Source organism: Mytilus edulis, chromosome 7 (assembly GCF_963676685.1).
Source record: "Mytilus edulis chromosome 7, xbMytEdul2.2, whole genome shotgun sequence".
Taxonomy (NCBI): Eukaryota; Metazoa; Mollusca; class Bivalvia; order Mytilida; family Mytilidae; genus Mytilus; species Mytilus edulis.
Genome location: NC_092350.1, coordinates 11,759,701 through 11,831,789, shown reverse-complemented (window position 1 = coordinate 11,831,789; position 72,089 = coordinate 11,759,701). Strand labels below are relative to the sequence as shown.

Sequence of the window (72,089 nt, the reverse complement as noted above, 5' to 3'; positions counted from 1 at the left end):
AAAAAAGTTTTAGTTTGTCCAAATTGAGATAAATTTATCAGTGGGGTTTAGGTGCGATCTTCATTGGAATAGCCATATTTTTGTACTGTTAATTAATTAAGAATATATCTTGGTTAGCCAAAAAGAATGTTGGGAGTTCTGGTTCTAATGCCACGAACAATTGGGAAAAAAACAAATGGTGTCTTCGCAATTGGTTGGAATAGATGTTACTGATAACAGAGAGATGTCTTCCTCCGCGCCATTGGTCATGGACCAAACTTAACTGAATGCCGATGTTAACAGCCTCTTTTAAGAAGGACGAACTAACCAGCTAGATGCGTCAAGTACTTCGTAATGGAGATGATGATGACCGACACTTGTACCAAGATTTGCGGCCTTTCCAGCAGTTGATGAACTTTATACTATGATGGTGGCGGGTTTTATGAACTCTTTGTATCCAGATGTTGGAATTGCCGAATTTTATGAACTATATATATGTGGTGATGGTTACCGAAAACTTAACAAGGAACTACTGGATTTATAATAGCATAAATGAAAAAAGGACTATTGTATTTTACCGAACATTCGTTCTCATTGCGAGGGAAGGCATTATGTAACACAATTTGTGTTCCAATCTACTAGTTACATAATTAATACAATTTCAAGTACATGTATTTGACCCTTGCAGACATTTATTGTTCATGTATTTTGCTGACGTTATATAATTGCATTGCGCAGATGTTAATAACATTGTCAACTGACCAACCTAGTACATGTATTACTTAATAGCTAGACTACTCTATACAACTATTGACATTTATGGCTACTTTTGAACTTGATGGATGGCCCCTCTGAACTATATAAGATCCAGCTTTGGACTCGATTAGGACAGATTGGTACAATTCGATTAGGACAGATTGGTACCAGAGATTCCGCCAAAGTCTCCCCCCTCGTGGGTAGGCTGGAACTCATGCGCTTTATATCACTATACGATCACGTGCCCGTGTGAGATATTGAACATTCGAACAATTCAACTTTAAAGACAGTTTGTGAACATTCGAACATTTGAACTTTAGAAACATTCTTGAATTTGTAATTACATAATAAAATATATTTATCCTATTACTGACTTCGTCACATACACCAATATCTAAAAAGCAAGATTATTACTTGCCATTATAACACCATAGTGAACTTAGAACATTCACCGACAATAAAGACTGTAACCAAAACTTACCATTGTGCTTACATAGCAAGGATATAGATTGCTGTCACAACTTCCCATATCAAGTATACCAATATCTAAAAAGCAAGATTATTACTTGCCATTATAACACCATAGTGAACTTAGAACATTCACCGACAATAAAGACTGTACCCGAAACTTACCATTGTGCTTACATAGCAAGGATATAGCTTGCTGGCCACAATCTCCTATATCAAGTACACCAATATCTAAAAAGCAAGATTATTACTTGCCTTTGTAATACCATAGTGAACTTAGAACATTCATCTATAAACAAGACTAACCAAAACTTACCAGTGTCCTAATATAGCAAGGATATAGCTCATTAGTAGTCGCATTCTATTATAAAACCTAGATTTAAAAAGCTTAAGTTTAGAGACCAAAATGGCCATGGCAGAACAAGATGAAAAACAAGTTTCAAAAACATTACGTAGAAGTGAAAGATCTAAAACTTTATTGCGACCGCCATCGCCAGATAAACATGAAATAGAAGGAAAAAATAAAGGGTATAAACTTAATAGACAAAATAATCTTTCCAAGAAGATAGACAAATGTAAGTCAAAACACATAGAAGTCAATCTTAAAGCTGGAAATCTGTATATAGAACTCAGCACAGCAGCATATAAGGTATTCAGAACCAAACTCAAGACATACCTATTTACGACCCCCTTTAATAAAGCATACCATGCAACACGACACCAAAGTCGTGAAGAAAAGGGACTGCAAGTTGAAGACAGTATAAGATATACAAAAAAAAGCCTGATGGAACCTATGGAAAGCAATCAAAATGCACTATAAACTCATACAGGACGAATAATTCCATCTTAGTTAATGGCTCTGAAATCAATATATTTACAGAAAACATACTAGAGCCAATACAAGAGTTCATTCAGCAAACACAACCTGCATTAGATGAGCTGAATAGAAGTATGGCTGAAACTATGAAACTAACTATAACAGCTGCTTGTAATGTCCAAAATGACGAAATAGAGAATATAAACAAAGCAGCACCAAGCAATAAAGAAATTGACAAGAACCCAAAACCACAAGATAATGAATTTGACAAAGATGAAGACCAACAGATTCTATTTTAACTGTAGAACAACTGGTAAAATAGAAATATACTAATATAAATTCTGCATGTTCTGTACAGTAACATAACAGTTAATTTTAATTTTAGTGGTGTACATAGTAATGATAAATCCCAGACCATTTAATAACAATCTATATTTATCTATTATTAATCCTTTTAACAGTAAATCTTTTTCACTCCTTTTTTAATCTGTGCGTTTTAAGATATTTTGACTTCCATTATCATATGCTTAATGTACATAAAATAGTAGGTGTAAATATTTTTATGTTAGTTTTTTTACATTAATAAACGGTTTAAGGACAACAATAATCTTTTACGGATTATATATTCTAATCTAGGCTGCTCCATGTTTTTAAACAGCAATAAATAAAAATAAGGGATTTTTTTTTATACCGTGTGACACGGGTGCTCCGTGCCGGAGGAATTTACTTAGAGAAAAAGAGAAGAAGAAGAAGTCAGCCATTTTGTTTTCAATGTTGTTTTTGTCAGATACGATTTTATTCGAATTTAAACATTATTTGTCAGCGATTTTCTGTATAAAGCTAGCGGTTGAACAAAATGAACATCGCTGTCATGAATAATAATGCTAAGAACAAGTTTTGATATCGTTTATTAGGAGACTTTGGTAAAAGGTTTGCAAAGTATTTTTTTTTATTTCCTCTCAAGTCGGGCATGTCGAGCGTAGCTAGTAACCAAGTCGAAAGTCCGACTGCAAAAGTGGAAGGTCGCAGACCTCGGACAACCGCTAATTTGAACCCCTGCCTCAAAATTGAAATGATACAAAAATTTCGTCTTATTATTTAAAATTGCCGCCAACAGCATGAACAGTGGAACTTATTTTAAGACTACTGACGTAGTTGACTACGTATTGACGACAAACAATATTCCTACGACTTTTGCCATTTGGGAAATCTAATCTACTTGTCTTTAGAGATTTTCGGCGATTAAACATTTCATACGTTTGTTCTTTGACCGCTTAGCCAAAATCTCTGGGGATAATAAACTACATAAAGATTCCTAATGTGCCCTACTTCCTATGTGCAACTTCAAAACTTTTGGATAAATCGACGATCATTTAAGGTTTTTCTGGTCATATTTTTTGTAATCAAGAATTAAAAGTATGAAAAAACTGTCCAATTAGTTATAAATAACCTAATATCCAGCTAGATAATAACAATTGCACATATTTCAGCATTTATTGGGTAGAACACAAATCTAGGGCGCTCGCATAAGGAGGCTTAAATGCCTAAAAAAACAGGCTCCTTATTTCGGACAGGTATATTAAGTATACGTGTATAAGCAGCAAATAAAATGTATTTGCTGGATCAAAACCCATTTCTTATATGGAACAGGGTTTTACGGCATGCACAAACAAATGATAAGTAAGTTGCTTTTGTCTTATTGGTAGGGATAAACATTCCATATTCTATGAAGCAAAATAATCGTACTTTAACACTTAATCACCGCTACAAATGTTTGCACCTGTCCTTAGTCAGGAATCTGATGTACAGTACTTGTCGTCTGTTTATGTAGTTCATACGTGTTTCTCGTTTTTATATAGACCGTTAATTTTCCCATTAGAATGGTTTTATACTAGTATTTTTGGGGCCCTTTATAGCTTGCTGTTCGGTGTGAGCCAAGGTGTAAATGCTGTACCTTGACCTATAATGGTTTACTTTTATAAATTATTACTTGGATGGAGAGTTGTCTCATTGGCACTCACACCACATCTTCCTATATCTATCTTAAATGGGTTTTTTCACAGTAAAGTAAATAAAATGGCTGTTGGACTTAGGTGAAATATTACCTCTACCAATAAGAACCCTAGAAGTGTCATCCATTGGTAGTATTTTGACCTTTCACGTTGGTAAAAATTAATATCGAAATAAAAACATTAATTATCTCCTCACTTTATATTTAACACCACTCTCAACATACCCAAATTGTCCTGATTTACAATAAAAAGAAAATATTATCCTCCACACAGATCATAATGAAAACACTGAGGTATAATTTACAATTCAGTTAAAATAAGATTTGCATAAAAAAAAAGTTCTAAGGTTCACGTATTGACGTTTTTTTCTGAAAAAGCAACTTGTTCTGATATTTATTGTAATTTATCAAAGACGGTTGTAACATAAATGTGTTTAAACCTCAAAGTTTCTGGCATTTGTCCAAAACATCATAACAGTCACAGGCGAAAAGAATTTTACCAATCGAAATTTCGCTATGTAAAAGCTTTACTTTTATTTCTTCTTAAATTATACTTTGTCCGATCTGAATGAAAACTTTTCCAATAAATACAGAAATAACAACAAGCTTTTGTAATAAGTAAGAAATGTTTGCTGGATTTATACTTATAAAGAAATAACTGTTCACATAAAAAGGTCATGTGACAAACTCAAACGGAACGGGTAAAACACAGCTTTCATTTTCCTGACTTGGTAAGGGCATTTTGTAATGACATGTTGATACCGTTAGAGTTTGTCAGTTTTTGAATTTACCTTGGAGTTCGGTATTATTGTATTAAAGTGGTGATATACTTTTGACTTATGACTGTTGTGTTGGTTTAAAAATATGTTTGGGCTTTTCACCTCAGACTGCATTATCCATACATGTACATGTACATGTGAACACTACTGGAGGCAGCTGGTTATATTATTTATGAATACATTGAAAATTGCAGTATGCATGTAACCGCATTTCATCAAAGTCAGAATCGAAGAATTTATGGAATCGACTAATAACATGCACAGGTTCTTTAATAGGCATGTACTATTGAGTGTGATGTAAAGGTCGCTAATTATCAACTTATCTGCAATTTATTATCTAAACGGGTTTTATGTTTCAATGTATAACTGTAAACAGCAAATTAGAAAGATACATTAGAAATATGTTAACTGCTATCAATAAATAATAAATAAGATTAATCTCACAAAACTGTGTATAAACTGGTAAAATCGTGAATTAATATGTTCATTTCTCTCTTTATAATGTCCATCAAGTTCACTGATCGAATTAATACAGATTTTAATCTGAAGTGTATTAAGTGATGAAATGTTGTCATGCAGAACATATAAAGCAACGACACGTTTAATGTCGGTCAATCCGATCTTCAACAAAACGTTTTAACATTCCTCAATCACAATCATCTTCCCGATAGAGGGCTTCCTTCATGGCCAGAGAAATGACCAACTGTGATCGTTTTCATGTAAGGAGCTTCAATAATCATTTTACCGCTTTCTGAAAAGAATGCTTTAACAGCCATTGGATCTACAGTGTCGGGCAAATGAAACTCTCGATTGAGTTCTTTTGTTGATGTTCTACTTCCAATACGCTCCATTCTGCTTGCACTTATTACAAGTTTCTTGTCGACAGTTTTTACGGATAGCTCTTCTGGATTGAAGTCTTCGATATCAACCTCTACACGAAACTTTTTGTCGGCTTCTGTTGGTGCCGGTGACGAGTCTACACTATTTCTTGTGTCGTATTTAGACGACGAAACTGAGGTCGACGCCAGCGGTGTGTATTGCTTTGGTGAGGAATTTGACATTGTACTCTGTACACTAGTGTATGGGGGTGCAGCACCTTTTGGTCCGGACATAAAGGTCGTAAACGATGACGTGTGTCCTGCAGGTGTTTGAGTGGCACTGGGCGGCGGAGTGTTTCTCGGTGGAGTACTCGACACGTGTGGACTCGTTTGCGGAATGATGCGATGTGTCGTTCTCGGGTTATCCATTACTTGTGGATACTGCGGTGTCGGCATTGGTGCTTCAACTGATAGAACACCGTCAGAAGATATTGTACACTGTAATAATAATGGGTCTACTTCGCGTGGAATGTTTACTTCACGGCTGAACTCACGACTCACTGATTTTGATCCATCCTTTTCCTGGTGAGCTGCATTCACAACTACCCTATCTCCGTCCATTTTAACATTAACTTCTTCCGGTTGATAATCCTTTACATTAAACCTCGCCCGGAACACTGGGCGACCATTTTGATCTTTTTCAATTACTGATTTAGCATCCTCCATTCCGTCCTTAAATCTGAATTTATCATTAAGTGATTCTAGTCCGTCATCACACGGTTTAAGGTTAAAGAAATCACCTCTCATTCTCTCTATATCCGATTCCCATTCTTTACGTCTCATATCCATGTCTCGCTCCATATCTTCCCAAACTTTACTCTGTCTCTCCTGGAAACTTAAGTTGTCTTGTTGGATTGGGATTCGGTGTGCCATATCTGCACGAAAACGTTAGGTGATCTGAAATTAGAATGGATAGTTTGTCAGTAAGTCATATCTAGTATAGATGTGCTAGTATTCTCATCATGGTTAATCAAAGAGCTGAAGAGCTCTGAGGGAAAAGACGGCCATTGTTTCAATTTTTAGCGGGGGGTATCTTTTGATAGTCTACATACAAAGAATGAGCAAAAGAACAGCTAGAACATATAGAAAGGCTAACAATAATGAAACTAATTGTTGTTTATTGTTATTTCATTTCCTTAGTCAAGAATTCATCATAGAGACAATTTGGACCAATGAGATCTGCACCTTCTTAATCAATACATTTGATTAAAGTTGGGAGTTAATTATCTAAAATTCAATTGAATTTAACAACTACTACAATATATTTTAGAATTTTTATTATGAACAACTGAACGGCAGGCTAAGACCATTTTCAATTTTTTGTGACAGTATTCTCAAGAAAGTGAGGACTAAAAATCTATTCAGTTTTAATTTTCCATTGATAAAGTTCCAAGTTACAACTCTCATCACAGGGATACATGTACTTATAAAATCAAATATGATTGATATTTTTAAAAGCTGTGTGAAGTTTGTTTCCAGATCCCACATTTTGATATATCTGTAAAATTCATGAATAAATAGCTTTAAACTACAAAAAGCAATATTTAAAAAAAAAAATGAAAAAAATAATGACACTACAATAATTATGTTGGTACGCAAAATTATATTTTAATTGATGACTACTTATCATATATATACTTAATGTGACATTTTTAGTGTTCAGATACATTAACTTTCATTTTAGTGGGTAATTACTCATCAATTTAGGTGCTCCTTAATTGGAGAAAGATTCTAAAAACATAACTTTACAGAAAGAATGAAAACTGCAGTTACTCTCCCCAATCTCAATAGGTTTAAACTACAAAAAGCAACTTTTAATTTTTTTTTACCATTTCAATAATTATGTTGGTACACAAATTTTTTTTATAGAAGACTACTTATCATATATACTAAATGTCACATTTTAAGTGCTCAGAAACATTTACTTGATTTTAGTGTATAATTACTCATCAATGGAGGTGCTCCTGAATTGGAGGAAGATTCTAAAAACAGAACTTCACAGAAACAATGAAAACTGTCGTTTCTCTCCCCAATCTCATGTATCCCAATTGACATTGTTTACCGCGAAAGTTGACCTACAAATTATCTGATTTATATAGCCTCAGATTAAAGCATTGCATGTTGGTGTGTGAATGATCTACACTACAGCAAACATCATTAGGTTTACATTTAACAAATACGAATTTTAAATTAATATACAAATACTGTGAATGATTTTTATAATGAATAAAGGATATCCCTGTGTGGCATTCCAACAATGACGTCACTAGGTTAGATATATTTAGAATATTTCGTAATACTGATTTTTCCGGACTGTAAAAAAAACGTATATAGTGTAAGGGAAAGCTCAATATACAATAATTTCACGAGAAACAGAAGGGAAATGTGTAAAAATGTATTGAAAGTCAATCTGTTCTCCTTGTCATCAATTTCAGTATGACATTTTGAGGGGGTTTCCAAACTATCAAAACAAAATGATTGACGTGAGGGAATGATACTCTGGCCAACCCCATTAGGGAATTGACGGCGTCTTTCCCCAAATATACAAACGATACAGAAAAAACTTAATCACGATGTTTTTAAAGGAAAATGTTGGGCACTACGTGAATTGACACTTTTTTCAAAATAAATTTTGTTAAGTGGTTTAATGTTTTTGTTGCATATATTCAATATAATTTTAACTTGTTTCAATTATCTTTTTTTATGTGCTCTTGTTCTTATCCGTCACCGCAGTTTATCCGTCTATTAAGAGAATAAAAATTTATAAGCGACTGTTATTATTGTACCATACTTATAAAATAAATGAAAATAAGTTAAAATATAGCAGAATATTTGCTAAATAATTAATACATGTATACAAAAATATTTAGAAAAAGGGGGGTCCATTCCCTAAGCGCCTGTTTTTTTTTGTAATAATTAAGTCGTTGTTATCAATGGTTATAAACCATCGGTGGGAACAAGATTATACTCTTGTCGTTGTTAACGGTTTTAATATACAGACAAGTGCCATAAATGGCTACTTTATGACTAAAGAATTAAAAATATTCAATAAAAATAAAAAAAACGCAAAACCTCGTAATTTGCAAAATTTATAAAAATATGAAAAAATGCTTCTTTTTTGTTATACACCAAATTATCTTATTTTAACATATAAATACGTTACCTAACATTGTCCATGTCTGTGTTGTACTATATTATTAATTCAATAGAAAGTTACATCAAGTCACAACGCATTATTGTATCCGTGTATCAGGAATGTATCTTACGCCTATACTAGTTAGATGTTGTCATCCTAGATATACATATAACTTGTCATCTACTGCCCCTGGACAGGACGTGAGATACAAAGATGTAAACCATCATACACATCGTCATTGTACGGTTTGATGTTTCATTTAGATAAACAGTTAAAAAGATTAAATAAATGTGAAAAGAAATCTGATAACCGATTTCATAGTCTTTTATCGTTTGGTTTAAATGAAAGCAATTGGTATTCAAAGATGAGAGAGATATGGTCATGATGGTAATTCTATGTCAGGACACACAGAAGTCATTTTTGTGTCATCATTTTGTTACAGACAAAGACAACAAGCGGTATTATTTAAATCAAATGAGAATAAGAATATTTATTTTATTAGTTAATTAAGGGCAATTGATGAACAGCGTGGAATTTATACACAAAGATTATTTATTTTGAATTTAAAAATAAATAATTTACATCTTAAATTTATTATAGAAATTAAACCCGGATGTCAGTCGAGTAACACAAAAGTTATTCAGTCTATTCTTCACCACAAAAAAAAAGTCTAGAGAAAATAGAAAATAGTTTTGCTTTCTGTCTATAATTCACAATATCATGTACTAATTGATTCTCATTTACATTCTGTTATCTTAATGACAAATTGAAATGTAAAATTAATGGCTAGTGACCAAATGACCAGTTATCTCAGACATTTGTCCTCTGGACAAGGCTAAACATTAGTATAACAGATGGCCAGGTGACATTGTCCATTTATGACAAGACAAGACAAGACAATTTATTACAACTTAGGCACACGTATGGTGCTACAAGAGGATAACAATTATACATTAAAAATTACATACATACTTATACATTTACAAGAAAGTCACACAATAGATTAATAATTGATATCATACAATAAAACTGAAATATATTTGGTTGATTTGTTTGCAAAATTCTTAATTGCAACGTGATTTGAAATTATTGTAACATGCTATGAATTATGAAAATATTTTTTCAATATGTCTTAGAAACATGCACACTTTTGTTAGCACTGGCACGTTACAGTGTGATAATAGACCAATAAATTTCAATTGGGAAGGATTTTTTATGTAATATGTAGGTATATACCTTTCTCTTAAAGACATAATTTGTTTATTGGAACATACAAAAAAATAATGATATTCGTCACCAATGGTATTTGAATCGCAGTGACAGCATATACGATTTTCTCTTGGTGTATTTTTCCACCGACCAACTTCTATAGGGATTTTGATGTTTGAACATCTAAATTTACTGTAGATGTATCGATCTGCCACTTTAAGATTGAGTAAATATGGCTCTAAACAAAACATTGTTTTGTATGAAGCATAAAACACACCTCTAGATGAGTTTGTCATATCAGCAGATAGGCTCTGTCCGAATTGGTCAACCAATCTCTGTTTTATTTCTTTTTTAATATCCGAACTTTTGATATCACCCTGTGCATTCCAGACAAAAGAAAATCCTGTATCATCTAAAATTTGTTTCACGGAAGATAACCATTTAAATGAGTATTGGCCTGAGTTATGCAAGTTATACATTAACTGATACAAGATCCCAGATAATTTGTTACTACTGCTTTGCACTAGCCTTGACAAGTGTACAGTTATAATTTTATAAGATATCAGCATGATCAATGTTCAAACTTCCGAGAGTTTCTGGTAATTATACAGATGATACTAGATATAGTTACGCCAAAGTTTTAGTATTAGTCTTAGTGATTTAAAATTTACATGAAGTCCTCAGACCATAATAATGTTTACCATTAGTTTAATTTCATTTCTTTATAAATGTCAAATTGAATCTATTTAAACAATTTCACAGGTTTGAGCATAAAACATGTTGTCCTGCTTAAGGACAATTATTATTCGTATGAAACATAAATCCATCGCTGCCTTTTCTTTTGAGATCCTTGAAAACATGACAATGGTAGAAGTTGAATCTTGAACAAATGCCGAAGACTAATTTCTTGCTTACTTTCACTTTTGCAAAGTCACTACTTACACTTCTAACAATAAATGTTTCCCTCATATATTACTTATTTCAATATATATGCAACTTAAAGAACCACTTAAATATTCACCTTTTCAAAGAAAACTCGAGAAGCAATACCCTTTAAAATACTTTAGAACTATATTCCTGTGTTCTGAAGCATGAATTATTAAAAAATTCTAAAATGTTTACGCACTTGTCTTATCTGTTTATCTGTCTGTTCTTGTCTAACACAATAGAAGAGTATGATGTTTGAGTATAATTATACCTCTAAATATACCCTGCTTATGAGGCTCCTAACCTACGTATCTTTTCAATCATCTGAATCACACTGAGGAATCGCACAAGTTTTACACATTACATCACGTGAAATTCCACTTATTATAAACATAGCACCGGAATTAGTTAATTACACAACAATATAAATCGTCAATCTGTTTCTTTTTATTCTAAAACATATGCTCTAAAGAACGTAAAATAATATGGCATATAGATAAGATCTACATATTTCAAAGAATCAGGAGTTGCATCATTGTTATAGCATGTGTAAGATAGAAAACATGATTTGTGATTTACTTTATTGATTGCAGCGGAAGGATCTACAAAATCTTTACTGATTTAATTGTAGGTGCGATGGATTGAGATTTGAGGGGTTATGCTAGCCCATGGTTAACCAGGCGTATTTTCAGTAATCAGAGGTGATCAGACAAGTCAACAACACAAAGTTACCAAAATAAAACATTTATCATATCTATGGGTCAGCATGATGAGTTTTGACCTGCATTCTTCTCGATAGTTTTTCAATCATCTGCCATAACTTAACAAAATTAGTATATTGTTAGAACATAGATTGCATCTATGGTTCAAAGTTAAGAAACAAATATATAGTGACAGTTAAATAAAAACTTGAACACTGACAATTTGGAAAGTTATTTTAAAAGTAAATACAAATGTTGTGTCCTCAGCGTGATCCTTTGTTTGCGGTCAGTAACACTCGAACCGGGCCTTAAAGAATAGCCAGGGCAATGGAAAAGGTGACCTAAATGTAACTGATATGACCATGATGACAATGGTTTTTACCCTTGAAGTATTTCATGCATTTGTTTAATTGCTGTGTCTGAATGAAAATCATGCATCAGCCGTGCCCTGCAGATTCCAATGAAAATCGGACATTAATTATTTAATACACACTGAAGATGACGCTAGCCTTCGCTTAATTTACGAAAATTTGATATTATATTTTGTATTTATCTAGCATTTCGTTCCATTTTCACCTTGGTTAATATTGCTAAGCCATAATAAATATGTCGATTGTTTATGTAACATTAAACGTCAGAATGTCTTTACAATCTGCACACACATCACGTGTCGTATCTTCCCATCTACAGCTGTTGTCTTAGTAGCATTGTATAACCTTGCACCTATCATGCTAATATTTACCAAAATAAAAGTGCAAAGCTATGATTGTCTTTTACTCAATTTAACTTAAAGAAGGACTGTGTCTCGGACTGTGTGCTAAGCAACGACGGTACTTTCATTTAACAATGGTCTCGTATATAACCTCCTTGTAAAAACAAAGTATCAGAATTATGTACACGAAAAATACATTCAAGATATCATTATTCAAACTACAGCAATAACAGTATACATGAAAGACATTGCAAGTTCATTACATATAAATTCGCATAATAAAACAAATATTTTGGGGTAGGTCTTAGGTAAGGACATTAAGATGATTGTAATAACTTGATGAAGATAGTATTGATAAACTTAATCATATAGAATGCTTCATTAACATCATATAATTGATTTATTCAGGATCGATTTCCGTTTTTATACAATTTATATTCATTCACATACAAGGACAACATATTTCGTTAGTGTGATCAAACGTCTTTGTCTGTATGTTGATCTTCTTAAAAATAACAAGTTGACTCCAAACCATTATATAATTTTACTTGCACTCATTGATAAGAATGTGCGTTTTGAGATGCAGAGTGAGACAATGTACATAATATTTTCCTCACCGGTTTGTCATATTGAGTAAAACATATATTTATGGAATGTTAGTCGTTTGGTTTATGAGTTGAAATCCATAGGTCAAAGTTGAAACATTGTCAAAGTCTAAATGGTTAAGGTCGTTTGCATCTGCATTGAAGAACATAGAAATGCTTCAACATATTCAATGCATATTTTATTAAATAAATAACTTGGGTCCCTACCTAGTATCATGAGCATAGACAGCATAGGATAAATCTTTGTTTATACTACCACCCTGTTACTTAATTGTCTTACACTGACAAAAACGATCTTTTGACGAAAAATTAAAAATAGAACCCATACGTAAAGGTTTAATGTTTATTTTACAAATAACGAATTATAAAGCTATCAATCTGTGGCGTAGACAGTCATAGTTTAACAGCTGACTATCGATCTCCCAGACAACCTGAACAAATCAATAGACCATGTATACAAAAATAAACATCCTCTACTGACTAATGTCAATTAATCTGTAAAAATATATACTTAAAATTAATTAAATACTCACCGTAATACACGATTATTTATCACTTTAAGGCTGACGTGGTTTCTGATTCGGTGTTTATTCCAGAAACATAGGATGCTAAATTTATCTCCGGCTAGCAGCAAATGTAATGCATAACTCTGACTTGAGGCTACAGAGGGGGATAGGTCGGTGTTAGATTAATGGGATAGTTGTCAGATAAAATTATATTAACATCTGAAGCATGTCCGAACCAAGGTGATCTCCCCACAGTAAATAACTATGTATTGTTGTAATCATATATCAAATTCACAAATGATTACTTCGGGATAGTTTTAACAGAAAGTTCTTTATAACAAATTTGACGTGTTATTTTGGGGCTTTTAAAGAATATATAAGGTTTGACTCATAACTTGAATGAATTTAATTGTATAAAAGTATTCACATGGACGAAATAAACTTAATATTAAGGAGTAAAGTGTTCATAATCTATATGTAAATCGTTTCCGGTTGACTTGATTCAGCATATATATATAATATATATAAGTATATAATTAAGACATTTTTTATATATCGCTTAAAATAAGATTTTTAGAGATTTCGTTTTAAATTAGACAGCGTAAAACTTTATCATTGCAATTCTCAATTACGTAGCCCCTGCACACTTCCTTCAATTGTGATTTATCATAATTCAATAATTTATTAAAGATACGAAACATATTTTTGCCAAATTCATGTTTATTCATCCTGTTTTTAAGATAAAGGTTGATAAAAACAAGAAATAACTAGGCAACAAAAAGGTTAAGATCTAAGCGTCTATCAGATGCTCTTTTAATTTATTTTGATTGCACTTTCATCTTAAAAAATCTTTATTTACATGTATATGAAAATTAACTAACAATGAATTTGTTAAGTACCTGCAACTATAGATACTAATTAATAGAGTAATACAATCTTATTCCAATTTCCTTAAGTAATTATAAATGTTTGGCTAGGTTTGTTCTTAGCTGTGGAGAATCCTCAAAACTCAATTTACAATAGGGACTCTATATTTAAAATTCTTAAAAATTTCCCTGAAATCCATTTTGTTGCACATAAAAGATAGCGACAAAATAACGAAGGATCAAACGGACCAATTATACAAATAGACAGACGAGCGAACTTATACGAATGTACAGACGGACGCTCTTATACGAATGGACAGACGGACAAGCTTATACATACGAATAGACAGACGAACGAAATTATAAAAATGGACAGACGAATGAACTAATACGAATGATCAATCGGACAAAATATACAAATAGACATACGGACGAACTTATACCAAGGGACATACGGTCACTCTTATAGGAAAGGACAGACGGACGAACTTATACGAATGAACAGACGAACGAATTTACATAAATAGATAGACGAAAAACCATTTCCGAATGGACAGATGAACAAACGTACAAACGAAAGGATAGACGAAAGAACTTAAACTAATGGACATACGAACAAGTTTATGCAAATGGACATACGAACGAATTAATACAAATAGACAGATTGAAAACCCTTTCCGAATGGACAGACGAATGAACGTATAGACGAAAGGATAGACGAAAGAACTTATACAAACAGAAGAACGTACATTTACGAATAGACAGGCGAACACTCTTATACGAATGAATAAAGGATCGCCTTTAGTTTTTAAAAATACGCGAAAATATTTTCAATTAGACGGTGGCGATTCCTTTCCTTTCAATGACATTACCCAAACGTAATCTACACGAAATGTACAAGCCGATCATATAATCTTAACTAGTGTCGCTCTCCTTAATCTATGTGCATATTAAACAATAGACACAGATAAATTCATGACAAAATTGTGTTTTGGTGATCTTGATGTGTTTGTAGATCTTACTTTACTAGACATCCTTCTTGCTACAATTATCTTTATCTATAATTACCTTGGCCCAGTAATTACAGTGGAAAATTTATTCTAAAAATTTACAAAAATTTACAAAAAGGAGTAGGTCCGGTAAGGACTCATTTTGGCCTCAAATTTCAGTTTCATCTGAAGAAAGATTTTGGCCACTTTTTAAACACTTAAGTGTCTATTTCACTTGATTCAATTAGTTTATGTGAAAGATTTTAACTGATTAAGTCATGAAAAACGATCCGATTGAAGCTCAAATATGAAAAATCTCTCAAATATGCCAAAAAACGTCACTTTTCAGATTGTTTTTGTCAAAAATGAAAGTGGCCGCATCCGTGTTCATCCACAACCTTTATATATGTTATGTATTATCATAAAATACAACTTACATTGCAATATTAAGGATGAACACGAATGCGGCCACTTTCGTTTTACACGGAAACCGTCTAAAATTTAACTAAAATGATAGAATTTTGAAGATTTCAGTAATTTAGCATGACTTAATGGTGCTACAACCCGATATATGTGCATTGTGTTGTCAAAAACAGCCCATATTTATGTAGCAGAAGCATTCAACTGTCCAATAAATAACTAAAAGTTTACATTTTAACAATTTTGTAAAACTGTTATATTTTTGGGCCAAAAAGGGGCCTTACCGGACCTACTCCTTTATGAAAATTGTTAAAAAATGACTATAAAGGGCAATAACTCCTAAAGGGGTAAACTGACAATTTTGGTCATTGTGACTTATTTGTAGATCTTACTTTGCTGAACATTTTTGCTGTCTACAGTTTATCTCTATCTATTATAATATTCAAGATAATAAGCAAAAACTGCAAAATTTCCTTAAAATAACTAATTCAGGGGCAGCAACCCAACAACGGGTTGTCCGATTTGTCTGAAAATTTCAGGGCAGATAGATCTTGACCTAATAGATTATTTTACCCCTGTCAGATTTGTTCTAAATGCTTTGGTTTTAGAGTTATAAGCCAATAACTGCATTTTACCCCTATGTTCTATTTTGAGCCGTGGCGGCCATCTTGGTTGGTTGTCCGGATCACTGGACACATTTTTTAAACTAGATACTCCAATGATGACTGTGGTCAAGTTTGGATTAATTTGGGACAGTGGTTTCAGAGGAGAAGATTTTTGTAAAAGATAACTAAGATTTACGAAAAATGGTTACAAATTTACTATAAAGGGCGATAACTCCTAAGGGGGTCAACTGACTATTTCGGTCACGTTGACTTATTTGTAAATCTTACTTTGCTGAACATTATTGCTGTTTACAGTTTATCTCTATCTATAATAATATTCAAGATTATTACCAAAAACAGCAAAATTTCCTTAAAATTACCGATTCAGGGGCAGCAACCCAACAACGGGTGGTCCGATTCATCTGAAAATTTCAGGGCAGATAGATCTTGACCTGATTAACAATTTACCCCCCCCCCCCCCCCGCCCTCCCTGTAAGATTTGCTCTTAATGCTTTGGTTTTTGAGTTATAAGCCAAAAACTGCATTTTACCAATATGTTCTATTTTTAGCCGTGGCGGCCATCTTGATTTGTTGGCCGGGTCAACGGACACATTTTTTAAATAGATACCCAAAAGATGATTGTGACCAAGTTTGGATTAATTTGGCCCAGTAGTTTCAGAGGAGAAGATTTTTGTAAAAGTTAACAACGACGACGGACGACGACGGAAGACGGACGACGGACGCCAAGTGATGGGAAAAGCTCACTTGGCCCTTCGGGCCAGGTGAGCTAAAAAAGAGAGAAACTATAGAATCTAAACGTATGTATACATGTTACTGATGAGATTGACTCCACTTTAAAAAAGTGAAGTTATTATCGTAAGAAAAATAAATTGCATGGATTGTAGTATACTGCCTTTAAATTGGCTATGCTATAAAATTTAAGTAAATTATATACATTTACAAGTTTTATTTCTTTTCCAGCTAAATTAGACGATAGATCGATCGATGACTAGTATTATGAATGATTTGGCGTACACGTATCTGTCTCTTATATATATAAAAAAAAACATCGTTCATTTGTTATTCATCATGAGTTAATTCACACGTAACATGTCATGACAAATTGTAAAGAAAAATGCATTCTGAATCAATGTGTAATGTTAACAGGGGCATGTTAGGCTAGCGCCCACAAAACTATTAAAGCATACAGTTTCTTTATTATAACTTTAGATATTATACTGGTTCATGAATCTTTATTTATTCAACTCAGAACTTCACGTCAGCCTCTCGTTTTTACTAGTATATGTAGTATGTGTTACAGTTCCCCCCCCCCCCCCCCCTGTTTTGTAACATCGTTATTTTTGTCAGTTCTCATTACAAAGCATCAAACATAATAAAAAAATAACTGTTATGCAACTATTCTGGAAGCCAGTGTACATCGGGGCTACTACTTTTTATATGGCGGTGGCGGAACCAAATCTTTTCATAAGGGCCCGCTGATTGACCTAAAAGGGGGACTTCGTTCTTGCTTCAGTGATTCCCTATATAATCAACCGAATTGTTCCCACAGAAGGGGCCCCGGGCCCCCAGCTCCCCCCTTGGATATGCCTAGGTATTGTTACTTCGCGGAGTTAACAGTAACATATAAACAGTTTACTATAGTAAGCCAATCTGATAAAAACTTGGGCTCGCGTAATTTTTTAGATTGCTAATACATAAATAATCCCTAATGACAGATATTAGATCTCAAAAATCTATGTATTATAATTTCACATAGAAACAGACTATATAAATAAACATATATCTCCTACTTTGCAGAACTGGTCAGAAGTATATATTTCAGAAGTCCTTATTATTTTCCTAAAGAATAGGCAAAGAACATAATCGCAAAAATGAGAAAATTGTGTATTAGTGTAAAAACTTGGATACGTAAACGGCATGAGTCAGATCATTAATTGTCTCCTTTTTTCCTTTTAACTCTTTAAATTAACCAAAAAATATAACATTTGCATGTTTGAGACTTGTTCTAAGTATTTTATTTCGAAATATAAAATGTTGCGAATATCTCAAAGTAAAGACGTCATAATGTAGTACTGTGAATATGAGTAATTTCAAAGATTTACATGTCGTATAGATATTATACATATCTTTGCTATGAGAAAATAACCATGTCAATGAAAAAGAATGCAGGCATGCTGCAATTTGATCCGACAGAACCATTTCCCTGAGTAGAGGCTATGATGATGTCCAAGCAATTTCGAACAAGTGAAAGTTGACTGATAATTCGGAGGTGACTAAATAAGAGGCTGTAAGACAACTCTTATGTAACAGTGAGAGGTTAATAAAAGAAGAAGCAAGAAAGTATTACACAAATCCAAAATTTTAATCAGGAATGACATAAGTATGGAATGTGGGTGTATATGACACATCTTTTATTTGTTCTGTAAAATTGAAAACTCTGTTTGCCTCGGTACGATTTAGAGATTGACATATTGTATGGACACCTGTATGTTGAAGCACTAGATGTATGTTGCTCGTTTAAAGGTTATACGCATCCATGGTATACGTAATAAAGTCCGTATATAATGTGAACATGCAGTACGTAGCACAGAAACTCTGGGGGCAGTTTGTATGATACAATAGTAAAACACAAATTGTCAGTATGTTATGATCCTAAAGTAGTTTAAAGTCTTTAATATATGCTAATAATTACATTAGATGTATGTTTCATTATAATATTTTATTCTGATTGGCTAACTGCACATCACGTGTTATTCCGTAAACAGTTGCATTGCTCAATTCAACTATTCATTCATGATAACACGTGCTCCAACAATAAAGTGCACAGGTGAATTAAATAATAAAATATATAAAATTCGTGTTTTCATGATCATAGCTAAAAAATGTAATTATAAGTATTGAATGCTTCTTTTTGTAACTTTATAGGGTTGTAAAAGCGTTGACCGCGCGTACATTTTTAGAATGAAGCGCTTCCGCGCTTCATACAAAATGTACTTCGGTCAACGCTTTTACACCCCAATAAATTTACTAAAAGAAGCATTCAATTCTTAATTAAATAGTGTTGAAATGTTTGTCAAGCTCATAAGTAAAAAGCCCATTAATACAACTTGTGTAAAATTGTGTCTAATAATTTAAATCGCTTATGGACAAACATGATTGTGTTAAAATTAGTCATCATAAAAAACACAGAGAAAGCCTTTGTGGTATACATTTTCTACCCTGTAATTGATATATTAAATGAATAATGTGTTTTTCTAAATGTCAATCATTAAAAAAACCCGAAACGTTACACGTCTCCATCAAATTATTAAACGAATATCCTATTAAAAATCCACCAACAACATTTATGCTGAATACCATTTTGGTTTTAAGGAAACATACTAATTTAAAGATGTTGGAAAATATTCCATTCCCTGTTCCATGTTTTTCTTTCTTTCTAAAATTCAATGGGAAACATGTTTTCCACATTGTCTGTTTTAATCATCAAAACATAACAAGAGCTGGTGATATGATTAGACCCAAAAACGGCAGTCATAAGCACCTTAGCTCACAATAATACTTTTATGATCATCTGCATCAGAGAAGCCATAGGTCTCTGTCTGCACATATACTGCCCTACTAAGTATACCCTTGGTTTTACGCTTCCATATTGCAGAAACTATTCTTGTAACCTTCATAAATACTGTGATGTAGTACGATACACCAAAAGTTGAACAAAATGTTTGGTAGGAAATATCAGCACAGTAAAATATATTTTTCTAAATGTTATTATTGTATTAACTGGCCAATATTTGCATAAACAAGCCAGTTTGTGAGTGCATCAAGTAATACTAGTACTGAAAATGTGTTTACACACATTGTTGAAGGCTGTGTGGGAACCTATAGTACAGTAATTCATGTCTATGTCATTTGGTCTCTAATGGAGAGTTGAAGGCTGTGTGGGAACCTATAGTACAGTAATTCAAGTCTATGTCATTTTGTCTCTAATGGAGAGTTGAAGGCTGTGTGGGAACCTATAGTACAGTAATTCATGTCTATGTCATTTGGTCTCTAATGGAGAGTTGAAGGCTGTGTGGGAACCTATAGTACAGTAATTCATGTCTATGTCATTTGGTCTCTAATGGAGAGTTGAAGGCTGTGTGGGAACCTATAGTACAGTAATTCATGTCTATGTCATTTGGTCTCTAATGGAGAGTTGAAGGCTGTGTGGGAACCTATAGTACAGTAATTCATGTCTATGTCATTGGGTCTCTAATGGAGAGTTGAAGGCTGTGTGGGAACCTATAGTACAGTAATTCATGTCTATGTCATTGGGTCTCTAATGGAGAGTTGAGGGCTGTGTGGGAACCTATAGTACAGTTATTCATGTCTATGTCATTGGGTCTCTAATGGAGAGTTGAATGCTGTGTGGGAACCTATAGTACAGTAATTCATGTCTATGTCATTTGGTCCCTAATGGAGAGTTGAAGGCTGTGTGGGAACTTATAGTACAGTAATTCATGTCTATGTCATTTGGTCTCTAATGGAGAGTTGAAGGCTGTGTGGGAACCTATAGTACAGTAATTCATGTCTATGTCATTTGGTCTCTAATGGAGAGTTGAAGGCTGTGTGGGAACCTATAGTACAGTAATTCATGTCTATGTCATTTGGTCTCTAATGGAGAGTTGAAGGCTGTGTGGGAACCTATAGTACAGTAATTCATGTCTATGTCATTGGGTCTCTAATGGAGAGTTGAATGCTGTGTGGGAACCTATAGTACAGTTATTCATGTCTATGTCATTGGGTCTCTAATGGAGAGTTGAGGGCTGTGTGGGAACCTATAGTACAGTTATTCATGTCTATGTCATTGGGTCTCTAATGGAGAGTTGAATGCTGTGTGGGAACCTATAGTACAGTTATTCATGTCTATGTCATTGGGTCTCTAATGGAGAGTTGAAGGCTGTGTGGGAACCTATAGTACAGTAATTCATGTCTATGTCATTTGGTCTCTAATGGAGAGTTGAAGGCTGTGTGGGAACCTATAGTACAGTAATTCATGTCTATGTCATTTGGTCTCTAATGGAGAGTTGAGGGCTGTGTGGGAACCTATAGTACAGTTATTCATGTCTATGTCATTGGGTCTCTAATGGAGAGTTGAATGCTGTGTGGGAACCTATAGTACAGTAATTCATGTCTATGTCATTTGGTCCCTAATGGAGAGTTGAAGGCTGTGTGGGAACCTATAGTACAGTAATTCATGTCTATGTCATTTGGTCTCTAATGGAGAGTTGAATGCTGTGTGGGAACCTATAGTACAGTAATTCATGTCTATGTCATTTGGTCCCTAATGGAGAGTTGAAGGCTGTGTGGGAACTTATAGTACAGTAATGCATGTCTATGTCATTTGGTCTCTAATGGAGAGTTGTCTCATTTGTGAACATCTTCTCATTTCAATATTAATCATTTATAAAAGTTGGTGCAGCATTAATTAATTTGTAAAAATTATTAACAGTACACTACTTTGTATATTCAGATATTTATTTTAGAGGTATTTGTATTTCAAATAAGTTTAGACTTTTGACCTTATAGACATGCATTCATAACTTATTCACAACACACAATCTGGTAGTTAGCAGTAATAAATATACCATCAAGGAAGTCAATCAATAGATTGATGTACAGTTATAATAACTAGCTAAGAATATTTCCCTAACTGCTGAAGTGAGAACTTTTCATTGTGCTGAGCCTCATTGATACTTTGCAATGCACTGTTTCTTTGGTTTTGTTGATTGCTTGTTGGGAAAACTGGCCTCTATTGATAAATTGAATACATCATCAAAAGACCTTAAAACAACCTTGAAAACCAGAAAAAAAACTTCTATTCTTTATTGCTAACTGGTGTGGCTCAGCTGTACAAGGTGAATGTGGATGTAATGGATTATTACGGATCAAAACATTACTCATTGAAGGAATGTAACTGATGACATTGTTCACAATTTTAAAACTTTTTTTAAAAATCAATAGTGCAAAATAGTATCTAATATTGCTCAAATTCTTTGTTTTTCTGTCTTCTTTCTGATGGACTTTGAAAAGTTTTAATACGCTAATTATTTGTTTAATGCTTATTTTTCTCCTGATATTGCATGGTGATGGAAAAAACAGACTGATCACTTAAAACCATCCTCAAATAGCAGTGAACACAGTGTATTACAACAAACCAGTACATCTGTACAATTATATATATAAACACAGTATCAATTTTCAAACTTTTATTATAAAACATGATGAACTATAAAATGGTTTGCAGCCACCATGTTTCCTAAGTAACAATGTATAAACAACCGTAACAAGGTTCTCACAATGTTGTATCATCTGTAAATTATTTCACTATATTCTTATTTAGTTCTCACTTTTGGACTAATGTCAATTCCAAAACAGGAATTTTCTTACAAAATATCATTATTTGTGTATACATTTAGGGACCAGTTTAGAATAAATAGTTTACCCATGTCGTGCATATATCACAGTTCAATTTCTAATCAATAAACTAAAAGTGTCGGACATCTCACGAACAAACAATTAGCTGCAGGTTAGAACATTTTTTATTCTTTGCAAACTGCCATTTGTTTTTGATGTTGAATATTTGTAAGTTGGTCACTTACATATAGATTGTAAACTTTACTTACATTTCTTTTTAAGTGCTGTTACATAAAATGCAATTCTACAAAACTTACACTTAAACTTCATATGTTTCTTTCTAAAATATCTTAGGAAATTTACTGAGTCTTGATCAAATTATCTATTTCATTGAACAAATCTTACTAACCCAACTGGAAATGTAATTTAATTGTATATTATAATGTATAAACAAATCATTTAATCATGTTAATAAAAACACCATATTATGCACCAAAATAAACCTTTTAAATATCACATTTTATCTGATATCATTATCTGTCAAGTACATATAACATCTATATATTAGCAGCATTAGGTAAAGGCAGAGACAGAATTGGGACTTGGGATTTCAGGCTAAAAGCTAGTTCATTATTCTTGTTTGTGATGAAGCTGGGATTGTGCAGTGACAAAATTGCTGAATTATAAGGAAAAGCTGGTCAAAATTTAACTTAAGCAAATTTATGTGAGAATTAAAAATGAATTACAGATACATATATATGCTGTGCGAGGTAAATCTATAAAGGAAAATAGAATAGACTACTGGAATGATATTGAATAAAACAGGAATATATCTGTAAACAATACTGACTACTCATGCATAAATAGTTCTCAACCAAAGACACAACCTTTATGTTACAAAGGTAAAAAAAAACGAAAGTTCGAAAAGTAGGAAAGATAAAGAAGTGTGTATAGAATACTAAGTGGTACTAAGACAACATTCTGCAGTGTGTTTGTCTTCAACATTAGGAATCAGTACATATTCTTTGAATAAACTTATACATATCAACAAAGACAAGTCAAATGAAAACTGAAATCTTTTATTTTTGATTATGCAATTGATATTTTTTTTTCATTTCTGCCTAACACTTTTATATGCTGTTCAGGTAAACATAAATTTCACATTTGTGATATTAGTAAAACGTAACATAAAATGTATATTTACATATTCACTTGACCATTTATAGATGTTGATTCCTGTATGAAGACAAACTATGTTATTATAATTCAACACAATGTATATAACACTCACACTTTTAGTACAAGACTACATCAGTTATTACTTATATAGTATACCACAGTTAGATTTATCTTTCCTCAATCATACCTTTTTATAACTCCTCGCAACCATACACTCCAATAAAAACAATAATTCAAATAACTTTGTCTGAAATTTGTGTGTGTAAATTTACTTATATAGCTTTTAAATACTTTCCTAAATAACACCTATTTTATTTGTAAAAGTGATTTTTTATTATTGTTGGTGAAAAGCTGACCAAGCTATATGACCGCAAGCTTTACTAACAACCTTCACCTGAACACATTGGCAATGCTGTTGCTTAGCAACCTACTATTGCACAAATTAAATAAATAATATTGCAAACATATTAGCAATGAGTAACTTATAAGGGCAACATCTCTGCGGTAAAATAACACTGGCAGTGCTTATAATGTTCACCTTTTCTGAAACATTTAGAAAAATCTTGTTGTATTTTTACATGTTTTAGCAACTGACATCTGACAAAAAACCATGAACCTAATGAAGAAGTATCCATCATGATCTTACGTTGTTTTGATAGTTAAACGCTATAAAATCTTCTATTTGATAAAATCCTTGATTTTGTATATATGAATCTGTAATGAATTTGGCTCAGATCTAGTCCTGTGATGGAATCTGGGAGTAATTTATCTGTTATCCCACTAGTAGGAATCTTTAAAGCTGTGTGTGAATACCATTAGACAGTAACCCAGTAATGTCATGGTACTGGGACATTATAATGTCTATCATCCTCTGCTATTAAGGAGATTTGGGACCAGTTACTGTCAGCATCATCTGGGTAGTAGGCTATGAAGTCTTCCTGGCCAAACTGTGACAATCGTAATACCTGGATACGCACACTTAGAGTGTGACCCAGTAAATACATTTCAATCTGAAACACACAAATAAGAAATTTTATTTCTCGTGAGTTGAAAGCTATCAATAAATTTGCCAGTGATACCACATCTTCCCTAAAATGCACACTGACAAACCACAAATGTAAGAATCAAAAGTAATTCATGTTATTACCTTCAATCTGTTTGTCTATATAATTACTGTAAATTAAGAAATTATTGCATGCATTTATTATTGCGATTTTGCCATTTTAGACTTAAATGCGATTTTAATTTTTACGATTTTGAGAAAAATCCTGTTAAATTCATATCAAATATTTCAAAATGCAAGTTTAAATTATTGCGTTTACAACTCAGTCGCATTTTTCGCAATAATAAAAACCTCACAATAATTTGTGAATTTACAGTGTATGATTCTTAATCATAGTTTGTCTAGAAACCATTTAGACATGTAACCAATACTGTCACTGTGTGTGTGTGTTTTAAGGCTAAAATAACCTACAACTGTGAAGAGCCACAGGCATATATCTACTGATCATTTTCTATTTAATTATACTATGGGAATGACTACTTCCAGATCCAGATTCAACCAAAACTCAGGGAAAAAAAATCAGAAAATTCAGGATTTTTTCAGTGACCTTCCATATTCAGTTCAGTTTCACTCAGACTGAAGCAATGAGGTTAAATTTAATAATGTATATGCAGACTACTAAATTATACATCTATCAGATTCCTCGAGTCTCCCAGATTATGAACAAGGACAAACAAAAGTCCAAATTGAAGTTTTGCCTAAGATGATACTTGCAAAAGATAACAACAAAATTGTCATATTCAAAGTTACCTGTAAACCTTATTTTATTTAATGCCATGTTGTTAAAGTTTAAGGGTCTTTTTTTGTTGTTTTACTTATACATTTCATTAATTTTGTGTCATAGATCCAATTCATTCATTGTATGTTTACTTGTTTTGGTAAATATTTCTTTCTGTCCTAAGTCAGGAACCTGTTGTTCAGTAATTGTTGTTCGTTAATGTGGTTTATTAAAGTTTCTTGTTTTTTATATAGACTAGAACTATTGGTTTTCCTGTTTTAATTGTTTTACACTAGTCATTTTAGGGGCTTTTATAGCTTGCTATTCAGTGTGAGCCAAGACTCTGTGTTTAAGCCGTACTTTGACCTATAATGGTTTACTTTTACAAATTGTGACTTGGATGGAGAGTTGTATCATTGGCACTAATACCACATCTTCTTATCTATAACTATCATATAGGTCAGGGTTTCCGCTGGCGGTCGCCATTTTCGCAACTTGCGAAAAAATAATAATTGTGGCGATTAAAATTCGTCATTGGCGAAAGAATTTGGCAAAAGAAATATATATAACGATTTATTTTCAGCCATCTTGTTTATTTACTGATTACGGGTTTCTCGAACTATACCAGATCAGACAATACTTGGAATTCACATTGAGCTCGTTAAGGGATTTGACAGAAAATCAATAATCAGCTGATTGCATTTATAGCTATCGACATCAAAGGACTAATTAATAAAGGTGTTAATTGTATTATATGACAAAATGATAGAGTTAAATGGCGTCCGTCACATGTCACAAAAGGGATTTATTATTACAACTTTGTTTGAAGCAAAATTTTGACTCTTCCTCTCGATCCTTCTTTTAATTATAGTCCAGAAAAAAAACTGTTGTTATGCCGAAAAAGGTTCAAAAGCAAGAGAGGTCTCTGATTTTGAACATTATCATTTAACTTTGATATAGATAATTGATTTGAGTGGGTACTTTAAAGTCGTTTTAGTGACACACGTGTTTCATGCATAGTTTGTCATGTTTACGATGGTTTAGAAAAGAAAACTGTCGTTATGAAGAAATCTATTCAAACGGTTGACATGAGAGTAACCCTTCAATGTAATGACTACATCTTACACAAGGGATCAATTCCAAGTGATAAAATGTTTTTGTTTTGTTGTAAAAACCTCTTCTTATTGATGGGGGAAGGAATATTTTAAAAGAAAAATATATTTGTGTTACTTGGCGAAAAAAATAATAAAGTGGCAAAAATATATTGTTTTGGCGTGAGAGGTGGCGAAAAAAATAATTGACCCAGGGGAAACCCTGATATAGGTGTACTATAGTTTACCTGTTCAATACCAGCATTATTCCCAAGGTTATTTAGATGGTTCTTTACAAACATGATAGGTGATTCTGATGTGTCTCTAGCAAATAACAACCATACAAAGATTGGAATATCTTCATCTCGGTCTTGTTTATCTTTTAAATCTAACATGTTCAGTAACATCAGCAGTTTTAAACCTTCCATTAGGTAAAGGTCACATGTAGGATCAGAGTTCAAAAGGTTGATTGTCCAAAGTTCACGGTCAGATTGTGATTCGAAAGACTTGGCTTCTTCAAACTGAAAAAAATAATGTAATATAAAACAAATTGTGGATTATCTCCCCTAGACCTCAAATAGTTGGTTTACACTATAGACATGATAGAATTCAAGGCTTTGGATCATACAGTGTAGTGTTTATTGAATTAAAGTGAAAAGGTTCAGTATATAGGATGATGAATAATATCTCTACCTAATGTTACAGATGTATTGAAATTTTTTAATTGAACTAAGAATATATGACCTGCAATTATAAAGTTTTACATGTAAGCTTAATGAATATAACCTTAAAACTTTAACTATACATATATGCATGTCATAACATAATTTATTTATTTTTTTATAATATATTCGTGGTTTTAAACAATTTTTAGTCACTTCTTGAAATCATTTTATCTTTTCAAAGATTTATCTGAATCATGTTTAACTTAAGATCACTCAAGGTCATGTAGTCAACTGTGCATTGTTACAACAGCTGTTTCATCAGATCAATATTAGTTATAACATCTGTCTCATGACCTGCTTCAGTTCAACTCTATCAAAATACTAAAAGGGGCCAATTGAAGGTTTGTGGGTGCTTGTGTAATTTATGATAATCTATAGAACACTTGCAATTGCCTTTTCTAATACCTGGGGGATATTGGCTTGCAATCAATAACACTTTTATATTCCATGACTATCAACCATTTCAAATCAAAAATTAAAGTTTATTTTCAATTATATAGAAAAACATGAAAAAAGCAATTTATCTTGAGTCTGATGTTTGTTTCTTTTTCAATGTAATATGCATAGTATTCTTTGATAACTTTTTCTAAAAGTAAACTTCTGTTAGAAAAAAAGGAAAATTCAGAAAGGAAAGTCCCTAATGAAATGACAAAATCAAAAGCTCAAACACATTAATCATTGTTAATCAAATGGATAACAACTTTCATATTCCTGACTTAGTACAGGCATTTTCTTATGTAGAAAATGTGGATTGAACTTGGTTTCATAACTAGCTAAACCTCTCACTTGTATGACAACTGAAGAAGGAGAATGATTGTTATGTTTAAATTCTAAATTTAGTCTTAAATAAAATATCAGGAAAATGCTGGAAACTATGAGCATGTAAAAAGATGGGCACTATATCTTCTCTGTCATTTGTTTTTTTTTTTGGTGGAGGAATGTCTTAATTGGTAATTATACCACATATAATTTTCATGTTGATAATAAATAAAAGTATTATTATATTACCTTTGAAAATAATAATGACAAACAATGTGACATCATAGATAACCTTTGACCTTCCTGACATGAAAGTCGACCAGCGAAAGTCCATTGATTTAATCCTGAACTTCTCTCTTTATATCTCCTGGTTAATTTATCTGTTATATTGTTTATATCTGACCAACGTTTTGATATATCTATGGCGTGACAAAGGCACTGAAATAATGTCCCTCGTAAACCACAATAGTTATCTCCTCTTACTCTGCATAGATGGTGACATCCGGTTACTTTTGGTATTTCTTGGTAAGCCTGAAAAAAGTCAAGAAAATATATTTTAACCAAACTTCTGACATTTAACATAATAAACATGTTTCAGTGTAAAAACAAGTCCCAGCAGATTCTGTTTTATTTCATGTGTAAATTTTGCTATAATATAGCAGATGAAAGGAAGATTGCAAGGGTTTTTTTTATCAATATATATAATGAATAACATTGCCTAAGGCACACTAACCATAGTATTTTCTCACTCTTTGTAGCAATTGAAATATTATCAACCATAATATTCTGTTGATATCACACTAGACCACCTCTTGTTATTGGTGAGATTTGTTGCTCAGTCTTGAATTGTCTATGTTTTGTTCTGTAGACTATTGTTTGTCCTTTTGCATGTTTTGTAGTTTAGTTTTGTTTTGCTGTGGCGTTGTCAGTTTGTCTTTTTGACTTATGTATTTGAATATTTCTTTGGAATCTTAAGTCCTCTCTTTTTTAACAAAATTTGCACACATGCAAAAAATTGTTTTTATTATGCTGTGCTTTTGAATTATTTTTTTGAATTGGTTTTATCTGGATTTTTTTTTTTTGATAAATCTTGATTGTCTAATGGTTGGTCTTTACTTTTTATCTCCTTCTTTGATCTTGTACTGTCAAGGGACTGTCTGAAAAATTGTATGCATTTGTAGATTAATTTTTTCTTTGTTTTTGTTTTTTATTGTTCTTTGCAGGTTGGATATTCATAGTTTTTCATGTGTACTCTGTTAGTCTGTTTATAATCTCTAAATATAATACAATAAACTCATCATAGATACCAAGACTAAAATTTTATACTTACGGCAGACATGCTTTTTGTCTACAAGACTCGTCAGTGATGCTCGAATCAAAAAATGTCTAAAAGGCCTTATAAAGTAGGAAGTTGAAGAGCATTGAGGATAAAAAATTCCTAAAAGTTTTGCCAAATACAGCAAAGGTTATCTTTTCCTGAGGACAGGTAGAAAAGCCTTAGAATTTCAAAAAATCAAAGTTTTGTTAACAGTTAATTTATTATTATTATACCAACCTTCCTGATAGTATTAGCCCTGTCTGTCTGTCCCTTCCATTCTCTGTCTACATACTTTGTTATGTACACTCTATCACAAATCTGTACAATACCTAATAAATATAGGTCATATTTATTACAAACTTAGACATAATCTTGATGTCAAACTATGCAATGACCTTAACAGGTGTTATACATGTTATATAATTTAAGAAAATTGTAGTCTTTGATGTTGCATTTAAGGGTGGCATATGTATGCAATCGATCATCTATAGGCAAATATTTCAGCAGAATCTAATTAAGCTAATACATGTAATACAATTTTGAGCATGATAAGATGTGTAAATATTTTTCCAAATTGCTTTAAATTCATAAATTTAATCTGAAGTAATTGATTTTGGAACCATCTGTCAGTAATACAAACTATATTGATACAATAATGTCTTTGCTTCCTTGTCTATGACTGCTCAATTTTTATATTGTTAAATTTTTTACATCTTTAGACATTAACAAATTAAAATTACTAGATCAAAAGTCAGATATTGATTGTCAGCATTGTATAAATAATAGTTAAATTTCCTATCTAATTTAAACAATATAATTCAATAAATTAAAAAAAAAACCTCAGACATACTACATGTACTAATTGATTATCTAATTCTCTAAATGTCATTTTTTGTTTTTGTGTGTTATTGGGTTGCTGTCTCATTGACCTTCATCCCACATACCCTTTATAAATTTTATTTATATGTAATAAATTAACATGATGAATGGGAATCAAATGCAGTTAATAATCTTTTAGGTACAATACTTTACCATTATTATTAGCTTCTTGTTTGCTATCACAATCATTCTCTTCCTTTATACCATTTGACTTTTGACCTTGACTAGTTTCTCTGGCACTCTCATAACAACTACTTGAGGATGCCTCAGATGACATTTTAATACTTGATTTACTGTTTAACTGTGATGATTCTTTAGCTGATGAACTTGATCCATCCATTTGTGACGAGTCCTTAGCGGAGGATGAAAAGTTTAACTTTGAATGTGAAGGACTGTCGGACGAATCATCTCTAGGCCAATCACTTAGATTAATCTCGAAACATTCATCAGTAGATATATTGTCTAATGTGCCGTCTTTCTCAATGTCCGATTCCATTGGACTTTCAAAGCTGATTCCATTATTTGTGTCCTTACTGAATAGTTTTGAATGAAATTTATTTCTTAAAGAGTTTCCTGGTTCACTACACCTTCGACTGCTTGGTGTATTTTTGTTTGAATTATCCCCATGTAACCCCTCCGAGTCCCACGACAGATCAGGTACATCTAAACTGCCATTACAAGCAGGAGAGCTATCTGTACTGCTAACAGATACACTACGAGATCGACTTAGTCTATTTCTTGTTTTATCTACCATTTCTACAGCTTTCTTGGCTAATGGATGACTTGGGGAATAGTCTATGCTACTACTATCACTTTGTAAAGCTATGTTTTTTAATTCATTTAATTTATTAGTCAGACTAGCAAACTCCTCCTCAATATCTCCAACTTCTTCCTCTAAATGATAGAATTGGTCCTCTGTAGAACGTCCTACTTCATAGATAGAAGTGAACATTTCATTGTCTGGTGTGGCCAATCCTGACAGGCTTTCGGATTCAATACTATATTTACGATATCTAGCGTACGGAGAAAATTCTGGAGATGAATCTAAAGACGATGAATTACTTGATCCAGCACCATTATGACATTCCTGTAAACGATAGAGTAAAGATTCACGGAAGAATCGATCGGGGGACCTGAGTTTGGGTAAAGAAGAAACGGAATCTTTTTCATCACAACTTCCTGATTCATCGGCAGTGGACACGTGACAATCATCAGTACCTGACTTTTTGTCGTCTGTGTTATAATCTGAACTATAGGAAGACAAAGGATGCTGCAATGTATTGGTTTTATTGTGATGTGGATTTAAGTGAGAACCTTGGAATCTATCTTGACCATCGTCCTCAGATGGTGGTGTTAGTAACACACTACTGACCGTTAGTAAATCATCAGATAGTTCTATATGGTATTTAGTATTACTAGAAGCAGTCCGATTATCACAGTTCTGTTTATTAGATAAATCTCCTACTTGTATGCTTTCCTCTGTATTTTTGTCAGGAGCACCTGTTAAATCTGGTAAATGGTTAATTAAATCATCTGATAATTGTGCTGCATGGTTAGCATGTCTTAGTGATTCTATCATGTTTCTATCTGTCAGGGACTGTAGACTGACATTAGCTTTAAGTGACCCTTCTAAATCTAGGTTTGAGACATCTGAGGCAGAATGAACTAATTGGTTAATACTAATTTCACTTTGACTAGAAGGTACTTTGATTGGCAATGATCTTGTTAGGTCTTTATCTGAGGACGTCTTCCTTCTTTTTACCTTCTTTCTCTGTCTGACATGTGAAGATTCTGTTTGTGTTTTGAGATTGTCCCTACTACGAGATTTTCTTCCAACATGTAAAGCTACACCTGTGGTAGGACTGAAATAAGCTGAGGTTTCTGCTTTATTGGAGTTAGAATTTCCCATACTTGATTCACATTTCGTTCCATCAATTTCCTGAAAATAAAATCAATACAAATAAATTCTCATGATATGGAGTATAGTTTGAAATAACTGTAAAGTAATGATATTATTATTGCCAAAAAAAAGTGACTGAATAAGTTTCACTAAAAACACTTATTTTCAATTTTGATACACAATAATTAATCTCCAATGTTTGTCCAGCGTTTAAAATGTAATATCAATGCAAGCATACATTTATGAATTTACTGCACACTACTGTCAATAATCACTAGTACTTTAGCGTTTTATATCTTACTGTCAGAGCTTTGAATCTTTAATCACTTTATAAGATAAAGAACTATGTGAAACAACAATTGTCTTTTTCCTGTTTTATTTCCAAGTTTTGGTTTTGGTTTTTATAATCTAATTACACATACATGTTTGCATAATCTAGGATACAACCATCTTAAACAGTATAAAACTTCCTGATTAAATTTTCCCTGAAACCTGCTAGTTTTATCTTCATTCAAATTATTTGGTTCTTTATGTATCGTAAATAAATTCAGTGACGGGTACTGTTAATTTACATGATATATCAGACATGCTATATAGTCCACGGGTTTACAAAAAGAGATTCTATTTTAATGGCAGTTAGTTGATATAAACTTTAGCTTTAAGTGTTCACTGTTTCCCGTGTATCTAGATCTTGTACCATGGCCTTAGTTTTGTTAAGATTCTCTGGTTTTGTGTTTGTGGTTCAGTAGATTCTACCTTATATTTTTGTAAACCATAGCTTGGTTTATGTGATTTCATTCCTGAAGGTACAGGCTATGTACATTCTACCTTATTTTTGTATACCATGTATACCATAGTGGTCTTAAAATGTATTTGCACTTACTTAATAAACAACAATAATACCTTTAAACCTTTTCTTTGATTATAATCCATAAACATTTATACATAATGTATGCATATACATATATATATTTCAGTGTAATTACTGCAGTGTATTAACTTCTCTTTTCTTTAGAATGTTAAAATTTACAAGATCAATTCTCTAAGATAGTTATAAAAAAAATCTCGTGATAAATTATGACCTTTACATTAAATATGAATACATGTATATGTGAAAACTAGTACCTGACAACTAAACAAAGGCCATTAATTGTTATTTTAATAGGTCATTAAACTTTAAATATTCATGAATCAGATGTTTTCTAAGAGTGATAATATAAAACCTACCCTTAAGCCATTGATCTGTATAATATATATGATTAAACAAGATCAATTTATCATTTTCCTTCTGTGACAAGCAGAATCTTTAGATGTCATTATAAAATATTGACTAGGTACACTTCCTGTTGTTTACCTAAGGGAAGTAACTCTAGAAAAACTTCAGAACATTGGGAATGTTTCAAAATAAAAATAAAACAATATTGTTTCCAACATTTTTTGAAGTTGGCATGCAATACAGCATAAAAACAAATTAAACTTATCATTACTTTGATGTGTTGCAAATCCCTAGTTCAGTATTCATTATATAAACAAGACAAATCCCTCTGGCAGTATTTATTATATAAACAAGGAATTATTGAATCTGGAATAATTTGTTATTTTGGGAAATTGATTTAAAATGTATGATAAAAACTAACCCAATTCATAAAGGAGGTTTAGCATGGCTAACAGGTGTTGGTTAGTTCATATGGAAATAATAGTGAAAGTAATGTGAACCTTAGCCATGCATGCATGAGGCTAACCCTATTTTACATGTTTTATACATATAAAATAGCTTGTTCATCATACATTTATCTTCCAGAATTAAAAATATTCCAGATTCAATTAATTCAATTGTTTATAGTGCAGTACTAGTTATAATGTAAATAATTTTTACACATCAAACAAGAATATTATTAGCTTTAACTATTAATTTCTGTTTCCAGAGTCCACAAATTAACAGAATCAGATGCTAACAAAAGCCATACATACCAAATATCAGAATTTTGTTGTTGTTTAATAATTTTAGTTATTCATTGTTATCAATTTCCATTTTAAATTACCTGTGAACCATTCCTCTTCTGAGATTTTTTCTTTTTTGGTGATTTCTTGAACAGTGGATGTATAAATTTACAGTACAGTCTGTAGAGAATGAAGCCACCAAGTCCAAAGGTTATACCAACCGCACAGATCACTGTCGCTGACTTGGCTGAAAAATAAAAAGAGTCTACATGTAATACCAATATCACAGATAACTGTCCCTGACTTGGCTGAAAAATAAAAAGAGTCTAAATGATACTATTAGCACAATTAATGACTTGCTTGAATTGTATGCTAAACCAAAAGCACAACTTTCAGTCTCAAATATAATATTAAAAAATAATACAAAACATGCCAGAATTTGTCAGCAAAGCTTTGGTAACAAAACACCTAAAATATTTGAGAGCAAAAAATAAATATGGATGTGCACAACCACATAACATATTTGAGAAAGGTTTAAAGAAAATTCCATCAAACTTTTATTAGGGAGAAGGGAATATGATTTTCTGGAGGAATCTGTGGAAAAGAGTTCAAGGTTAATGAAGGACAACTACCTACAAAAGGATTATTTCAAACCATTGTCTGGATGACACGACATGACAACTGTTACATTTTACAGTGAAACTTTTGTTGCATATTAACGGACAGAATAAATATGAAAAAAACTTTTACAAACCTAATGTGAATTTTCCCATGGACAAACAAGTGCAAATTTTGAGTTTAAATTATTACTGAGGCTCAATATCAAAATTAATAATCAATAAGGTTACAGGTAATACAGTCACCTGAAACATATTAAATGGATTTGAATATATAATAACTCCTTATTATGTAATGACAACATGTTGCATTTCTATCATTTTGACTTAATATCAACATTGATCAATAAAATATTTTACAACAATCAAAAATATTGTATTGTATGTTTGATTAAAGTTATGGTCTGTGAATTTTCATTTTAGTAAAATCCAAAGTATCATAATACATGTAAAACATTTATCAAAAGTGTATAAGTTTTAGTATTTATTTTTTTGAATAAAATTATATATTTACCAAAATCAGAAAGAGCGTCAGACAAGACATAGCATAGACAGGACAATATATAAAATTGAGAATGGAAATGGGGAATGTGTCAAAGAGACAACAAACTGACCATAAAGCAGACAACAGCCAAAGGCCACTAATGGGTCTTCAATGCAGTGAGAAACTCCCGCACCCGGAAGCCTCCTTCAGCTGGCCTCTAAACAAATATGTATACTAGTTCAGTGATAATGGAGGTCATACTAAATTCCAAATTATACACAAGACTGACAAAGGCCAAAGGCTCCTGACTTGGGTCTGTCCCAAAATTGCGGCAGGGTTAAATATATTTTTTGAGACCTCAAACCGATCGCTATACCTCTAGCCAATGTAGAAAAAACAAATGTACAACATTACGTACAGTAAACAGTGGCGGATCCAGAACTTTTCCTAAGGGGTGCCCTCTGACTGACCTAAGGGGGGGCCCCGCTCCAGTCATGCTTCAATGATTTCCTATATAATCAACCAAATTTTTCCCACGAAAGGGGGGCCCGTGGCCCCCCAGGATCTGCCTATGGTAAACCTTAGGTTTAAGAGAAGTCTGAGTCCGATGTCAGAATATGAAACAAAAGAAAATAATGTAACATGTATAACAGACAGATAAAGTATAATTCAAAGTGGTGCATATAGTATCACCAAAGTGACAAAGGATTGACATCAATAAATCATGAAAGATGATGGGAGGTAAAAGTCAAACTGTCTCCTGTCAGACAGACATGTAAACCTAAAAGAATAATCAATGAACCAGGAAAGAAAAGTAATAGTCAAAGAGTATGAATCATGTCGGATAGTTCTTTATACATGGTTCAAATACATTTCTTATAGTACTTACACTCAAGTTACAATAACTTAGACTTATTAGACATGGACAACCATAATGTTAAATCAATGAATGACTAAGTTAAACAAGGACTGATGAGTATTTGTACCTAATACAATGATTTTACAGACCAAATATAGGTGAGACTGTATGTATAGTAACCGAAGAGATCAATTATTTAACAAAACTTTACAGCAATCATACTTTCATATGAAACAACGAAGTCAAAGTATTCAAGGACAATAAACCAAATGGAAACTTTATGGACAGAGATTATACCTCTTTCAGGAATGCTACTGAATAAGCCACTGTAGCATTTTAATACATGAACCTAAATAGATCTCAACAAAAATACAAATATTGACTTGAGAGCCTTGGAAAAGAGTGACAGCCAATGGTAAAAATCTATTATAGATTGCTTGACATCCTACCTACCTACCCTAACTTTTTCAGCATGTTAGCAGAACCTCACTTCATGTTAATTAATTTTATTTCATCCTAAAAATTTACAACTGCATAAACATCATTCTGAAAGGTACTGTATGTGAAAATTCAAAGGAAGGAACAACTCTATGATGGAAACTCAATCAATAAAATTGATAGCAATGTAAACATGGTAAAGCAAACATAAGAAGGAAAAGGTTAATGACCTCACTGTCTTTTGGCAATCACGTTATTTATTATTACTCAAAATAATAGAAAGAGAACTCCAATATTAGCCTTGACAGTATTCTGTGTATCAATCCTTTGTAAGATGTCATTTTCTATAATGTAAATTTTTTGTATTGATAGTAACACTCATCATGCTCATCTCACCTGTCATATGAACAACATCATCAGGAGTGTACAATACCTCCCCCACAAAACAGAAACATAGGTCCTCATAAAAGTTGACATCAATATCCATGTTATCAAAGAACTCATACATGTTTTACAACAATCCTAAAGTTTTACATTCTGATGATGTTTTTAAACTTCAGTTGTTCTTGAAGCCTTTATATGGCCAAGTTTTCCATTTAATTGTTTTACTGTTCTTCTGGTTTTCTGAAGCCATTTAATTTTATACCACACTGTTTTTCTTAATCCAATGAAATATGATATTAATTTTTATCTGCATGTAGGACAACAATCAGCCCTAATTACAGAAACACATCATGAAATTCAATTCATATTTCCTTCAGTCACTGTTTATGTAACAAATTCATATCAATGTCTACATAGGATCATCATCAATACAAGTGGTTTCCCTCAATACCCCTCTTAAAACACAATCAAGGTTTGCACATTTCTAGACAAATTCACAAATGAAGATGTATGTGTAGATATATACTGAGCCTGTAAAAATAAACTACAAAGAAACCAGCTGCTGGCAACTCAGATGTAAAACTTGCATCTTGTTATTTAAGTGCAAACTAAGATATACATGAAAATTGTTTTTACACACATGTATATATTCTACGTATCATGTATGTAATCACATATAAAGCTTATTTCAGTGACTGCCTAATATCTAAGTAACTTTAACTTTGAACTAAATGTAATTCCATTCAAAGTTGTTCTAGAGCATTAAGACGTTACAGATCTGATGTAATGAAGGACCAGGGTACCAATTTTCCTCACAAAGCCACTTAATTTTATTTGTTCAAGGGAAACAACTCTATCTTTAAATTTTGTTCTCTATACATTATCAAGAACTTGTCAAACATGTTGCTGTTATAAACAAACCTTAAATATTTTAATAAATTTCATAATTCTTTTTTTTTTCTTCAAATTTGAGATTATATAGCTTCTTGCAATTCTAGTTTCAATATAAATTATATAATTTAAAAGAACATCATAAGTTCCTGTAAAAACAGTTGATAAAGAAATAAAATCAACTTTAAATTTACCAAGATATAAAATTCAAAAAAAAAAGAAGAGAGAAATGTAACCTTGAGAGTGCTTACAATGCAATTTTCCATTAAATAAACATTACTAAGGGACATAACTCTTGTTAAAATAATTGATCAGTGCAGCATGACCACTGTATAATCCCACATTATTATTATTTTAACCCTGTGACCTAGCTAATTAATTACATATAAATTTGATAAGTACCAATGACAGTCAAGCGTGAAGACTGTACACAGACCTACACACAGACACAATTTTATCTAGAGACACAAAGCAGAGACAATTGTTTACAATTGTTTCAAGTCCATTTTCAATCACTTGTACAATTTAGTTAATGTCTAATTTATCCATGTGTACACCACACCTCCCCTTTTTCATGATTCATTCTATTTAAGCTTGCATTGTTTAGTTGCTGTCTTATCAGTCCTCACTTGCCAGTTAACTTTTTTATTCTTTAATGTAAAGAAATGAAAAACACATTTAAGTTTAATTTGTTTATGCAAATTTGAGTAGCAAATTAATTTACAATCAATTAAAATAACAGGGTATTTTTTTTATTTACTATATCCGCCGAATGTAATGCTTTAAGTTCAACACAAAATTGGATTCTAGTTCATGATATACCTGATGAACAATGTATATCATGAACTAGAATCCAATTTATCTTGATACATTGTTCATCCGGTATATCATGAACTAGAATCCAATTTAGGGTTGAACTTAAAGCATTACATTCGGCGGATATAGTAAATAAAAAAAATACCCTGTTATTTCAATTGATTGTAAATTAATTTGCTACTCAAATTTGCATAAACAAATCAAACTTAAATGTGGTTTTCATTTCTTTACATTGAACATTTTATAAATTGTGATATAAAATTTCATTTTGACAAAAGAATTTGACAATAGTATACACAGCTAGATCTGATACCATAGAAACATAAACAAGTGTGTACCATTTAAGAAGTTATGGCTATCAGCCATCACCTTGGCATTTACTTAGGAAAGATTTGTATAAACTCAATACATATTGATCTATTAAATAATGTGCAACAGCTATTTATAAAATTTGGAAGCTTTACAGAAACTCAATATTTTTTTATGAATTAAGGTAATAAAGCATTATAGGAAAAATTGTATATTATATAATGCTAAATGAGAATGTGTTACAGATTTAAACAATTATAAAAGTGTTATACTGATGATGGATGAAGACATTCAATACAATATTACAGGCATTATTTAAAATTCTGCATTTATCAATACTGGAAACAACAAATATCAAGAATCATTTTCTAGAATCATTTTCTGACTGTTTGTCAAAATCATATAGTTTATAAAATTGAGAAATGGAAAATATGTCAAATAAACAGCAACCTAACCATAGAGCAGAAAATAGCTGAAAGGCCACTAATTGGTCTTCAACAGAGGGATAAAATCCCACATACAGAGGTGGACTTAAACTAGCCCCTAAATTAAATGTGTTCTAGGTATAGTTCAATGACCCTTTAACTTTAAAATTTGTCACAAAATAATCATTGATGTATTATTGCTTCAACATTTTAACCTCTTTGAATCCGTATTCTATCTTATGAATGGAATACACTGTAGCAGAGTTATATCCATAAACATTCAATAAAGGGTGAACAAACTGAGGCCCCCTCAAGACAGTAGACTGGTCATGTATATAATGTGCTAACTAGTGTATTCCATTCACAAGATAGAAATGAATAGATTTTGGATTTACAATCATGCTCATATTTATCTCAATCATGACCATGATATTTATCACAATCATGATTTGTTTTAGGTCAAGTGTGCATAAAAATGTATAAATAAATGAATGTTTACGAATGACTGTTTTTTTCATAATGTTTATTCAGAAACTAAATAGCTTATCAAGCGTTAAATTACAACCTTATTTTTTAAATAGTCATTTAAAACATAAAAACTATATTTACCTCTTCGACGCTGATGTAATGTCAACATAATACTGTCAAAAGTTTTTTCTAACACCTGAAGAAACTTTTAATAAATAAATGACCTTCAAAAGATTTACAAAATTTAAATATCGTATCTATTTTTAGACTATATGCATGAATTAAATTGAATAATAATACAGCTGATCCTTTTAAAGTATTAAAGATTACACACCGGAAATGAATACTTCTTCAAAATGAGATCTTTTAAAACATCTGCATATTCCAAATTTTACATTTAATCTTATATTAATCATCTGTATATATATTTGAAATGAAATTTTAACTAAAGTCCTAAAGATTACAAGCAACAATTGATAACTCCTGAGTATCGAGTAAAAACACTAGAAATTGCACCTACTTCAAGGAGAAGTTGGGTATTATAATGTCAATGACACACTAACAACTCAACAACACTATAAAAAATATATCTAGGGGCAACCTAAAAAGAGTCATATTTTTTATCTCAGTTTTGTGGTATTCATACAGCATTGTTTATAAGTTTCAAAACATTTAGTTGAGGTAAACAGAAGTTAGAGAACAGAAATGAAAATTCAGCAATTTCTCATTTGTAAAGGGGCATAACTCTAAAACAGTAAAAGTGACAACACAAAATTTCAAACTCGATCTGTGTTTTGTGGTAATCATTGTGGATAAGTTTTAAAACAAATGGTTATATTAAGGCAAAGTAAAGTTACAGTACAGAAACCAATTTTGGGACGTATGGACGGACAAGGTTAAAACTTAAATTAATGCTCCCTCCGCTACAGCGGGGGCATAAAAACATTTGAAGGTTGGAACTGGTGAAAACTTTGATATATAAGCCAAGCTGTATGTCGAACATTGAATACATGATATTGAGACAAAGAAACCAAAAGTAACTTTAAAAGATTTCAACCAAAAATTATTGACAGTTTTATCACTGACCATATTCATGTCCACAACATGTCTTGGTTCTGGAAACATTTATAAGTGTATTGATTCTTTTTTTGTACTTTAATGGCCAAATAATGACTCATATCATAAATCTTCCTTACTGTATTCGACTGTCCAATTATTTCATACCTGTCCAGTACATCTACATGTAGACTGATACAATAGATTGTGATAATATTTGGTCTGTCAACTACTGGTACTCCCTATTAAACACATAAATTAGGATGCTGGCATTCATCATATCAAATAATATTGATATTCCCAGTAATTTATAAAACTTTACTAACATCATGTCTGATGGAGGTTATTACAAATGCCAATTATCTAGATCAACAAATTGTAAACTGCTGAACTATTGAAACGATCATGTTGATTGTTTGTCAACACAAATAGAAATAAATTACATGATTTCAGCTCAGACTTATTTTATAGCTTTTTCTGTTGTTTATATTTCTTGCTTGTTCATGAAAACCAATGGAAGGTGGTGTTGTCTATTGGTTTAAAAAAAAATGTTCAGAGTATTGTTAATATTAATTCACAAGATTAAAACAAATCATGATGTGCTATTTTTCTAAAAAAATTGAGTTGCAGACTTGTAAATTTAAAATTTTAACGAAAAAGATTGTCTGCTATAGGTATAATCATTATTCCAGTCATTAGCAAGGGGTACCCAAGTTAATATCTGGAAACCTTTTGGGTTTGGTAACATTGAGTTGGAGGGAAACCCACAAAGACTAACAGAAGGTCAAATGGTAAGACAGAAAGTTAGACGGACAAAGCGATAAAATACCAGTACTAATTCTTTTAAGCTCCTCAATGTTTTTGGAGGAGCATAAAAAGAAATATGTACACATGAATACTACAAGATAGAACAAATCAAATAAGGAAGTTAGCATTCAGGAAAATACAGTTCAAATATATAATATAAGTACTTTACAATGGGTCAATGTTAACCAAAGTAAAAACAATATCACAAGACGATAACATGTACAAGTAATTTCATTGATGTGTAGATGAAAGCGAAATTAGCACTAAAGTGATATTTAAAAACCTTCACGACATTTGGATTTGTTGCTACCTAAGAACATGTTAACTTGAGACTACTGAGCAATATGTACATGTAGACCCCAAGGCGTAATGAGGTATGAACGTGCTAGGTATCATATATATACCAATACTTTTAAAAACTTTCAAGTTTGATGAGGAAATTTACTTTCTAAGTTTGTCATACACATTTTATCATATAACTTTAAAACTAATAATTATATATGATTATGAGTAATACAAACATGACATACATACATGTATAAGTGTAAAATATGTATTGATTTGTATACTAAAACCTACTTGTTAGTCTGATTGGTGGTATCCATAATTTTGTCAAGATCGGTGACAAACAAATTTTCTCCCGTATTAAAATAAACATCCTGTAAAATCCTGGGAGCCTGCAACCCTCTATAAGGGGGGTTAATGAGGCTCCCAGTTCCTGTGTAATGATTTCTAGTGTCTCTGTTGATACACAAATGCAAAACTGCATGTATATTTACAAGCTGTTACATACATGTAATATTGTTATGTATTGGACTTTACATATCAAACTTTTATCTATAATCTTTATCAGGAAATGTTACCTGTAACGATCAGCTGATCCGTGTAAACAAAAACTTGGGAGGTGTTGTATCCAAATATTGTGTACTGGACACTAGACCAAAGTCAATCAATCTGATTCCTATGATATTATTGTCCTATGTTGTAATTGATCATGTTTTTCATATGAATAAAGGACATGTTCATGTGCAGAAATTTGGATTAGACAGCAACCCAACAAAATAAAATGAAAAGATATCAAGATGTAATTTTTACTATGGTCTTTCATAATTTGGTAAAAGAACAATGAACTTGACTTGGTGTCTATATAACATTATGCTCTAACTGATGCAGTGTCTAGAAAAGTTGTGAATAAATTGAACATAGCTATATACATGATCATGATGATATATAGACTAACAAAGATGTGCTACCAATACCAGACTCCCTAAACAAGAAAAACATAAAGATAAAATCAAAAACAACAACTCACGATAATCATAACATATGAAACTCATAATCCTCACAAAATGTATTTGGTACAAGTAATATATGGATACAATTTTGTAATTTTTACATCCTGACAAGCTTGAGTTAAATTGGATATGAGGAGTTTTACCCCTTTGAAAACAAGTATGTTCTGGGATTTAATTTTCACCTCAAATTAGCTAGACTATTACAAATGCATTAGGACAATTGATACATGTAAATTCCATTCATATAATGTATCTATTTAATATAAGCAAGATAAATATTGATTTATAAGTCAAGACAAACATTTTTTTCACTCTAGTAATGGAGAATTAGCTCAAGTATACTACTAAATTTCAACAAATTTACATTGTTTATTTGAATAACACTGGAATCATGACAGTAATCAAAAATATAAGACAGTACAACAGAAATGTTTTCATATTTTTCGTTTCCATTTTTTTTTATAGTCAACTATATACTAGACAGTCTGTGTTTTTCTCATTGTTGAAGGCCATACAGTTGCCTATGTTAAATGTTTACATCACTTTTTTGGAACTTTCATGGATGTTTCATCTCCTTATTACTTTTTACGTATACAGATCTACTAGCCACCAACACGATGAAAACCAACAAATAATTGATATATAAACAGAAACAAACAAACAAAAAACTACACAAAGTCCAGATAGCTTAAACAAGTGATGTGTGTAGGGTGAGACTTACCAGAAGTTAGATCAATCTTGTAGTTTTGTCCAGAGCAGGCTACACATACAACCAATCTTTTATTTCCTTGAATGACGGTAGCTTCGTATAAGTCTTGGCAAAGATCAGCTAAAGATTCCCAGGGGTGGGGCAGCAATGCTTTGGTCTGTAGTACATATCTGTCTTTGCATAGACCATAGCATGCCATGCCTTCACCACCCTACACCTATCAAAAAAAAAAAAAAAAAAGTCAACCAACAGTATCCCTGTAGTTAATATACCCACTCTAAACAAAATATAGAGACAATTTAAGTTATCAAATAATTGTGTTATGACAACTGCATCGGTCTTCAGCAATATGATATATATATATATATGCCTAAAACTTCATTTAAACAGCACAAAAAAAGAAAATTGGTGCAGATTCCTGCAGTAATGAAGAGTTTATAATATTTACATGATTTAGGGCAAAACATTCATTCCTTGGTCACTTTACCATAAAATATCACATCACACAAATTTACAGTACAGCTCACTATTGTCATGATTGTATGAAACCTGTATTATAATTTGGTGTTAGTAATATAGTTACATGTGTATGTATTAACTAGAGGGTCTCAAGAGCCTGTGTCGCTCACCTGTTACTGTAGTTACTGATGTCGGCCATCTTGTTTGGTAGGCGGGGTCATTACACACTTTTTTTTAAATAGATACCCTAGTAAACTAATGATTGTGGCCAAGTTTGGTTTAATTTGGCTCAGTTTTAGAAAAGAAGATTTTTGTACAAGTTACATAAATGACGAAAAGTTGTTAAAAATTGACTATACAAAGGGCAATAACTCCTTTAGAGGGTCCTCTGACAATTTTGGTCATGTTGACTTATTTGTAGATCTTACTTTACTGAACATTATTGCTGTTTACAGTTTATCTCTATCTATAATGGTATTCACGATAATAACCAAAAACTGCAAAATTTCCTTTAAATTACCAATTTTAGGGCAGCAACCCAACAACTGGGTTGTGGAATTCATCTGAAAATTTGTGAGGGGATATTTCTTATTCTGATGGACATTTAAATCTTGAAAGATTTGCTCTAAATGTCTTAGTTTTAAAGAGCAAAAACAGCATTTTACCACTATGTTCTAATTTTAGACATGTCGGCCATTTTGTTTGGTAGGCGGGGTCATCGGACACATTTTTAAAACTATATACCACAATGATGATTATGGCCAAGTTTAGTTAAATTTGGCTTAGTAGTTTCAGTGAAGAAGATTTTTGTACAAGTTACAAAAAATGACGAAAAGTTGTTAAAAATTTACTATAAAGGGCAATAACTCCTTAAGGGGTTGACTGACAATTTTGGTCATGATGACTTATTTGTAGGTCTTACTTGGCTGAACATTATTGCTGTTTACAGTTTATCTCTATCTATAATAGTATTCAAAATAATAACCAAAAGCTGCAAAATTTACTTAAAATTACCAATTCAGGGGCAGCAACCCAACAACAGGTTGTCCGAATCGTCTGAAAATTTGAGAGCAGAAAGATCTTGACCTGATCAACAATTTTACCATGTCAGATTTGCTCTAAATGCTTTGGTTTCAAAGATATAAGCCAAAATATACATTTTACCCCTGTGTTCTATTTTTAGCCATGGCGGCCATCTTGGTTTGATGGCCAGGTCACCGGACACATTTTTTAAACTAGATACCCCAAGGATGATTGTGGCCAAGTTTGGTTAAGTTTGGCCCTGTAGTTTCAGAGGAGAAGATTTTTGTAAAAGTTTACAGACGACGGACGCCGGACGCCAAGTGATGAGAAAAGCTCACTTGACCTTTCAGGTCAGGTGAGCTAAAAATGGAACTGAATCAAATTCTACAGACAATGCCAGACACATTTGATAAATAACTATAAGTGAATCAATCTTAGACAATAAGATAAAACTTTCACCTTTATTCAATGATAACATTGCATGTTTGTAGGTATATAAACCAATGACCTTATACTGTTCATTTAATTTGATAGGAACCTTGACTGTTAATGAAGTATAGAGATTCTTGTATTGATCACAGAGATGTACATGATCAATATTGGAACTGTGGTCAGGCAAACTTCTAAATACATTCTGTTGTAAACTTTTATATTGTGCCAATTTTGATTATATACATCAATATGTTTATAGTGCTTTCAATTGAACACTGCTACAAATGTATTAACAATGCTTGACACTCCACGATGTGTCCATTTATTCTAGGATTGGGTTCTCAGGTTTAATCAAATTAATGTTGATTCTGTTCAAGGTTTTGGTGAATGCAAATTTTGACTTTTACTGCTTCTTGTCAAATGTTTTTTATTCAAGGATGATCTCTTTTTGTCACAGGTAACTATCAGAAATCAGTGTTATATACATGTACCTGACAGTTCTAATATTCAGTCATTTGAACAATTCAAAAAAAAATTCAGGATGTACAATACAATTGGTAGCGTCACTTTTAGCGTTCTTGAGTTATGTCCCTTTATAATGTTGTTATGCAAGCTGAGACATCATCTGTATTCTCCATTTATTTTGTTTTCCTTTTGGTGATGTTTTTGTCTGTTTTTCTGTGACTTATACATCTTATAATATATTCACCATTGTTGATTTTCCCTCTCCTATTATCTGCCTCTTTATCATTATTTAAGTTAAATGTATTACTTTCTCTGCATTTAACACATTTCTGTAGTATTAATTACTTACTTCTTAAGTTTATAAACTTTTAATATATCTGCTACAATGTATGTATGAAGATTTACAGTTTTGTCATGAATATTAATTCTCTCCCTTATAGGAGGCCTTGGTAGCTGAGTGGTCAAAGTAGTCGACCTACTGAATCACTAGCCTGTCAACATTAAGGTTTGTGAGCTTGAATCCTGAACTCCAATCTTAATTGTCTAGGGTTGTTAGTTTTTCTACAGTAGTTGCAATTTTTCGATTAATAAAGGTGCTTAAAAATCTATAATGGTTAATTTATAAAGTGACGCATTTTGTGGTAATATAAGCTTTGTGTATAAGTTTCACAACATATGGTAAGGCAAACTTTAGTTAGAGAATGGAAACTAAAAAATTTGCATGCATAAGTTGATAATGGTTAAAGTGACACCACCAAAATTCAAACTTCATCTGCATTTTGTGGTAATAAGCATTGTGTTTCATAAGATTTGATTGAGGCAAACAAAATTTTTCCATTTATGAAAGGGCATAACTCTAGAATGGTTGTGTGACACAACCAAAATTCAAACTTGATCTGTGTTTTGTGTTTTAAACTATACAATAAGCGCAGTGTATGAGTTTCATAACATTTGTTTTCAAGAGACAAACTCAAGTTAGACAACAGAAACAAATTTAGGAGTATGGAAGTATGTCATACTTACGTACAGACGGATAATTATAAGGGTAAAACTTAATTAAGTTAATGCCCCCTACGCTACAGCAGGGGCATAAAAAGACAGATTTATAGCATTCTTACATAACACTACACTACATACAAAACTAAAGATTGAGCAACACTAAAAATAGAGACAATTTAATGGCCATTAGGGTTTATCTCAGATACTTCAGTAGGGCAAGAACAAAACTCTTGTGATAATTTTTCTCTTTTCTAAAAAAATTACTGAGGCCTGGGTTTTTATTTTTTCTATCATATCTATGTACTAATACCATGAGGACCATGAATACTGTCACTTATACACATGATACATGTACTTAAACAAAATGTACATTTTACAAACGTTCCTCATAATATTCTTGAATTTTTATTCATAAGTAGACAAAATTTATTAAAATAAAACACTGGCAAATGACAGGACCATGTTGTGGCCAGTTACATATATAAGTCCTAATGTAAACAACCCAGTAAACTGTTAATGCACTGTTAGATCAATACACCATCAAGGACAAATTTCTTATTGGAAACTCAGCCAACATACAATGTTGAACAAAATCTAATATATATATATTTGGTACCTAATGAACGATTAATGAAGAACTTGAATACAGGACATCAATTTCAGAAGCATTTCATTTAGTGTTGTGATATTGACATCATCATGATCATATTATAAGTTATCTACGTTCATATCCGTAGATATGGATATTTTAACACCCTGAAGTACCCCAGTACACCATGAGGCGTAGCCGAAGGGTGTACAGGGTACTGAAGGGTGTTAAAATATCCATATCTACGGATATGAACGTAGATAACGAATTTATCCCCGGTCTTAGTCCGAATCGGGTGAGTTTTATGGAAATTCGGGTACAAAGTGTAACGCGAAAACAACGTTTTTTTCATTATCTAAAAAAGTTTTATTGAAATTTGGAAATTTTACATATTTTTTACGGGGTGTAGGGTACTACCTTTGGTAGAACCCTACAGGTAGTCAAATATAAGACGTTTTTTATACGAAGACAGAGAAACTGGATTGAGTCAAATTTGGCGCTCAATGTTGTGAGCGTTACGCCATAGATGGTGTGACGTCAACGTTGGTAATTTGCATAGCTAGGTCAGTAGTCCCATTCCTTGAAAATGTGGCAGTCAAGTGATGCATTTAATGAAATGAGTGTAAATGATCGGCATAATAGGACAAAATCGTTAATGAATTAAATATTTAATTACAAGCATCATGGATAATCTACAGATTTCAATATTTCACTAGGAGCAATCATGGAACTAAGGAAAACTTGCGTGAAGTTCCCCGGGATAATGGTTAGCAACGTCCGGGGATATGGGTTAGCAACACCCAGGGGCTATGGGTTTTGTAACGACGTGCGTTAACCAATCAAAATCCTAGATATATACTAAGCCGGGGATAAAACTTTATATACATCATTTGTACATGATCTATAACAAATTAATAAGAAGATATATCACTTTAAATTTAGTGCAACCAAAGTATTTTCTAGATTTATCTTCATCAGGAACAATAAAACCAGAAAAATTGAATGTAAAGGATGTTTGAAAACTCTCCATGCTTTGATTAAAGAAGTAAAATATGTATGGAAGTAAGGGGACATTAAAAGAATCAACATTTGCTGACCATCTTGGGTCATTTGGCCTATACCTTCAGAGAGCTCAATTTTTTTTTTTCAATTTCTATATATATATACATGTATTTGCATGTATTTATCAACTGAAATTTAAGAAATATTAAACACATGTTAAAGGTATATCCATATTGAAGAACTACATGCAATGACATGTAATTATTGAGCTATTTATTTTCTCCCGGATCTTGGTATTTGTACACAGACATGACAGAGGACTGGAAACATCATTAATTAATTGTTAGCATCATCTAGCTTTCAAAGACAAGTGTTTGATCATCAGAGACAATCATTTAATCACTACATAAGAGGGACCATAAATGTTTCATTTACTCAAAGTTAGGTAGCAATTACCAAGAAATATTTTATTGAGGCCAAAATTAAAAATATGTTTGTTTCCCCTCCCCCCACCGGCCACCTGGGTCAAAAATAAGCCCCCGGGTCAAAAAATTATTTTCCACAAAAAAATCGAAATTATTTTTTTCCTGAAAATAATTTGTTTCCATTTTTGGAAAGGGCTTGAAAGTAGAAGGATTGATAATCTAAATAAATACACTCAAATTGAGCACAAACAACTGATAAGTGGCCTGGACTGGACAAGTCAAACCATTCATGTGACCATCAGTCTTCACGATGAATAGAACTGTTAAATCTACAGGCCCAGAGCTCAATTTTTGCAAATTTTTAGTTAGATGCTGTTGGCCTGTAAATATGATTTTTACAGGCCCAAGAGCAATTTTACAAGCCTGGGCTGTCTGGGCTGCCATTCAGCGTGAAGACTGGACCATGCTATGACAATCACATCCAGTTCAAAAAAAAAAAAAAAAAAAGAACCTGCCTTCCTGGTCTGTTTACAAAGGGTAGACCCGGGGGAGGGGAAACAGACATTCTTTTAAATGTGGCCTGATGGTTTTTGGATGATAATATGTTATCAGACATTAAAAAGAAAATGTGTAAGATTGCTAATGAGATAATTATAGTATAACTAATCGTCGTATTTGAATATCAAAAATAAGACAACGCGTGACCGAACGACGCATGGATTAAACAAGTGCGCAGTGACCCCTTTTTGGCTCCAAAATATAGCAGTTTTACAAAATTGTTAAAATGTAAACCTTTAGTTATTTATTGGACAGTAGAATGCTTCTGCTACATAAACATGGGCTGTTTTTGACAATACAATGCACATATATCCGGTACTAGCACCATTAAGTCATGCTAAATTACTGAAATCCTCATAATTCTAGCATTTTAGTTAAATTTTAGACGGTTTTCGTGTAAAACGAAAGTGGCCGCATTCGTGTTCATCCTTAATATTGAAATGTAAGTTGTATTTTATGATAATACATAACATATATATAAAGGTTGAGGATGAACACGGATGCGGCCACTTTCATTTTTACCAAAAACCATCTGAAAAGTGACATTTTTCGGCATATTAGGTAGATTTTTCATATTTGAGCTTGAATCGGATCGTTTTTAATGACTAAATCTGTTAAAATCTTTCACATAAACTAATTAATTCAAATAAAATAGACACTTAAGTGTTTAAAAAGTGGTCAAAATCTTTCGTCAGATGAACCTGAAATTTGAGGCCAAAATCGGTCCTTACTGGACCTACTCCTTTGATTATGCCATAATGGTTATAAACTGTGCTACTTGGATGCTTGTAAATTCTCAGGCAGTTTTAATTGTCGTAGATGTCAGATTTAATGATGTACAAACATGATTAAATTGACCATATTGGGCATAATCAAAAAATTGGTTTTCATCCTGTTTGATTAAACATGTTAAACATGTTAAACAAACACACAAATTTACCTACATGTAAATTATTCTGTCATTTTCTGAATTGTCAACACATTTTTATCATGACGAATCAGGTTCATCTACATGAACTAAAATGATGGAATTGTGAAGATTTCAGTAATTTAGCACGACTTAATGGTTCTAGTACCCGATATATGTGCATTGTATTGTCAAAATCAGCTCATATTTATGTAGCAGAAGCATTATACTGTCCAATAAATAACTAAAAGTTTACATTTTAACAATTTTGTAAAACTGCTATATTTTCGGGCCAAAAAGAGGTCTTACCGGACCTACTCCTTTATCCAAATTATTTTTTCTTTCATTTTCAGAATTATATGTTGCAAATAAGAATGGTGCAATTGCATTAAAAAGGTACTATTTTAAGTCTTATTAGACTAGTACATGAAGTACCTCAAATGTATGATCCCCCTGTTATTTTCCTCAGAGGAAAAAGCAGTCCATTAAACTATATTATCACAATTTCCTTGTTGATTCTTGATCTTTTTATATATATGTGTTCTTTAAATTGCTTTAGTTTTTTAAGTCCTTTGTCACAATTATTTTTATCATTAATAAGCTAAATTCACACAGTTTTGTAAAATTACTTCATTGTAGTAGCCCTAAGTTGAAAATCTCCTTTACTTGTCATGTTTGTGTTTAGAATGTGAAATAAAACAGGGTTCTTTTATCATGTTTATTCTGAGCTTTTACAATTTTTGTTTCATGAAATGAACCTGTGTTTTTTCTTTACACAATGCAGGTCAAGTAAGAAGTGTTATACAATTAATTAGAAATGAAATACAATTATAATACATGTATCATGTGTATGTAACATGTACATCTTTTCATGTCATTTTTTATTCATATTTTTCTTGGAAAAGGACATGAAGGAGGAGTAAAATTCAAGTAGAAAGAAAAAAATGTTCAAGAGTATAAAAAAAATAATATACAACCATCATGACTATAATTATGTTACCTTGAATTTTGTTTCAAAAACAAAGATTTCCTGCACTTATCAATACACCTTACAATGCCTTATCGCTATTTATCCGCCATTACTGGTGAATCCCAAACTCTGTCTGACAGACAAAATGCCAGAGTCCCAGACAAAAGTCATTTAGTCAGACAGAAATTTCAGAAATTTTAGATGAAAATTTAGTACAATGTTGTAGAAAAACATTGCATTTCTTTTTGGGTTAGACAAACCATTAAAAGTTTGGCATAAACTGCATTACTTGACGTCATAAACATAATAAAAGTTCACGTAAAATTTTGACATAATAAAAGAAAATATCTTTATCTTGAAAATCCAAAGTTCAAGCAAAACAGATTATCTTGTCAAGCGGGACAAGTTTCCAAATAACAATAAGGTGTGTTGTTATCACAAAATATAATTAAACTACGAATAAGTACGATGAAAAGCTTATTCTAGAGCTTATGTTTTAGTACGTTTGTCAATACGTTGAATCAAAATAAAGTTTTACTCACATGTAGGTACAAAATGTATTTACTTGCTTACTTACTTACACTTAATTTTAATCATGTTAATTAGACATATTTTGTAGATTAAAGAATGTAAGCTTTCACTGATCTTTCCTTCAGATTTATGACCTTATTAAAACATACAGGCCAGGGGCTGGTTCATTTGTTCGATTTTAGTCTACACTGTATGCCCGGTAAGCATGGTAAGCCCTATCATGTAACAGGGTCACCGGTCAAATAAGGCTGTTTTAAAAAGTAAAATGAGTGGAACCAACTGATTCAAAGATAGCAACAGAAGTTCATATTTATACTTTTGCTTTCTATTTCGAAATAATTTTATAAATTTGAAAATAAAACATTTGTTGTAAAATATGGAGTAGCAATTTATTGTTGTCATAGTGGACCATTGCAGCATCACATTATATGTTATATGGTTCGCTACTGACCCCCTCCGAATCCATAGAGGGCTGAATCTTCTGTGGATTTTATTCACCCTACATGTATATGGTCCGTAGTGCATGTAGGGGGTCAGTATAATATAACGAATTTATTGCATGCTGGACTTTTTGTTAAAAAATAAACACTGATGGATCATGAAACACAATACCATCAATAGATGAGGTCACCACTTACAGTAGACGTGACGTCATGATCCCCCTATGAAATTTTCTAACCGAATAATAATAAACCCCCTATGGAATCAAAGCAGGTCACCACGTAACAGCTTTAAACCAATCGAAATGTAATCATTTACTCTTGGTGCGATAATACAATATATAGCCTGATTGAAAAATGTTACATTATCTTCATCATTCAATTCAGATTTTTGACCCTAAATTCACTCAAATTGAGCTTTTCGCCATACTTTTTTGACTGGCTCATTGCTTGTCAGAGCAGGGGCGGATCCAGCCATTTTACAAAGGGGGGTTCCTAACGCAGAGTAAAGGGGGTCTACTTTATGCTCCCATTCAAATGTATTGATCGTCTACAAAAAAAGGGGGTTCAAACCCCCGGAACCCCCCACCCCTCCTGGATCCACCAATGCAGTGTGTTAAGACTGGGAATACGGTGTATAACTATATGCGCTCGCGGATGATTTCAAAGCAAATAAAGAATTTGTTTAAAGATGGTTTTCTGTCTCCTTGTTACACTTGTACACTCAAATCAAAGCCTCATAATTATATCCTTCTTCAATGTTAATACATTGCCATTTAAATATGATATTAATTTAGGATGTGATTGGTAAAATAAATATAGGTACTTCATGCATAAATGCAAATTCATTTACCTTTAAACTGCAGTTATTTATGTAACTCATCTCTGATTTTAAATGCAGAACATCATCAACATTTTCACAGCTGCATTTTACAAACTTTTATTTCGTATTTTTGTTATTTTGTTTGATTGACATTGATAAAATATTTTTTTTAGATATTAATTAATTTAACAAGGCTTAATAATCAGGGGCGATTTTGAATTCGCTATTCTTTATATAAATTTTTTATTATGAAGAATAAATTCGAAAATATATGTAAAGGACTTTAACTCAAAGGGAAGCAACTTCTGTGTGAATATCGAGCAGTGACGATGATGCGCCGGCTTTTATCTTGCAGTTTTGTTATCTTTTGTGCTTTCATTCAAAATGCCAATGTCCAGAAAATACCAACAATCGGTAATATAAACGGAACACGTGTGACCATAAGATTTAGATATATGCATACGCTGAAAAATTCAACACTATTATAAAGGGGACTTTCTCAAACTGGATAAGAGTAAAAACTGTAAAAAGCTCTACCATATGGTTACAAGAGCGCAATTATTCGTAATGCATTTTCCATAGGGTACCACTAGTGTTCCGTATTTTTTTTCTCGAAGACTACACAAACTAGGGAAAAACGGGTGGCAGTTCCTGTTAGTACAAATGCCAGTGTTGCATTACAACCAAAAAAAAATATAGGGTCATGCGGCTCAAATTGACTTAAAATGCAGTTGAAAAAAATCGTCTACTTTTTTCGCTTAATGAAAAAGGCATATTTTTAATGGCTCCGACGTGCAGAAATTGAAGATATTTTCTATACTTCGTAAAATGTGAATATGATTTTCGGCAATTTTTAAACCTAATTGGATAAGCTTTCGATTAAATATAATTCCAATCCTGTATCAACCAATCAGAAGCCGTATAGGATTCTATTCTGAGTACCATCTTGGGGTAAAAAACCTGCCGGTAAAATGTAAACAAATAATTGCGCTCTTGTAACCTATACGGTAGGGAAAAAAATTTCCGAAAATTAAGCGCTCGCGCCAAAAGTCGCGCTGGCGTCTATCTAGATGATATCACATCTTGAAAACATTATCTGATCACTCTCTGAATTTGGAGAATTAGTTTTTGCCCGCCGATCAGGCCTAAAATTGGAACTGATTTTTTCACCAAATACGGTTCTGGTCAAAGAGACATGAAGATAATGGTAATTTTTTGGCCTAATTTTTCGAAGGTCATCCAGCACTGATCATATTGTCGACAAACCCGTTTTGATATGGAAAAGCTACATCGAATTTTGAAGAATGGCTATATATGAAACCATTTCTTGAAAAAACACGTTTTTGAAACAGACTATAGTTTTTCCAAATGTTGAAAATATGATACTATTTCTACTTTGGCAAGAGAAACTATTCTTGGACTACGATATTCAATGCCAAGATCAATTTTTCTACTTTGCAATTTAACTAAATCGTTGGTATTTGCTTAGGGACCCTTTTGGCCAATTTTCACGAAATTAGCTTTTTGCTAGAACAGCAACTGAGACACGGCCGTTAAGGTTAAAAACCAGAATTTACCTTCAAATTCAAGATAATTACATGCTTTTTCCGATAGAAACAGTAGATATCACAAAAACGTTGCATTCTCTTCATACTTTGTCGACATTCGAGCCCACCCTAGATTCAGATATAGAAATAAATACAAATAAGAAACAGACTATAGCATGAATTCCCGTTGATGAAAAGTCCATTTGACCCCGTTTCTCACAATTTCACATTTTTTCCGAGCAAAATCACAATTTTTGATATTTTTCAAAGCCTTAATAAAAAAAAGTGTCATTTCTCTATAGGTTACAAGAGCGCAATTATTCGTAATGCATTTTCCATAGGGTACCACTAGTGTTCCGTATTTTTTTTCTCGAAGACTACACAAACTAGGGAAAAACGGGTGGCAGTTCCTGTTAGTACAAATGCCAGTGTTGCATTACAACCAAAAAAAAATATAGGGTCATGCGGCTCAAATTGACTTAAAATGCAGTTGAAAAAAATCGTCTACTTTTTTCGCTTAATGAAAAAGGCATATTTTTAATGGCTCCGACGTGCAGAAATTGAAGATATTTTCTATACTTCGTAAAATGTGAATATGATTTTCGGCAATTTTTAAACCTAATTGGATAAGCTTTCGATTAAATATAATTCCAATCCTGTATCAACCAATCAGAAGCCGTATAGGATTCTATTCTGAGTACCATCTTGGGGTAAAAAACCTGCCGGTAAAATGTAAACAAATAATTGCGCTCTTGTAACCATATGGTTTCCACTTTCCATTGTTTTAGTTGTATGTTTTTACTTAAATGAAATAAAGTTATAGACTAGGCATTATCTTTTAAATCGAATTAACCGTAACACACAATTTCAAAACAACAAATTATAGTGGTGTTTGTTTTATATTTAATGTTTAGTCTTAGAAAACTGGTTGCTTTTTCTGAATATAGGTATCTGTCCAAAGTGGTTCTCATTGGGGTCTAAGCGTGACACGTAAAAGTCAAATTGTTGTGCCTTGAAACAGGAAATGGTCTAGCGGAACACAGGAAATTACAAAAAAATGAGAATTGAATAGTGAATAGTGTAAGCAGGATACATGAATCTGACAAAACAGTATGTGGGATCCGGGATCAGAACCCCCAATGAGATCCCCTCCAACATGTCCAAAATTGGCAATAATTGAAAAAATGGCAAAATCACATTCACTCTCTTTGACATTTACTCCTAAGTCTGATTGCGCCATACACATAAACACCCAACAATAACTTTCAGACACTTCTTAAAAAAAATTGTGTTGAATGATTGATTAGTAAAAAAAATTATAGATTGTCAAGTAAGTGTATCGTTTTGTCATATATACAAAAATTTATATTTTGTATGTCATATGTTTTCGTCTGTTTACTGATTCAATTTTTAATTCATACGAAAACATATGGCAGCGTTTTTTTTACATACAACAATTGCAAAGAAATCAGATCATTAAAAAGTTGCTTTGAGCCATGACAAAAAATCTAGAATAAGATACTTTAAAACAGTGGAAAGGACATGCTTTAGAAATTTGAGTAAACACATTGTTTGGAGTATGAGACTCGTTACACTCGGTGTGTACATGTATACATACTGAATTTATCCTCAATCCTCAATGTCGCAAATTGCTTATTGTTGAAGTCTCTATAGTGACCAATAGTTGCTAACCTTCTACATCATTTAGTCTCTGGTCATTCTGGTTAAGATTTGTCTCATTGGCAATCATCCCACAACATGTTCTTCCTTTCATTTGCCTTTTAAAACAGATATATTTATTTTTAGGTATTATTGGAGCAGGGATCAGTGGAACATCAACTGCACATTTTATGAGAGAATTATTTGGTGACGAAGCAAAGATTGATATATATGAGAAAAACAATGTCGGTGGTAGACTAGCAACCGTTGCCATTGGTGACCATGAGTATGAAGTTGGAGGAGCAATCATTCATCCCAAAAATATGTACATGGTTAATTTTACAAAAATTTTAGGTTAGTTCATCAAAAATATTTATCTATTTTGACAATCATTGACAATACTTTATTTGAACAAAAAAAAAAGTAACTTTTTGGAAAAAGATAGTGTCCTTTCAATGAACAGTGTAAATGAAATATAAGTCTGACCATATTTTTAGCTCACCTGACCTGAAAGGTCAAGTTAGCTTTTCTCATCATTTGGCGTCTGTCGTCCTGCGTCCGTCGCCTGTAAACTTTTACAAAAATCTTCTCCTCTGAAACTACTTTGCCAAATTTAACCAAACTTGGCTACAATCATCCTTGGTGTATCTAGTTCAAAAAATGTGTCCGATGACCTGGCCATCAAACCAAGATGGCCACCATGGCTAAAAATAGAACACAGGGGTAAAATGTATATTTTGGCTTATATCTTTAAAACCAAAGCATTAAGAGCAAATCTGACATTGTTAAAATTGTTAATCAGGTCAAGATCTATTTGTCCTGAAATTTTTTGACATATCGGACAACCTGTTGTTTGGTTGCTGCCCCTGATTTGGTAATTTTAAGGAAATTTTGCAGTTTTTGGTTATTATCTTGAATACTATTATAGATAGAGATAAACTGTACACAGCATTAATGTTCAGCAAAATAAGACCTACAAATAAGTCAACATGACCAAAATTGTCAGTCAACCCCCTTAAGGAATAATTGCCCTTTATAGTCAATTTTAACAACTTTATCGTCATTTTTTGTAACTTGTTCAAAAATCTTCTGAAACTAATGGGCCAAATTTAAACTAACTTGGCCACAATCATAGTTGTGATATATAGTTTAAAAAATGTGTCCGATGACCCCACCTACCGAATAAAATGGCCGACATGGCTAAAAATAGAACAGTGGAAAAATGCAGTTTTTGCTTAATATCTTTGAAAATAAGACATTTAGGGCAAATTAAATGTCAAGATTTAAATGTCCATCAGAAGAAGATCTATCCCCTTACAATTTTTCAGATGAATCCTACAACCCGTTGTTGGGTTGCTGCCCTAAAATTGGTAATTTTAAGGAAATTTTTTCAGTTTTTGGTTATTATCTTGAATATTATTATAGATAGAGATAAACTGTAAACAGCAATAATGTTCAGCAAAGTAAGATCTACAAATAAGTCAACATGACCAAAATCATCAGAGAACCTCTTATGGAGTTATTGTCCTTTATAGTCAATATTGAACAACTTTTCGTCATTTTTAGCTACTCAGGGCCAAATTTAACCAAACTTGGCCACTATCATCATTGGGTTATCTTGTTTAAAAAATGTGTGGCGTGACCCGGCCAACCAACCAAGATGGCCGCCATGGCTAAAAATAGAACATAGGGGTAAAATGCCGTTTTTGGCTTATAACTCAAAAACCAAAGCATTTAGAGCAAATCTGACATGGGTTAAATTGTTTATCAGGTCAAAATCTTTCTGCTCTCAAATTTTCAGATGAATCCGACAACCCCTTGTTGGGTTGCTGCCCCGGAATTGGTAATTTTAGGGAATTTTTGCTGCTTTTGGTTATTATCTTGAATATTATTATAGATAGAGATAAACTGTAAACAGCAATAATGTTCAGCAAAGTTAGATTTACAAATAAGTCAACATGACTGAAATGGTCAGTTGACCCCTTTAGGAGTTATTGCCCTTTATAGTAAATTTTTAACCATTTTTCGTAAATCTTAGAAATCTTTTACAAAAATCTTCTCCTCTGAAACTACCGGCCAAATTAATCCAAACTTGGCCACAATCATCTTTGGGGTATCTAGTTTAAAAAATGTGTGGCGTGACCCAGCCAACCAACCAAAATGGCCGCCATGGCTAAAAATAGAACAAAGGGGTAAAAAATGCAGTTTTTGGCTTATAACTGAAAAACCAAAGCATTTAGAGCAAATCTGACATGTGTGAATTTGTTTATCAGGTCAAAATCTATCTGCCCTAAATTTCAGATGAATCAGACAACTGATTGTTGGGTTGCTGCCCCTGAATTGGTAATTTTAAGGAAATTTAGCTGTTTTTGGTTATTATCTTAATTATTATAGATAGAGATAAACTGTTAACAGCAATAATGTTCAGCAAAGTTAGATCTACAAATATGTCAACATGACCGAAATGGTCAGTTGACCCCTTTAGGAGTTATTGCCCTTTATAGTAAATTTTTAACCATTTTTCGTAAATCTTAGTAATCTTTTACAAAAATCTTCTCCTCTGAAACTACTGGGCCAAATTAATCCAAACTTGGCCACAATCATCTTTGGGGTATCTAAATTAAAAAAAAATGTGTCCGGTAAACCGGCCATCCAACCAAGATGGCCGCCATGGCTAAAAATAGAACATAGGGGTAAAATGCAGTTTTTGGCTTATAACTCAAAAACCAAAGCATTTAGAGCAAATCTGACGTGAGTAAATTTGTTAATCAGGTCAACTGTTTTGGGTTATTATCTTGAATATTATTATACATAGAGATAAAATTTAAACAGCAATAATGTACAGCAAAGTAAGATTTACAAATAAGTCAAATGACTGAAATGGTCAATTGACCCCCTAGGGAGTTATTGTCCTTTATAGTCAATTTTTGATAATTTTTATAAAATTTGTAAATTTTTACTTACATTTTCCCCTGAAACTACTGGGCCAAGTTCATTATAGATAGAGATAACTGTAAGCAGCAAGAATGTTCAGTAAAGTAAGACGTACAAACACATCACCATCACCAAAACACAATTTTGTCATGAATCCATCTGCTTCCTTTGTTTAATATTCACATAGACCAAGGTGAGCGACACAGGCTCTTTAGAGCCTTTAGTTGTAACTTGTAAAAAAATGTTCTTTTCTAAAACTATGGGCCAAATTGAACAAAACTCGGCCACAATCATTTCTAGGGTATCTATTTAAAAAAAATGTCTAATGACCCCACCTACCAACCAAGATGGCCAACATCAGTAAATAAGGTAACAGGTGAGCGACACAGGCTCTTGAGAGCCTCTTGTTATTTTGTCTCAATAAATACATGAAATGTGCACAGGTTGGATAGCATTTCTTGACATTTTCAAAAAAAATTTCATCTACATTATACAGTCAAGGGTCTTACTTAAATAAGTTATAAGAGAAAAATAACATGCATGTGTTATTACAGGTACTTTTATAAGTTGTCTACTCTTTTTTCCTTAATCTGTAGTAACATATGTTTGTTATCAGTTAAACATATCATAAATATTTTATCTTTTGTGGGCACTTGGGAATTGTTGAAACTTTGCGCAGTAGATTAATATATTACCTTGATACATGTAACTAATTTTCTAATTCCATTAATACAATTTTGATCAACCATAGTAAATCAATGAGACAAGGCCTTTGAGGGAAAATTAAGCTGTAATAACAAGGTTTAGTTATTACAGGCATGAGAACACGAGAACACGTGTTATTTATTGAAATACAACACATTTTTTCGTGCAATGCGGGATTCACAATTTCGCTTAGTTTTTCATTTTGTGTATCCTCATTTATAGTTTGTGGTACAAAGTAATCCTTCCCTGCTCAGATTAACGAAGAGTTGTTTCTATGCGAAGAAAAAAGGGTTTGAATTACCGGATATATAGCCATTAATATGTTTGATGATGGCACGGAGATTTCATGTATTCGCCCACCAGACAGCAACGAAACAACAGCGAAAAACACAATTACCCATGACACAAACTTACTAGTGTAAAGTAAGCCGTCGATAACAGCCGGTGCTAATATTCAGGATTACAGCAATTTCCGTATAGATGATTAAAGGCAAATGTGTGATCCTTGAATTTTGTGTTTGTTAAAAAGACGAAGAGACTTCCAAACTGTTCCCTTTGTTTTGAAGGTAGTGAAGTTAGCAACTGTAGTTTCATTTTGTTTTCGTTTTTTAACGGCCTCGGACATTCGCCAAATTGAATAAAATCATTACAGCTGATTTCCTAATGCTTGCAAAGTAAAACTTTGGTTGGCTTGCTTGCTTTGTGTGTATAGTTGTTTAAACAATATATATAGTCATAGTTTAACTTGTATATATTATATTTGAATTTAATTTGTTGTTATCCTAATATGATTGTACAATATACAAACAAAGCAAGCAAGCTAACCAAAGTTTTGCTCTACATGCATTAGGAAATAAGCTGTAATGATGTTATCCTTATATGTATGTGCGACGAGGTGGAAAATTTGATATGTTTTGTGAAAATTGCAGCGTTGGATATAATATAAAAAAGAAGATGTGATATGATTGCCAATGGGACAACTGTCCACAAGAGACCAAAATGACACAGAAATTAACATTTATAGTTCACCGTATGGCCTTCAACAATAAGCAAAGCCAATATCGCATAGTCAGCAATAAAAGATGTCTCATTTGGCACTCATACCTCATTTTCTTATTTTATATACAAAGCACGTTTTTGAATAAAAATAATAATATAATATGGCACCAAATGTGATTCAGAGGCTTTAAATATTGGAGATATTTCATATACGTTAACATGACAGCAGCCGAACGATAAAAAACCTCTAAGGTATATTTTGTGATCTAATTAGCAAATATCGGACTTTATCGATGGATGAAGCTATATAAAATGTATTAAGCTATATACCGTACCCGCTCAGTGGCGGATCCAAAGGGGGGGGGGGGGGGGGAATCATTGCATTTGAATTGGGACATGTAGTTGGAACCCCCCTTTTTATACCCCACGCAACAAAGTTGCGGAGGGTATAATGTTTTTGACCTGTCTGTCCGTCCGTCCGTCAGTCCGTCCGTCAGTCCGTCAGTCCTGTTTCTTGTCATCGCAACTCCTCTCAAACCACACAACAGAATTTCACGAAACCTTTTCAGATAATAAGGACATACTATGTAGTTGTGCATATCGACGGGAAATTGCGATTCAATTTTTTTTCTAGGAGTTACGCCCCTTTGAACTTATTTACTTTAATGTACTACTGCAACAGTTTGTCATCGCATCTCCTCTCAAACCACACAACAGAATTTCACGAAACCTTTTCAGATAATAAGGACATACTATGTAGTTGTGCATATTGACGGGAAATTGCAATTCAATTTTTTTTCTAGGAGTTACGCCCCTTTGAACTTATTTACTTTAATGTACTACTGCAACAGTTTGTCATCGCAACTCCTCTCAAACCACACAACAGAATTTCACCAAACCTTTTCAGATAATAAGGACATACTATGTAGTTGTGCATATCGACAGGAAATTGCGATTCAGTTTTTTTTCTAGGAGTTACGCCCCTTTGAACTTATTTACTTTAATGTATTACTGCAACAGTTTGTCATCACAACTCCTCTCAAACCACACAACAGAATTTCACGAAACCTTTTCAGATAATAAGGACATACTATGTAGTTGTGCATATCGACGGGAAATTGCGATTCAATTTTTTTTCTAGGAGTTACGCCCCTTTGAACTTATTTACTTTAATGTACTACTGCAACAGTTTGTCATCGCATCTCCTCTCAAACCACACAACAGAATTTCACGAAACCTTTTCAGATAATAAGGACATACTATGTAGTTGTGCATATCGACGGGAAATTACGATTCAATTTTTTTTCTAGGAGTTACGCCCCTTTGAACTTATTTACTTTAATGTACTACTGCAACAGTTTGTCATCGCATCTCCTCTCAAACCACACAACAGAATTTCACGAAACCTTTTCAGATAATAAGGACATACTATGTAGTTGTGCATATCGACGGGAAATTACGATTCAATTTTTTTTCTAGGAGTTACGCCCCTTTGAACTTATTTACTTTAATGTACTACTGCAACAGTTTGTCATCGCAACTCCTCTCAAACCACACAACAGAATTTCACCAAACCTTTTCAGATAATAAGGACATACTATGTAGTTGTGCATATCGACAGGAAATTGCGATTCAATTTTTTTTCTAGGAGTTACGCCCCTTTGAACTTATTTACTTTAATGTATTACTGCAACAGTTTGTCATCACAACTCCTCTCAAACCACACAACAGAATTTCACGAAACCTTTTCAGATAATAAGGACATACTATGTAGTTGTGCATATCGACGGGAAATTGCAATTCAATTTTTTTTCTAGGAGTTACGCCCCTTTGAACTTATTTACTTTAATGTACTACTGCAACAGTTTGTCATCGCATTTCCTCTCAAACCACACAACAGAATTTCACGAAACCTTTTCAGATAATAAGGACATACTATGTAGTTGTGCATATCGACGGGAAATTGCAATTCAATTTTTTTTCTAGGAGTTACGCCCCTTTGAACTTATTTACTTTAATGTACTACTGCAACAGTTTGTCATCGCAACTCCTCTCAAACCACACAACAGAATTTCACCAAACCTTTTCAGATAATAAGGACATACTATGTAGTTGTGCATATCGACGGGAAATTGCGATTCAATTTTTTTTCTAGGAGTTACGCCCCTTTGAACTTATTTACTTTAATGTATTACTGCAACAGTTTGTCATCACAACTCCTCTCAAACCACACAACAGAATTTCACGAAACCTTTTCAGATAATAAGGACATACTATGTAGTTGTGCATATCGACGGGAAATTGCAATTCAATTTTTTTTCTAGGAGTTACGCCCCTTTGAACTTATTTACTTTAATGTACTACTGCAACAGTTTGTCATCACAACTCCTCTCAAACCACACAACAGAATTTCATGAAACTTTGTAGATAATAAGGACATACTATGTAGATGTGCATATCAACAGGAAATTATGGTTCAATTTTTTAATAGGAGTTATGCCCCTTTGAACTTATTTACTTCAATGTACTTCTGCAACAGTTTGTCATCTCAACTCCTCTGAAAACACACAACAGAATTTCATGAAATTTTTGTAGATAATAAGGACATACTATGTATATTGACAGGAAATTATTATTCAATATTTTTTCTTCTACAATTTTGTTTTCTTATACTTATTTAATTTCTCCAATGACAATGTGGGGACGTGGGGTATGTGAGCGTGCTCACTATGGTTCTTTAATTTGTCCTGGATTAGGATCCCCCTTTTTGAAATGCTGGATCCGCCCTGCCGCTTTCATAGCACTTATTTTTAGCATAATGCATATTATGATGTTCTTACTTTCAGTTCAGGTCCTGATAAATTTTACACATCCAGTACAGAAAGAAGTGTTTCAATGAAAATTTTTCGTGTTTTTCTAGGCAGAAATGATTTTGGAATGACATTATACAGGTTTAAAAGAGAACAAAAATTTCATAGTGAACAGTGGTCATTTCATCTGAAATTTCACTGTTTCAGGTCGTAAAATTATTGAACAGGTACAATGAATAACAATGGACAAAACCTGTTCAACAACTTTTTAAACAAGGCGAAAAAATAAGTCGAATAGTGAAGCCCGTAAACAATACTTTTTTATTCTGAGCATGCAAATTCAAGATTATCTTATATATTTTACAATAATCACATTCCCAGAACAAAAACATACATTTTGAGAATCCCAGACACTATATTAGTTGACAGTTCTTCCACTAATTCCACGTGTTTTTCGGTTGTAGTAAACTCGTAGTAGCCCACAATGCATTGTAGCTCATTGAGTCGATTGGTCAGTTTTTCAAGGCCGTATTGGCCTTGTGTTTGGGAAATTACTATGCAAATATATTCTGACGTAAAGAAATCTAGAGTTCTCGACCTGTTAAAGAGATGTAGAGAAGCTGTAATAACACCCTTTGGTTATTGCAGAAATATATTTTCTGTAATAACATAGGTGTAATATGCATGATTGGTTAACTATGAACTGCTGTATTTGCAAAGTTTAGTATACATAAAGAAAATTATATAATATCAATAGAACTTGTGAAAAATTTAACAAAATAAAGTTTGTACATGTATATTGTCCCCTTGAAACATGTAACATGCATATGTTATTCCAGTATTTTGATATTGTAACCCGCAATAAAGAAATGTTTGTTATTTTTCTCTAATAACTTATTTAAGTTAGACCCTTGACTGTTATAGCATACCTAAGATTTGTTTTCAGCATGCCTATTTATGTTATTGTATAGGACTGGACCAGATATCACATGCCTATTTATGTTATTGTATAGGTCTTGACCAGATATCACATGCCTATTTATGTTATTGTATAGGACTGGACCAGATATCACATGCCTGTTTATGTTATTGCATAGGTCTTAACCAGATATCACATGCCTGTTTATGTTATTGTATAGGTCTTAACCAGATATCACATGCCTGTTTATGTTATTGTATAGGTCTTAACCAGATATCACATGCCTGTTTATGTTATTGTATAGGTCTTGACCAGATATCACATGCCTGTTTATGTTATTGTATAGGACTGGACCAGATATCACATGCCTGTTTATGTTATTGCATAGGTCTTAACCAGATATCACATGCCTGTTTATGTTATTGCATAGGTCTTAACCAGATATCACATGCCTGTTTATGTTATTGCATAGGTCTTAACCAGATATCACATGCCTGTTTATGTTATTGCATAGGTCTTAACCAGATATCACATGCCTGTTTATGTTATTGCATAGGTCTTAACCAGATATCACATGCCTATTTATGTTATTGTATAGGACTGGACCAGATATCACATGCCTATTTATGTTATTGTATAGGTCTTGACCAGATATCACATGCCTATTTATGTTATTGTATAGGTCTTGACCAGATATCACATGCCTATTTATGTTATTGTATAGGTCTTGACCAGATATCACATGCCTATTTATGTTATTGTATAGGTCTTGACCAGATATCACATGCCGGAGGTACATTAGGGATATGGAAAGGAGAGGAGGTGGTTGTCAAGACCAGTAAATACAAGGTCGTTGCCATGGCACAGTTACTATGGAGATATGGAATGGATATATATAATATACAAAACTGGGTACAGACTGAATTGATGAATGACTTTATGAAGTAAGATTCACATACAGATAGATCTAATTTCAACTGAAAATCTAAAGAGGATTGTTTGCATTATTACATCCATAGCAAGTGGACATTTAAAAGCCATTAAACAACTTACCTTCATATTTTGTTTGCATTGGAGCTTTGGAGGCCTTCAGTTGCATAGACATAACAAACCACAAGAATCTTAACTTTGTGTACAAATTTTACATTATACTTTAATATGCAAATTTCTTATTTTATCCATCAGGCGCGGAGCTGCCTATACGCTAACACGCAGTTGCGTGCACATCGATTCGGCATGCAAAAAAAAATATTGCCATATAAAAATATAAATTAAATGTTTAAAGGAAACACATATGTTGTCACTTTTTTTAATTGATGAAATGTCATTTAATAACTGCATTTGGTTGCAAAATAAAAGTTTTATTGGAGAACATGACAAAATCGGACAGTAACTTGTATCTTTTACCATAGTATGAATTTGTTATACTCAGTCTAAGACATGTACATTTTACTGAGTACGGTTTATCTGTTTGGAATGAGTTGTACCAATCGGCATTAGATTTATCAGAACCCGAGGCGATGTGTTCGACAGAGAACAAGACCCGTGTTTAAACACCCTGCAAACACGCCAAAACAGTATTGGAAAGTCTCATTATTTTTTGCGTTCATAGACCATATGATAATGACTGAAACTGCATGGAGAGTGGAGTCGCGTCTGGTATTATTAGAAAATTCCTTCTTTGCGCCGTATCTGCTTCCTTGTGTTGTTGGAAATATGACAAACGAAGAAATCTCAACTTTGTCTGAGACATACAAAACTGACATGGCATGTAATTTTGACGAATTCAATTGGGAGGTCGCTCGATGGCGAACACGTACGCCAATTTATAACACCTCGCGAGTGCTACCGTGGAGATATATCAAGGTACTACGTCTGTTGAAAACAAATGTACGATCAACAATGAACAAAGACAGGTTATCATCGCTAGCATTACTGCATATTCATCGGGAATTCAGTGTTAATATTGACAAATTAATAGAGAAGTTCGTTTCTGCCTGGACCCGAAGAGCAGATTTTGGACAATTTTGAATAATTTAATTTACCACGATTTACTCTATTCAGAAGATTAATTAATAGTTTTTCATTCATAAATTGTTTATAAGTCCTTTCTACATGTAGGTCCTCTTTTAACCGTCCTATGACCGAAAACCAAAAAAAAAAAATACTGCATAAAAGGGTCCCAAAATTTTTTCGCATTGCTCCGCTCGCCGATAGTTGCTTGCACATCAGTTCATTCTAGCTATGCCCTGTCCATTCATTTCATTGGACATGAACATGATGAAGAAAGAATTATATGGGTGAAGATCATTACAGAGTAATTATACCATTTCATTACAAATTGTAGGAACCGTACATGTACCAGCAAATAAAACACACAAAAAAAAGATGTGCTTCTACAATATTTAAGGCTATCTTTTCTATGTTGCAGCCTTTTTGGTGCCTATTATCTCCAATTGATAACTTAAGATATTGCAGTTTAAACTGAAGATGATGTTTGAAAGTGGGAATAAGTTCATGAAAGTGCAATGCATACAGAAGTTTTAGAGTCATTCAAATTGTAGCAAAAATATTGATCAACTTCTGGTATTGGTAGTTTGAACTATAATTTCATATATATTGTATGCTTAATCAAGATAAGAACTAAAAAAAGGGATCTTATGGCTTTACCAGTTTACGGACCATCACATTAGAAGAGGAAGATAATATTTAATGCCACTCAAAAAGAGATGGATTAAGTCCTTTGATAATTATATAAGAGTTTAAAATGCTGTCCTGTGTGTACATTTTCTTTGCATAAGAATGGCAGTCCTTTAACTCTTCAATCAGATGTGACCTGAAATTAAATTTATAACATTTTAGAAGTAGGGGAGATAACTTCAAATTTCATACTAAACTGTATCTTGACCTTGACACCAATAGACAACTTTCGAGTTCGATGCATTTCCGTCAAAAACTCTGGTTTTAGTGAACGTCATTTGTGCGTTTAGGGGCGTCGTCACTTCCATTCCAATGTTGAGCGAGTGGTTGGAAAACTATAATTCTATATTGTACGAAGTATACGACAAATTGAATTTTCAAAATTGACAATCAGCATTGATGTCATTAGGGAATTGTCATTAAGTACCTACAGAACAACCATTATTTCTAGTTTATCCTGCACAATGACGATCACCAAGACGCTTGATGAACGTAAATAGTGCAGGGATACAGGCGACCCCCTCTATCTGGTAAATGACGTCATAAAGGCGCGTATAATTGACGAGTTTTTTCCGGTGACGGATGAACTCGAAAGTGGTCTATTAGAGTATATATGCTTACACTTTTTAAATCAAATCTTTATATTTCAGAATTTATGACATACAGGCAGGTGGGCATGCCTATACCTCTGTTACAGATTTACTGGCAGCCATGAATCCAAAGTTTGTTGATTATCTGTCTATCACCATCAAAGATCTCATGAAAAAAGAAGGTTACTCTGACAAGTTTATCAATGAAATGGTAATGGGTGCCCTGAGGACTAATTATGGACAGACCACAGACGTACCAGCATTTGTTGGTAAATATATAGTATTTCTGAGCTACTAAATTATAGCAGTAAGGACTGACCTACCATTTACTCAATTATTTCTGAATGGCTTTTCAAAGAGTAGAACAACTCCCATATAATTGATGATCACATGACAAATGTCTTTATTACAAATACAAACAAATTTATCAGTCTTATTAGAAAATTCTGGACTTGCAATGTAATTTATACTTAATATTTACTAAGACAAGTATCAGGTATTTAATTATATCTTTGCATTGGGATTATCTCCATTTATCATGTTTATCACAATAAATCTCAATTAAAAATGTCTCAACATTACAAGATATATGTATGTGTCACAAATGTGGAATTCTCTATAACATGTATAAGAAAATGAATGATCATTGTCAATCATACCACATCTTCTTTTTATGATCACCTTTAATAAATCATTTAAAAACCTTCAAACCTTTCAGTTTATGCAATATTATATAGATATAAGAAGATCTGGTACGAGTGTCAATGAGACAGCTCTCCATCCAATTCACAATTTATAAATGAAAACCATTATAGGTCTTCAACACAGAGCCTTGCATGTCTAATTTTATTCATAAGAAAAGTTTACCTACAAATGACTTCTACCTTAAATTATACCAGGTTAACACCACTGGTCATTTGAGTTGTTGTTTTCTTTATCTCAATGTTTTCTTTATAATCCAGGAGTTGTGTCTATGGCTGGTGTTGACGATGGACTCTGGTCAGTTAAAGGTGGAAACAAAAAGGTACCAGAACTTTTGGTCAAACATGCCAAAGCTAATGTTATAGAAGGTGAAGTAAAAGTTGTCAGATTGGTTGAGGAAGATCCACCATTGTATGAAATTGATTACAAATGTAAAAATTGTGCTTCTGCGAATGAAATAAAAACTCGTGAATATGATATCTTAGTAGTAGCTAAACCGTTACATCCTGATATAAACTCTATCAAGTTTGAAGGATTCACAACAGAGATTAAAAACTTTCCACACAAATATCATGTACTGACAACTACCATGATTAAAGGTAGTCCAAATGCTACATACTTTGGTTTGAATTCTCCCGATGACTTTCCTACGGAATTACTCACAGGAAGTGATAAAATTCATTTTAATTCAATTGGTAAACAAAAATCTGTTAATGATGTAGATGGTACTTCTGTGTATAAAGTTTTTACCAATACACCTCTGGATAAAGAGAAAGTTAAGACTTATTTTAATAGTGAAGACGATTTACGTATGGTATTTTGGCGATCTTATCCAGAATATGATTTTAAAGCAGACAGTTTACCTCCCTTTGTATTACATGATAAGATATATTATGTTAATGCTATAGAACTAGCGGCATCAGCGATGGAAATGAGTGTCCTCTCTGCCAAAAATGTGGCCTTACTAGCACACCACCATTGGACTGGTAACCTAGATAAAATAGACGAACCTTTTGATATTAAAGGAGCTGCAGATAAAACAGAGTTATAGGAAACTATTAATGATACTCATTTAGTCATTTATTAATCTTTCCAATCAATCATATGCATTAAGTTATTAGATAGACTTTTTTACAATCTAATTAAATATTATTTCTTATTCTTTGATTTTCATGATTATTTGGAGAAAAAAGTCTTTAAAAACAATTGTCAATGAATGGCTTACAAGTATCTGACACACTCTGTTCTAATTTCTGTTCGGATCAATTTTATATCAACCAACGAAATGTCTAGCTGCTTCCATACTTTTGAAGGTGTGTGTCATTACAACAAAACCAGGGCTTGCGGTCATAAAACTTTCGAGAATGATTTTTGTACTCAGACTCAAGAATCAACCAATCAAAATACTGGATTTCAGGTTTCAAGCATGATTTTTGTGCTCCGAGCACTGAGCAAAGTTTTATGACTTCAACCCCAGAGAATCCTGAAAGGAAGTTCAAACAGAAAGTATAATGGAGTGTTTTCAAATTCTTGTAAGCAAAGCATTGACAACAATCTTTATTTTAATAAGATTGAAGCTTAAATAATCTTTGTTTTATATTGGATATCATGCATAAAATTTGTGACATCTTTGTAAGATGTTATAGACATGGGATATCATTCATATTAATAAGATAAGGAGATCAGTACATCGTTAGTTAAGATGAAATTTAATAACATTTTTTTCATTTTTAGCCATGGCATTGTGAGTTTCCTTCTGGTATCTTTCGCCCCTCTCTTAATACAATGTATCTATCTATTATGTCTATTGTTATATTACTCTGTTAAAATTGCACCCAATTGATATACATTGTATTTGACATTCCACAAAAGTGACCCATTCTCTCTATACCTTATAATTAGTATAGAAATAGACCCCCCTCTGAAAACAATAGTTTAATTTTTATATGAATCATTCCATGTTCTTAAAATTGTTAATTATTAAAAGTCAATGAATTAAATAAACATAATAAACAAGCTCCATTACTTTTATAATGAAGACTTTGATGTTTGTTACATATATTGACATTGACTAAGCTTTTAGATAGATAATTTTTTGATTGGGACCTTTTTTTTAAATTTACTTTGTATATGACAGTGCAAGTGTGTGTTTGTAGATTACAAATGGTAGACAGTTGGTACTTATGTGTTCATAATTGTTTTTGTAAAATTTGGTATTTTTATGTAGTTATGATGTAAACTACAAGTCTGTCAGTCTACCCAATTTTTAGCCAAAAGTATATATATGGCTGTCTGAAAAATTACAAACCATTATTATGTGTGGGTACAATCTAACATATAAATTGTGAAATATAAGATTTAAGAATTTTGCATCTTAATGATATCAACTTACATGACTTATGAGTTTGAATGTCCGTTTGATATTTTTGGTCTATATTTCAAACTTGACAAGGAGTTTAACCTCCTTTTAAGGATATTATTGGTACTGGGTTTTTATTTTTTTATTTTTTTTATTTTTATTTATGCCTATTGTACTTTTTTTGTTGTTGTTTAATTTTTAACTTATTTTGCCTTAAACATGGGTTGCTGGTTTTTAAAAAGTGCTCCAACACTACTTTCAGATGAATGCAATTATTCTTTGACAATGCTATAATAGATCACAAAAGCCAACAAGAATAACAAAATGATAAAAAATAATATCCTATCAGCAAATGCTCACAGTTCCAAAAAGCTAGCACAAAGCACTTAACCTGCTCATATGAAATCATGCCGTTTTACACTTCATACTTCATTTGTCCCAATTTCTTGTTTTAATCGATACAATTAAGGGAGTTGAATGCAGTTTCTCTTTTAAAAGAAAATAAGCAATGTGTTGAAATTTTTCATTTTTTATTTAGTTAGATCAGTAGAGTTATTCATGTAATCTGATGTACAGTAGTTGTCGTTTATTTATGTAATTTATACATGTTTCTCTTTTCTTATTTTTTAT

At 32.5% G+C, this 72,089-nt stretch overlaps 3 protein-coding genes across 12 annotated transcripts; 1 reads left to right on the top strand and 2 right to left on the bottom strand.

Moving 5' to 3' along the window:
• Positions 1-5,121: 5,121 nt before the first annotated feature.
• LOC139529946 (major egg antigen-like) lies at positions 5,122-13,799 on the bottom strand. 5 transcript variants are annotated; one of them, XM_071325943.1, is made up of 2 exons: positions 13,512-13,799; positions 5,122-6,585 (listed from the first exon to the last, which is right to left on the bottom strand). In XM_071325943.1, the coding sequence occupies exon 2, from the start codon at positions 6,559-6,561 to the stop codon at positions 5,467-5,469; it is 1,095 nt and encodes a 364-aa protein (XP_071182044.1). In that variant the 5' UTR covers positions 6,562-6,585; positions 13,512-13,799; the 3' UTR covers positions 5,122-5,466. The 5 variants fall into 5 exon arrangements, with proteins under 5 accessions (XP_071182044.1, XP_071182045.1, XP_071182047.1 ...); XM_071325944.1 differs by lacking the exon at positions 13,512-13,799 and adding an exon at positions 11,160-11,469; XM_071325946.1 differs by lacking the exon at positions 13,512-13,799 and adding an exon at positions 11,232-11,339.
• Positions 13,800-22,618: 8,819 nt separating this feature from the next.
• Positions 22,619-53,675, bottom strand: LOC139529944 (dentin sialophosphoprotein-like). 6 transcript variants are annotated; one of them, XM_071325935.1, is made up of 8 exons: positions 53,566-53,675; positions 43,925-44,129; positions 34,456-34,601; positions 30,667-32,452; positions 29,872-29,963; positions 28,566-28,847; positions 27,081-27,353; positions 22,619-24,970 (listed from the first exon to the last, which is right to left on the bottom strand). In XM_071325935.1, exons 2-8 carry the CDS (start codon positions 44,109-44,111, stop codon positions 24,797-24,799), a joined length of 2,940 nt encoding a protein of 979 aa, XP_071182036.1. In that variant the 5' UTR covers positions 44,112-44,129; positions 53,566-53,675; the 3' UTR covers positions 22,619-24,796. The 6 variants fall into 6 exon arrangements, with proteins under 6 accessions (XP_071182036.1, XP_071182039.1, XP_071182041.1 ...); XM_071325939.1 differs by having other exon boundaries at positions 23,859-26,189; positions 27,055-27,353; XM_071325938.1 differs by lacking the exons at positions 43,925-44,129; positions 53,566-53,675 and adding an exon at positions 42,488-42,730.
• A 132-nt stretch (positions 53,676-53,807) lies between these two features.
• Positions 53,808-70,439, top strand: LOC139529945 (prenylcysteine oxidase 1-like). Its single transcript, XM_071325942.1, has 5 exons — positions 53,808-53,949; positions 56,889-57,095; positions 65,875-66,052; positions 68,459-68,667; positions 69,361-70,439. Exons 1-5 carry the CDS (start codon positions 53,865-53,867, stop codon positions 70,149-70,151), a joined length of 1,470 nt encoding a protein of 489 aa, XP_071182043.1. The 5' UTR covers positions 53,808-53,864; the 3' UTR covers positions 70,152-70,439.
• The last annotated feature ends 1,650 nt before the right edge of the window (positions 70,440-72,089 follow it).

What these genes read in the sequence shown, in the direction of transcription:
- LOC139529946 (XM_071325943.1), bottom strand. Translation starts at nt 6,561, where the DNA reads ATGGCACACCGAATCCCAATCCAACAAGACAACTTAAGTTTCCAGGAG.
- LOC139529944 (XM_071325938.1), bottom strand. Translation starts at nt 42,677, where the DNA reads ATGCAGTTTTGCATTTGTGTATCAACAGAGACACTAGAAATCATTACA. An exon ending in AGAAGAGGAATGGTTCACAG is followed by an intron (nt 32,453 to 34,455) that starts GTAATTTAAAAT and finishes TTTTATTTTCAG; the next exon opens with GAAATTGATGGAACGAAATG. An exon ending in ACAAGAAGCTAATAATAATG is followed by an intron (nt 29,964 to 30,666) that starts GTAAAGTATTGT and finishes TATATTTATTAG; the next exon opens with GTATTGTACAGATTTGTGAT.
- LOC139529945 (XM_071325942.1), top strand. Translation starts at nt 53,865, where the DNA reads ATGATGCGCCGGCTTTTATCTTGCAGTTTTGTTATCTTTTGTGCTTTC. An exon ending in TTGATGAATGACTTTATGAA is followed by an intron (nt 66,053 to 68,458) that starts GTAAGATTCACA and finishes TTTATATTTCAG; the next exon opens with AATTTATGACATACAGGCAG. An exon ending in AGACGTACCAGCATTTGTTG is followed by an intron (nt 68,668 to 69,360) that starts GTAAATATATAG and finishes TTTATAATCCAG; the next exon opens with GAGTTGTGTCTATGGCTGGT.